General features: G+C 35.8%; 3 protein-coding genes and 1 pseudogene across 3 annotated transcripts; 1 reads left to right on the top strand and 3 right to left on the bottom strand.

Annotated features, from left to right (window-relative positions):
• Positions 1 to 792: 792 nt before the first annotated feature.
• Positions 793 to 3,194, bottom strand: LOC148550759 (uncharacterized). Its single transcript, XM_088494615.1, has 2 exons — positions 2,844 to 3,194; positions 793 to 1,296 (listed from the first exon to the last, which is right to left on the bottom strand). The coding sequence occupies exons 1-2, from the start codon at positions 3,192 to 3,194 to the stop codon at positions 793 to 795; spliced, it is 855 nt and encodes a 284-aa protein (XP_088350741.1).
• A 9,898-nt stretch (positions 3,195 to 13,092) lies between these two features.
• Positions 13,093 to 14,872, bottom strand: LOC148550758 (uncharacterized). Its single transcript, XM_088494614.1, has 3 exons — positions 13,983 to 14,872; positions 13,457 to 13,739; positions 13,093 to 13,143 (listed from the first exon to the last, which is right to left on the bottom strand). The coding sequence occupies exons 1-3, from the start codon at positions 14,870 to 14,872 to the stop codon at positions 13,093 to 13,095; spliced, it is 1,224 nt and encodes a 407-aa protein (XP_088350740.1).
• Positions 14,873 to 15,060: 188 nt separating this feature from the next.
• On the bottom strand, positions 15,061 to 16,610 carry LOC148550757 (uncharacterized; annotated as a pseudogene).
• A 10,064-nt stretch (positions 16,611 to 26,674) lies between these two features.
• On the top strand, positions 26,675 to 28,291 carry LOC107608471 (uncharacterized). The gene is made up of 2 exons (XM_021107574.2): positions 26,675 to 26,991; positions 27,456 to 28,291. Exons 1-2 carry the CDS (start codon positions 26,830 to 26,832, stop codon positions 28,080 to 28,082), a joined length of 789 nt encoding a protein of 262 aa, XP_020963233.2. The 5' UTR covers positions 26,675 to 26,829; the 3' UTR covers positions 28,083 to 28,291.
• The last annotated feature ends 31,159 nt before the right edge of the window (positions 28,292 to 59,450 follow it).

The raw sequence follows: 59,450 nt of genomic DNA, 5'->3' as shown, positions 1-59,450 counted from the left end.
GATCACTAGTATCTAAGTGTCTATGTCTTAAAGATATGAATGTCCTATGAATCCATCACCTTTCTTAAATGAAAATTGTTTTCTGAAAAAGAAAAAGAAGTACATGAATTTTGAATTTTAAAATAGTTTAATTATTTTGATGTGGTGGCAATATTTTTTGTTTTCTGAATGAATGCTTGAACAGTGCATATATCTTTTGAATTTGTTGTTTATGAATGTTAAAATTGTTGGCTCTTGAAAGAATGATGAAAAAGGAGAAATGTTATTTGATAATCTGAAAAATCATAAAAATGATTCTTGAAGCAAGAAAAAGCAGTGAAGAACAAAGCTTGCAGAAAAAAAATGCGAAAAAAAAGAGAGCAAGAAAAAGAAAAAGCAAGCAGAAAAAGCCAAAAGCTCTTTAAACCAAAAGGCAAGAGCAAAAAAAAAAAAAGCCAATAGCCCTTAAAACCAAAAGGCAAGGGTAATAAAAAGGATCCAAGGCTTTGAGCATCAGTGGATAGGAGGGCCTAAAGGAATAAAATCCTAGCCTAAGCGGCTAAACCAAGCTGTCCCTAACCATGTGCTTGTGGCGTGAAGGTGTTAAGTGAAAACTTGAGGCTGAGCGGTTAAAGTCGAGGTCCAAAGCAAAAACAGAGTGTGCTTAAGAACCCTGAACACCTCTAATTGGGGACTTTAGCAAAGCTGAGTCACAATCTGAAAAGGTTCATCCAATTATGTGTCTGTGGCATGTATGTATCCGGTGGTAATACTGGAAAATAGAGTGCTTAAGGTTCACCCAGGTTGTGGATTTCACCTTCTTGCTGATCTTGTCGGCTGCTGTAGCCTTGCCACTCCCTTTAGCAACCTGGGGTTTAGTCCAAGATTTGGGTTGCTGGACGGGCTTTTGCATGGCCTTGGTTTTGGGCTTTGGAGTGGGCTTAGGTGTGGGCGTACATGTGGGTTGGGGTTGGGCTGAGGAGTAGGCTTAGGTGTGGGCTTAGGAGTGGGCTGAGGTGCGGGCTGAGGTGTGGACTTAGAAGTGGGCTCAGGTGTGGCTTTAGGTGTGGGCTGATGTGTAGGCTGAGGAGTGGGATTGGGTGTGGGCTGAGGAGTAGCCTTAGGTGTGGGCTGAGGAGTAGGCTTAGGTGTAGGCTGAGGAGTGGCCTTAGGAGTGGGTTGAGTTTTGGCTCTTTTTGGCTTAGGTGATTTTTTTGTTGTCTTACAGTAATCTTGAGACATTGCATCATTATGGTCCTTGTTCAGTTTCTCTGTTTCTTCAGGGATGGTTGGCAAATAAAGTATTTCATCATCATCCTCGCTCATTGATGAGCGGATAATTTATACGCTTTTTGGCATTGTTTTTAGGTAGTTTTTAATATGTTTTAGTCACTTTTTATTATATTTTTATTAGTTTTTAAATAAAAATTATATTTCCGGACTTTACTATGAGTTTGTGTGTTTTTCTATGATTTCAGGTATTTTCTGGCTGAAATTGAGGGAGCTGAGCAAAAATTTGATTCAGGCTGAAAAAGGACTGCAGATGCTGTTGGATTCTGACCTCCCTGCACTCAAAATGGATTTTCTGGAGCTACAGAATTCCAATTGGCGCGCTTCCAATTACGTTGAAAAGTAGACATCTAGGGCTTTCCAGAAATATATAATAGTCCATACTTTGCTCAAGGATAGATGACATAAAATGGCGTTCAACGCTAGTTCCATGTTGCAGTATGGCGTTCAGCGCCAGAAATAGGTTACAAGTTGGAGTTCAACGCTAGAAACAGGTTACAACCTGGCGTTCAACTATAGAAACAGCCCAAGCACATGAGAAGCTTAAGTCTCAGCCCCAGCACACACCAAGTGGGCCCTAGAAGTGGATTTCTGCACTATCTATCATAGTTTACTCATTTTCTGTAAACCTAGTTTATTAGTTTAGTATTTAAATAACTTTTAGAGATTTATTTTGTAACTCATGATATTTTAGATCTGAACTTTGTATTCTTTGATGGCATGAGTCTCTGAACTCCATTTTTGGGGGTGAGGAGCTCTGCTGTGTTTCGATGAATTAATGCAACTATTTCTGTTTTCTATTCAAACACGCTTGTTTCTATCTAAGATGTTTATTCGCACTTCAATATGATGGATGTGATGATCCGTGACACTCATCATCATCCTCAACCTATGAACGCGTGCCTGACAACCACCTCTGTTCTACCTTCGATTGAATGAATATCTCTTGGATTCCTTAATCAGAATCTTCGTGGTATAAGCTAGAATCCATTGGCAGCATTCTTGAGAATCCGGAAAGTCTAAACCTTGTCTGTGGTATTCCGAGTAGGATTCAGGGATTGAATGACTGTGACGAGTTTCAAACTCACAAGGGCTGGGCGTAGTGACAGACGTAAAAGGATCAATGGATCCTATTCCAGCATGAGTGGGAACCGACAGATGATTAGCCGTGCGGTGACAGCGCACCTGGACCTTTTTCACTAAGAGGACGGATGGTAGCCATTGACAACGGTGATCCACCAACACACAGCTTGCCATAGGAGGAACCTTGCGTGCATGAAGAAGAAGACAGGGAGAAAGCAGAGATTCAGAGAAGACAAAGCATCTCCAAAACTCTAACATATTCTCCATTACTGCATAACAAGTATTTATTTCATGCTCTTTTATTCTTCGCAATTCAAATTGATAATTATAATTGATATCCTGACTAAGAGTTACAAGATAACCATAGATTGCTTCAAGCCAACAATCTCCGTGGGATTCGACCCTTACTCACGTAAGGTATTACTTGGACGACCCAGTGCACTTGCTGGTTAGTGGTACGAGTTGTGAAAAGTGTGATTTACAATTCGTGCACCACTCATGCAGTCAACCACGTGTGGCTTAGACACTACATGATCAAAATAGATGTTAATGAGGTGATGATTCCTCTTGCAATCCTTAACCAATTCCAACAGATCAGTGTCATTTTCTAGCTTCCTCAACCCATTATCCAGCAGCGTTCCAGGAACTTTCCACAAGCAATTGTTCATCTCAGCATATCCCAGCTCCTTGTAGTATCCCTTCACAATGAAAACGTCTAGAGTGTCTGAATCTACACCCATTAATACTTCAGTATTATCTGGTTCATAACACAGATAGCCTGATTCATCTGTTTGGAACTTCCCACCATGGTGAAATACAAAGGTCATTGGGGGACCTTCCATCTGAAACCAAAACAGCAACACACACAACTGCTGCAAATTTATTTCATGGAGAGGCAATGCATATTCAACATCAACTCCCAAAATGAATCTAACACACACACATGCAGCTACACAGAGCACAATCAACGTTCTCAAGAATCCAAAAATAGGTTCATATCATGGATAATCAACAAAGCCCTAAGCCTGAACACATTCTCCTAAACCCTAACATTGCAAACAGTAACAATAGATTTCCAACGATAATACAACCCCATTGATCAGGATATAAAACCACAACCACTCTCACAAAATAAGAAAAGAAAGCTAACCTACCTCTCACGCAAGGCGATGGAGTGCCCTTTTCGGTTGACCAACGTGGTCGCAAACCGGTCACCAACAACTCCAGCACACTGTCGTCGTCGGTCAAGCCTGGTCGTCACCGTTCAATGTTTCGTCTTCCTGGAGGAAACAACTAAGACGAAGGGATTACAGGGGTTCTTTCTTTTCAGAAGAAGGATGCAACTTGAGAGAGAATACGAAACAGGGATGAAAACCCAAACGTTGTAATGGGGAGCAAGGAAAACGACGCCGTTTCATCCTTTGCTGACGTGTCACACTAACGGCCAGGTCAGCATATGTTCACGCCGTTACTCAAACATTTGACGGAAGGACTAACGTTACCAATTTTAAATTTTTTGGGGACAAATTTTATTATCTTTTTTTTATGGGGACTCGTTTGAAGAATGGGCTATCTTTCGGGGACCAATTTGGCTATTTACTAAAAAATCATATCTTACATAAATAATGTTCTTTTAATTATTTTGAAAATACTGAATTCTTTTAATTATTAAAAAACCACATTGCCAAACTTTTATAAAAGAATAAAATTATTAGTCAATCTATTTAGTATTTACTATTTATAGACAAACTTTTAATACCAACTCACTTGATATCTGTTTTGTTTGAAGGAAATGGAAACCGGCATGTGCTAAATTTTTTCTTTTTCTTTATTTCTTTTGAATAAATTATTATATGTATTCATAAATATTCAAAATATTGATAAATTAAAAAAATATATGTATTCATAAAAATGAATTTCGATTGATAAAATTAAAATTTTTAAATTATCCTTCTAATCTTAATCCCAATTTCTAATCCTATTCCATTCCCAATTTCCAACTCATTACCACCACCACCTAACTCCACCCGATTTTACTTTACTTTGTTCCACATGGGTTGCGCTGCAAACACGATGTCATTGTCACAATCGAACCGGTTGTTCAACTCCAATGGATATGAATCAGATTTCATAGGAGTGAATTGAATTTGCAGTGTATTTGTTTTGGTTTAGGCTTGTCGAGAACTGGAATGATGCTCTCTATGAGCTGTATATATGCAAAATTGATTAGATGACCCCGATTTCACAATCAAATGAAACAGTTGAGGAGATGAGATTACAGTTATAGACCTGACTATACCTCTCCCTCTTGATTGGTGCTTGCAGCTAGAAATGAAATACTTGTGTCTGTATAAGTAAATGGTGGTTGTAGGTGGATTGGGATAGCGTTGGTGGACAGTTGAAAATTAGAGGTGTGGAAGTTCAGAATCGAGTTAGATTAGGTTCGGTTAAAAGGATAATTTAAAAATTTTAAATAGTCTGTTTTGTTTTTTGATGAAATTGTCAAATATTTTGAATATTTATAAAAGAATATAAATGATAACTTATTTATTTTTTGCCTATGAATAGAGATTTTTTAGGACAACGACAAGAAAAGATAAAATTTAAAAAGTAGGCAAAATATTTCATATTTTATTGAATGGAGGTGTCTAAAACATCTCTAAATTAGACTCATCTCATTAATCATTATATTATATATTTATATTCAATTCATGTCAAGAAAATTTCTAAATACCCCAAACACGTAGTATCAATTGCTTTCTTCTTATTCTCAATGCTACCTACATATCAGATTGAGGCAACTAACAGGAACAAAAACCGTTAAGATGAATTGATCCGAAGCGTAATTCATTGAAAGGGAGCAAAAATGTATGCACTCAATAAAATCATAATAAAAAACACAACAAATTATCAAACAGAAGATATGCATCATAATTCTTACTAGCAAGGGCACTTGGTAGGCCGAAGACATTATGGATCAGAGCTTTATTTAAGATATTTTTGCTAATCAATAGATTACTGCATGTATAAGAGAGTGTGAGGGAGAGAGAAAGAAAAGGAAAGCTAAGAAAAGGAAGGCTAAGAGTTATTGTGAGGGAGAGAGAAAGAAAAGGAAGGCTAAGAAAAGAAAGGCTAAGAAAAGGAAGGCTAAGAGTTATTATAGGAAGTTTTATTTCTATCCGTTGAAATTATAGCATATAACCACTATATAAACGTTTGTAGAATTTCAATTCAATAATCATCAATAATAACAACTACATTCACATATTCTTTTCATATTATTATTATTATTTTATTTTATTTCCTTTTCTCTTTAGTAATTATATAGCGAGTGCATTATTGTGAGTAGTGTTTAATTTCATATTACTTTGTAGCTATTAGAAGTCAAAATTCCGCTGCAGACTCAACAATTGGTATCAAGAGCCAACATTATATTATTCATTATTTGAGTGGTAAAATTCAATTTTGAATATAATGGCTTCTACTAGTAGTAATGTCAAAGTAGGCAAATATGAAATCGAGAAGTTCAATGAAAAAATGATTTTTCCTATTGGAGGATGCAGATGAAAAATCTGCTTATATCACAAAAGTTACACAAGGCACTAGCGGGAAAAGAGAAAAAGCCGGAAGGAATGGAAGATGAGGATTGGGAAGAATTAGATCTTGAGGCACGGGCTGCAATAATCTTATGCCTTGAGAGGGATGTTGCTTTCTTGGTGAACGAAGAAGCAACTGTAGCAGGCGTCTGGTTAAAGTTAGAGAGTAACTTCATGATAAAAACTCTAACTAACAGGATCTACTTAAAATCCAAATTGTATACATGCAAGATGGAGGAAGGCACCTCAATCCGAGAATATATCAATAAGTTTGAAAGGATCATATCAAACTTAAAGGATATAGATGTGAAGGTTGATGATGAAGACCAGGCACTCATATTGTTACTTTCATTACCGAAGTCCTATGAAAATCTGGTGCAGACATTGATGCTGGTGGGTGACACTCTAACCATGGATGAGACGAGGACATCACTTTTAGCAGATGATCTACGTAAGGTTGCTACAAGTGTAATGTCATCTTCAAATGGAAGAGAGTATAATGATCAAGCACAAGGATTGTTCACGGATAGAGGAAGGACTAATGAAAGAGGAAAAGGTAATAAGCGTGGAAAGTCTAGCCCAAAATCTAGACCTCACGCGGAGAGAACATGCTTTAAATGTGGTGAGAATGGACATTTCAAAGCAAATTATCCAAATAAGAAGATAACTTTCAAGAAACAGAACAACGACAACCCAAAAGAAAAGCAAGAAGCAAGCTACGTCTCAAATGATGAGGAGGATTGTTACTCTATAACAGAACAATCTTATGAAATCTCCGATAAGTGGATTCTTGATTCAGGAGCCTCTCACCATATGTGTCCAAATAGGAAGTGGTTTACTACCTATGAAAACATAAATGGTGGCACAGTTTTAATGGACAATGATCATGCTTGTAAAACTGTGGGGTTGGGTACTATAACAATCAAGATGCATGATGGAGGAGTAAGAACCTTAAAAGATGTGAGGCATATTCCAGACTTGCGTAAAAATCTTATCTCCATAGGTTTGTTGGAGAAAAATAGCTGCAAAATAGTTGCGGAAAATGGGGTACTAATCACGGTAATCTTTATTCTCTTTTGGGGACAACAGTCACAGGTGAATTAGCAGTTGAAATCGGTGGAAATAGAGATCAAACAAATTGCACAAGAATATGGCACATGCGGCTTGGACATATGTCAGAGAAAGGTCTATCATTACTTTGTGGACAAGGTTTGCTGAAAAATATGAAGAAACCACAAATGGAATTTTGTGAGCATTGTGTGTATGGAAAGGCACATAGGGTGAAGTTTTCTGCAAGCAAGCATAAAAGCAGAGGGTTGTTAGACTACGTGCATACTGATGTTTGGGGCCCGGCTAAAGTTACTTTCAAGGGTGGTTCCAGATATTTTGTTACTTTTGTTGATGATTATTCCAGGTATGTTTGGATTTACTTCCTCAAACATAAGAATGAGGTATTCGATACTTTTAAGCGGTGGAGAGCAATGGTTGAAAACCGAATAGGTAGGAAGCTGAAAACTCTACGATCTGATAATGGCACAGAGTACACGGATGGAGCTTTCAAGGAGTTCTGAGACCGAGAAGGCATTACAAGACACTGGACAGTTAGAGAAACACCACAACAGAATGGAGTCGCCAAACGATTGAATCGTACGCTACTTGAGAAGGCAAGGTGTATGCGCTCTAATTCTGGGTTAGGCAGAGAATGGTGGACAAAATCGGTTGCTACAGCTTACTACATAGTAAATCGATCCCCATATTCTTCTCTAGATGGAAACACACCTTATAAGGTGTGGTCAGGGGAACATGCAGATTATGAAAAACTCAGAGTCTTTGGATGCACAGCCTATTATCATGTCAAAGATAATAAGCTTGATGATAGAGCTAAGAAGGTAATCTTTTTGGGGTATCCAAGAGGGGTTCAAGGCTATCGCCTTTGGAGTGTAAATGATTCTAAGTTTGTAATTAGCAGGGATGTTGCCTTTGATGAACGATCTATGGTAGCTTTGTCTAAAGATATGGTGCCAGATGATGGTGATGTTGGGAAAACTTTAAATACTCAAGTGGTGGAGATAGAGTCTAAATACCAACAAATAGACTCTTGTAATGTTCAGGTGGAGCATCCTAATGCTACTCGAGATGACGCAGAGGATGAACTTGATCATGAGAAAATTCTGCGAGAAAATGCACATGCATTACAACAGCAGCAGCAGGATTCTTTGGCATCTACTAGGCCAAAGAGGAATTATAAATTTGTTCAAAAGTTCGGGTCAAACAAGCCTTTGAGACATTATGGGCAGGTAAACTTGGTAGATTATGCACTCTCAGTGGAGGATGATGAGCCGGTCACCTTCAAACATGCTATCAAAGACAAAGATAGAGAGAGTTGGTTTGTCGCTATGGAGGAAGAGATGCAATCTCTTCATAAGAACAAGACATGGGATGTGGTCCCATTGCCCGTGGGAAAGACTGCAATTGATTGTAAGTGGGTGTATAAAAGAAAAGAATATCCTACTAAGTCAGATGGTACAAGATTCAAAGCTAGGTTAGTAGCAAAGGGATTTGCACAGAAAGAAAGTGTTGATTACAAAGAGATATTTTCTCCTATGGTGAAACACACATCCATACGGGTGCTTTTAAGTCTTGTCGCTCATGGTAATCTTGAGTTGGAACAACTAGACGTGAAGACTGCATTCTTGCATGGTGACTTAGAGGAAGAAATCTACATGTATCAACCTGAGGGTTTCAAGGTTGAGGGTAAAGAAAGTCAGGTATGTCGCTTGAGGAAATCGCTATATGGATTAAAACAATCTCCTCGACAATGGTATAAGCGATTTGACTCCTCTATGTTAAAACAAGGTTTTTTCAGAAGTAATTATGATTGTTGTGTATACATTCGTAAGCTTCCTGGAGGTGATTATATCTATCTTCTATTGTATGTGGATGACATGCTTATTGCCTCTAAGAGCAAGGTAGAGATAGATATGTTAAAGGTTCAATTTAGTAAAGAATTTAAAACAAAAGACTTGGGTGCTGCACGAAAAATATTAGGCATGGAAATTAAAAGAGAGAGATCAAGCCAAAAATTGTTCTTGAGCCAAAGAGGATACATTGAGCGCGTCATTGAAAGGTTTGAAATGAAAAATGCTAAATCGGTGGTAACGCCATTGGCTCCACATTTTAGGCTCTCTGGTAAACAATCTCCCACAACAACAGAGGATAAGGCTTACATGGAAAATGTACCTTATGCTAGTGCAGTCGGTAGCCTAATGTATGCTATGGTATGTACACGCCCAGATATTTCACATGCAGTAAGTGTTGTTAGCAGGTTCATGGCAAACCCGGATAAGGCACACTGGGAAGCAGTCAAGTGGATATTAAGATACTTGAAGGGCACCATTGACACAGGTTTATGCTTTAGTGGAAAATCATGTCAAATTAGCGGCTTTGTTGATTCTGATTATGCTGGTGATCTAGATAGAAGACGTTCTACGACTGGTTATGTATATAAAATACATGGTGCTCTAGTTAGTTGGTGATCGATGTTACAAGTTATAGTGGCACTATCTACTACAGAGGCTGAGTACATGGCAGTAGCAGAAGGGGTGAAAGAAGCACTGTGGCTAAGGGGTCTTCTAGATGATTTAGGGCTGAAGCAAGATTGCGTGGATCTGAATTGTGATAGTCAAAGTGCAATTCATTTGGCTAAAAATAAGGTTCATCATGCTCGTACCAAGCATATTGATGTTAGATATCACTTCGTGCGTGATGTTATGGAGAAAGGTGACATTTCTCTTGTAAAAGTACACACAGATGAAAATCCCGCTGATATGTTGACTAAAGTGGTGTCAGGAAGCAAGTTCCAACACTGTTTGAAATTGTTCAATATTGTTCTATGTTAGGCAGTCATTGTCAAATGATGCAACCGAATATGAATACCATTCTTTGATTGTCCAAAATTTGCGTAGATTTCAAATTGTGAACGAGGTGGAGAATTATGAGGGAAAGAGAAAGAAAAGGAAAGCTAAGAGTTATTGTGAGGAAGAGAGAAAGAAAAGGAAGGCTAAGAGTTATTATAGGAAAGTTTTATTTCTATCCGTTGAAATTATAGCATATAACCGCTATATAAACGTTTGTAGAATTTCAATTCAATAATCATCAACAATAACAACTACATTCATATCTTCTTTTTATTATATTATTATTATTTTATTTTATTTTATTTCTTTTTCTCTTTAGTAATTATATAGCGAATGCATTATTGTGAGTAGTGTTCAATTTCATATTACTTTGTAGCTATTAGAAGTCAAAATTCCGCTACAGACTCATCAGAGAGGATTTGAATTTCTGACAATTATTTAAGTGGACTAAAAAACTAATAATTTGGACTAGAGATAGATGCAAAGGAAACGACTAGTAATTTTAAAAAACTATATCTATATATGAAATATGTGCTTACAAAAAAAATATTATTTTAATTAACCAATTTAATATCATACACTTAAATATTTGTACTTTTAAAATTAATTTTCATATACTCGTTTCTATATCAGTTTTTTAAAAATGTTTGTTTTTATTAAATAATATTAAAATATTAACATATGTGACATTATATTATTATATATAATATTAATAATAACTTACATCATTATATTTTAGTAATTACATTATATATTTTAATTTATTTTAAAAAAAATACATATTATATCTAAATTATTTTTATATAATAATAAATATAATAAAAAATAAAAAATTTCATCTGAAATTTAGTCCCTCCTTATTAAAATTTTTTGTTCTAACTTTAGAATAGACCAATCCAAATTGATTTATGAGGCACAATATATGAGACCAAGTGACCAACTCTACATCCAATAAAAGAACTTTCACTAACTCATATCCAAAAATGTTGATTTATTTTTTGAAAAATAAAAAAATAAATGAATTGTCTGTTGAGTCTGTTGAGTTTTTTTTTTTTTGGTGACTAAACAAGGAAAGAAACAAAGCAAAAACTATTCTAAATTCGAGCGGATGATTCGTTGGAGATCAACACCAGGTTCAGACCAAATAACATGATTAGAGTTACTCTTGGCACCATATTTAGCCATCCAATCCGCAGCTCTATTTGCTTCTCGGGACACCCATTCAACGTGAACAAGCCAAGGACGAGATAAAAGCTCCTGAATCTTGTGAACTAAATCTGTTACTTCAGATGGATACCCACTTGTAAGCTCATGCATGATGGGCAGAATGTCAAGGCAATCTGTTTCACATATAATATCCCTCAAACCGCAATCCCAAGCTAAAACCAGCCCCCTCCAAGCAGCAAATAATTCACATCTGATTATAGACCAAGGGGGAATGCTTCCAGAGCAGCCCGAGATCCAATCTCCCTTAGAATCTCTAATAATACACCCAAATCCCGCTAAATTTGAATCCATATACAAGCTTGCATCACAATTAACTTTAAAACTATTGCCTACCGGTGGTTCCCAACACAGGCAATTTCGGAGAGACCTAAAGGCATTGCTTCGACTCCTGTAAACCTGTAAGTCCTTGGCGGTAATTCTGGCCAAGGCAACAACCTTATGGTCTGTCTAAGGGTTGTCAGTGTTGAATATGTCATTGCACCTATGTCTCCATACCCACCAAAGCCCTGCACCAAAGGACGCCTCATTGTTAGCCAAGGCCTTCCGAAACCACTCTTCAAGAGCAGTACCAGCCGTCGAGTCCAGGATACTAGGATCCAACATATACCAGATTGCCTTTGATCGTTCACAGTCTCTAAGGCAATGCTCCATAGTCTCCTGCGCCTTGTTACATCTCTTACACATATCTGAAGAAGCTAAATGCCGCTTGAATCGAAAGGTCTCAGTTGGTAGAGCATCATGTAAGCTAAGCCACATAGTAAATTTGAACTTCTCTGGAATGTTTGTGTTCCACAACCAGTTCCAATTACTGTTGGCATTCCAATTTAATGTTTTCTTTAATAACCATCTGTAACCCTCCCTTGCACTATACTTTTTTGTTGCTGCAGGCCACCACTCCCACTGTGGCTCCGACTCAGTCAAACTAGGATATCTCAGACCACAAATAAACTGCTTAATCTCATGCGGAATAGGCGTGGTAAGACTATCAACCTCCCAAGACACCCCTTTCCACAAGTCCGCCACCATGAAATCTGATTCAGAAATATGTACATAAGGAACAAGGTTGCAAAGCTTACCAAAAGGAGTCCACTCATCATACCAAACTGATTTGTGGACATCTCCAATATTCCAATGAAGCCCTTCCTTGAGATGCTCATAGGCACTAACAATGTTCTTCCAGGTAGCCGATGAAGAATTTCTACTGTTTCCGTTCATACCAGATTGATTCCTGAGATATTTATGCTTCAGAACCTGCACCCATAACTTCTCACTATTATTTAGATAATCCCATACCAACTTTCCCAGAAGCGCCATGTTAGCACAGGAAGTATCCCTAATACCCAATCCTCCTGCCTTTTTAGGAGTTATGGCGACCTCCCACCTGACCAGAGGCAGCCCTTTTCCAGTCGCTTGGCCTTTCCACAAGAATTGTCTCATCAAGGAATCAATTTTATTACATGCATACTTCGGGAGAAGAGAAATTTGCATTTCATAAACTGGGATAGAGGCCATAACCGATTTAACAAGACAAAGCCTCCCTGCCTTATTCAGTAGGCGTCCTTTCCAACTGGAGAGCTTTCTCGAAATTTTTTCAATAATCTCCTGAGCCGTCTTCCTGGAAGCTCTGGCATGACCGATGTTAATTCCCAGGTATTTACCCAAATCATTGCAGAACCGGATGTTAGAGACCCCTGAGAGAACCTCTTTTCTCCTCTCCGACACCCTCTTGGAACACTGGGCCTTTGACTTATGAAGATTTACCTTTAAACCTGACGCTCTAGAAAACAAGTCCAAACAATGCATGACCTCTATTACTTGAGCTTTTGATGCCTTACAGAAAAGCAAAAGATCATCTGCAAACATCAAATGAGAGAGTCGTGGTCCATTCCTAGAAACCGCAACTGGGTTCCACAAACCTTGGGAAACTCTATGAGAGATAAAGCAGGCAAGCATTTCCATACAGAGTACAAATAGATAAGGAGACATAGGATCTCCTTGCCTCAACCCTCTCTTCGGATTGAAATTTTGGAGCCTGTTCCCATTCCACAAAACTGCCAACGAAGAAGAAGTCACACAATTCAATATAAGATTAATGGTAGCCTTTGGAAACCCAAACCGGACCAAAGTAGCTTCTAGAAAACGCCAGTCTACCCTGTCATAAGCTTTTTCCAAATCAATCTTGAATGCCATGGTCCCTTTTCGAGACTTGGTGTTCCTCATGAAGTGCATAATCTCTTGAGCAATGATAATATTCTCTGTGGTTCCTCTTCCTGGAATGAACCCTCCTTGCAAAGGACCAATGATCTCCGACAGGAAAGGTCTGAACCTGTTAACTAGAACCTTTGTGACAATTTTATAAATTACATTACATAAGCTAATAGGCCGAAACTCCCGTAAGGAAAAGGGAACTTCTACTTTAGGAATTAGAACAATGAGAGTATTGAAAATAGCTGCATTCAGTGGCTCACCCTCAAAGGCTCGCTTGACCAGTCTACACACATCGTTGCTAAGAGAGTCCCAGAACTCTTTGTAGAAAATTGCTTGAAATCCATCTGGCCCTGGGGCTTTAAATGAACTCATGGTCATCACAGCTCTTTCAACCTCTTCAGACGTCACCGGTTCCACTAACTTTTGACAAGCCTCAGTACTAAGAGACGGGCAAGGAAAAGGCCCCATGGCGTCCAGGTCAATATCCTCCCTTGTAGAAAAGAGCTTTTGAAAGAAAGAATTTGCCGCCATTTCTAGAGTCGTAGTCTCCGTGGCCCAAGACCCATCCTCCAAATATAACCCATGAATTTTGTTCCTCTTTCTCCTGATAACTGTCTGCAGATGAAAAAATTTTGTATTTCTGTCTCCACATCTCACCCATTGTTCTCTAGATTTTTGATACCACAACAACTCTTCTTGAAGAAGGACAGCATTCAGTTCCTGATGCAAAAATTGCTCTTTGACCCTAAGCTGTTGATCCTCCCGACTTTCCAGAGTAATCTGAACGTCATTCAAAAGCCTCTCCAACTCCCTTTTCTTAACAAAAATATTGCCAAAAACCTTTTTATTGAAGCTAGTTGCATCTTTTTGAACCTCCAACAAACATTTGACTACATCCGGAGCTCCTCTATTCCAAGCTGTATCAACAACATTCCTAAAAAGAGGATGAGTCATCCACGCAGCCTGGAATCTGAACGGACGATGGCCTTTGGTAGCCCTCTTTGCCATCTTGCACCTAGTGAATAATGGGCAATGATCAGAGTGAAGGCGCGCCAGCACCTCAGTATAAGCCTCCGGAAACATTAGTCGCCAGTCCTGGTTGATGACTGCTCTATCAAGCTTCATGGCCACCTGCACCCCACCTTTCACCTTCCTGTACCAAGTGAATCTTCTCCCAATAGCCCCCATATCAAACAGCCCACAATCCTCCAATGTTTCCGCAAATTGTTCTGCTCTGGCAAGTCTAAATTGCCCCCCTCTAACTTCACTCTGCAACAAAACATCATTAAAGTCCCCTAACACAATCCAAGGTCCGTGGATCATATTAGCAATCCTTGTCAAGTCACCCCACAGTTCTTTACGCCGATGTATATGCGGATTAGCATACACCGCACTGCAGTAACTAGATGTATTGCCCATAGTGATTTCAAAACTGATACATTGATCAACTACATCCAATACTCTCACAGAAATATTTGAATTAGAACATAGAACCCAGATACCCCCACTATGACCATTAGCCTCAACAATACCAACACCCTGGTAACCTAGATTATTCCAAAAAGATTTCATCCTCTCGAAAGCAATATGGGTTTCAAACAGAATGAAAAAAGTAGGATGAAATTTATTCGCTAACTCCTTACTATGAACCCGGGCCAATTTATTAGAGGCACCTCTAATATTCCAAAATAGAAAGCTTAAATCTAAATAATCCATAAAACAATTTGTATTGTAAAAAGGACCAACCTCAGCTGAAGTCCCTAACGAGATGATGAAGATCCGCCATCATATCCCCCTGAGCCTTGCTTGTCCTTGTCCGGTTGTTGCCCGGTTTGTCTGTGTCCCTCCACTGACAACCCTTCTAATTTGCCGATTTGCTGCTTGCTGGTGTCGCCAAGGCAGTCCGGAGTCGACGGCGAATTCTGCAAAGAAGAAGGGCGCAATCTCTTGTGTCCGTTTTTGATAATGGCAGTGAAAGTCGGCCCCGCAACGGAGACAGATTTGCCCTTCACCCCTTGCTGTTTGGAAGATGCCATGCGTGCTTTAGATTCGCTAACCGACCCGGTCTTCACCCCTGATTCGGCTCCTCTCATACGTAGCCCAAAGTCACGGTTCTGGTCCAATTTCTGATTTGAGCGCACCGGCATTTTATCTTTAGATGTTTGTTGGGCTTTGTTTGATTGACTCAATTTTTCTCTCCTTTTACCGCTAACTTTGGTCCAGCCAGCCTCATTTTCCAAATGTTGGGACCCCACTTCCTTCCCATGCAACTTATCATCTAATTCCTCTCCAATTTCTGCAACTATCACTGACTCTTTGGGATTGCATCCAAATTCAAAAATTTTCTCTTTTGAAGCTTCCTGTGGCTGCACCACCCGGGCCGCCGTCTCGGTCACTGATGTTTCCTTTTGATCCACCCTTTCTGAATCTATTGGGGTCATTCTGCAGTCAGTTGCTGGATGCCCGAAACAATTGCACTTGTCACAAATAAGGTGTAAGCATTCATACTCCACCTTATATTCAAACTCATCGACAATCACACTCCGGACCACCGGCAAACCAAGATTAATTTGCACGCAAGCCCGAGCAAATTTTCCCCTTTCCGCCAACTTAGTAGCCAGATCCACCTTGACTGGTCTTCCCACAGCAGAAGCGATTCTCATCATGGCTTTATCCTGATAGTACCATATGCTCAAACCAGAGATTCGAATCCAAACCATAGTCTCCCCGAAAGTGTCCTCACAAGGTTTAAAATCCGGTGTCCATGGCTTGACCGCAATATAGTGACCGAAGATCATCCATGGCCCCCCTAGTAAAACCTTCTCTCGATCGTCCATGCGATCAAATTTAACGAGGAAGTATCCAAAACCCACATCCAAGATTTCATATCCACCGGTGATCCTCCATACCCCTTTCAATTTGTGAAACATGGCCGTGTAACTAAGGTTTTTTCCAAGAACCTTAATCACAATTGCTTCCTTATATGGTTCAGAAAGGATGTTCCTAGCCTCTTCGGAGAAGCAAACTCTTGGAGGCATGGGATCTCCTTGTTTTCCAGTGACCACTGCCATGGAATCCTCATCTAGAGCTTCAGCCCGATTTATCCCTGTGGCTACCGTAGAACCAATAACCTTGTCACGGAACGAAATCTTGGAAGTCACCTGGAACTAAGGTTGCCCTTACTTGATCCCTCCTTCACACCTGATGCAAACCCTCCCACACTCTCCCCCTTATCTCTTTCGATGGCATGGCCATCTTCTTCACCGTGTTTCACCCTCAAACGCTCTCTCCCACTCTCTCCTTCTCTCATTCTCTCTGAGTACGGAGTACGTACTCTTTCTCTGAGTCTGTTGAGTTAGTTCGTTGGCAGTTGGCTGATTTGTTTAACCCGATATATATATTTTTTTGTTAATCGGGCTAAATCCATCTATTTAATATTTCGTTTTTACAGATTTAATTGTAGAGACAAAATTGTATCCGTTTAAGTTGAAAAAATGGGAATGCCCAATCGATTTAACCTATTTTGACCATCTCAAATTAAAGAGTGTAAAAACTGAAGTTGTGAACAAATGAGGGATTAACTATTGCATTTCTCAAAGATGCATGCTTAGACTTTGCTTTTGAGTGGTCTCATACTTGTATTTGCCTGCTTGCTGTCACACCTGGAAGATAAGAAAGCATTGAAGAAGCTGATGAACTTGGGCCATAAATGCGTATTAGATGTGGTGTTTTAATTTGGCTCCCATGCATCTATGTTTCGAAACCCAAGTTGTAAATGCCACAGCAGGGTGTTCTTAATTGCTTGTGCAAAATATCAAGACAAGGCATGTAAGAGTTTTCGAGCTTCTTTATTATTTTGAATCAATCATTGTATGCCAAAAATTGTCTAAAATCAACCATCAAAATCAACAATCAATATAAAATATATATTATAATATAAATATACATTAAAAATAAATTAAATTACATATGTATATATATAAATATATTGATAGCTGATTTTAGTAACTGATTTTAGTATATAAATAACAATTTTATTTTGAACCTAAGATACATTATAAGAATACTTATAAAAGAAATAATATATTAAAAGTTATTAAAAGCATAAATTTATGGATTTATGTATCTTGTACCATAAGGACGCATGTTAAATTTATAAATTAATAAAATTTTTATTGAAAATATAAAAAATTTAAATTTTTAATGTATTTGTTTTATATTCATTAAATAAAAATATTTAAAAATTTTCACTAATAGTACACTTATCATGTGTTCTTAGACTACATGTTAACTAAATTCTAAATTTATTTACATTTTTAATATATTAAATGCATCAAAACTTAAAAAATTTCTATTATTATTTTCTTAAAATATGTTTCTAAAACACAAAGTAGCTATTTTTATTTGGATTTAAAAAAAAAAAAACTATTTTTTTACTTTTACCTTCTTGTATTTATTATATTTTTTTTACAAAGTTTTAAAAATAGATAGATAATAACACCGAAAATAAAAATAAAAAATTAAAACAAAATATGCCCTTAATTTTTTGTGACTAGTTTTAATTCATACATAGTTTTGGAGAAATAAATGTATGACAGAAATTAGTTTGTGACAAGATTAAGGTTTTGGTGCACATTTGTTTCCTTCTTTCAAGAGTCAAACGTTTATTATAAACATTTAAGAATGAGCCATCATAGAGAGAAGAAGAAAAGAAAAGAATAAATAATTATTTTGACCTTCAAAAATGATAATTTTAACAAAATAAATATCAAAAGATGTAAATAATAAAATATCAAAAAAATATGTTCTGTTTGATAAATTAAACTAAATATTTTATTAATTTATTTATATATATTTAGTTTATTTTGTCAAATAAAAAAATCATTAAAGAGTCATTTTTTTACATCTTTCTAAATTTATTTTTGCCAAAAACCTAATCTCTCAAAGTACATAATAATTATTTACTCAAAAAAATTGTTGAAATTTCACTAAGTACAAAAATTAAAGTCATCAAGAAATACCGAAGAATAATCTAGTCACACCAAAACGTACTCCAAATTAAAACAATAAGAGTAAAGTATCGTTTTTGTCTCCAACGTTTGGGGTAAGTCAGTGATGGACCCAGAAAATTTATGTTGGGGGGCAAAAATAATATACACTACTATCAAAAGATATATTAATTTAAATTTAAAAATATAAAAATGCACATTAATTATTTAAATAAAAAATAAAAAATTACATTAGCCGCTAACTTTCTTCGCTTCAAATCTTGAAGATACTTCTCTTCTTGTTTTCATATTTTGAAAATGTTGAATAATTGTTTCATTATCAACTTGATTGAATGTCTCTCTTTCTATATATGTAACCAAACAATCATTTAACCACTCATCTCCCATTCGATTACGAAGTCGACTATTTATGATATTCATAGCAGAAAATGTTCTCTCAACTGATGCCGTTGCCACAGGTAGAATCAAAGCTAATTTCAATAGAAGAAACACTAATGGATAAACAACATGTTTTTTGAATAATATATATTCTAAATTAGTAAATTGATCAATTCACTTTAAAAATTTATATGCAATATAATTACATATAATAGAATAGAACGAAAGATAAATAAATAAATAATAAGAATCACTAAATTGAGAATAAAATAAAATATATAAATTCATGAAGAGAATAAAAAATAGATTAATACCTAAATTATAATTATTTGAATTAAAATTTACAATTGAAAATATCAAAAAGATAAACAATGAAATTGAAAGATACATAGAGTCATAGAGAGCTATATAAACAAAATAGAGAATTTAAAATTTACCTTTTGATGAAGCGAAGATGACCACTAGATAAAGAATAGAAAAAGAAGATTGAAAATATGAAACTAAGAAAAGGGTTTAAGAGAATAAATGAGTGACGGCTGGAATTTGAGAATAGAAGAAGACTAAATATAATTAGGTTAATTAATAGTAAAAATAATAGAAAGATAAAATGGGTTTGGGGCTTTTAATAATTGAGCTTAATTTATTTGTAGTGAGGTCATTTAAAATTTAAAATGGGAACATATTATATATATATATATTTTTTGTTTAAAATTATCAAATCAGAGTGGGGGCAAGTGCCCCCCACCATGATGCTTGGGTCTGTGCCTGGGGTAAGTCCTATTTGTGTCCCTAACGTTTAAATCGTCCTATTTGTATCTTTAACGTTTATAAAAGTGATTCAATGTTATCCTATTATCAATTATACTAACAAATCAGATTATATTTTTCAATTATTCTCACTTGGATGTATTCATTCTCAATTAGGTCTCACTTGGATGTGTTCGATTTTAATATTATACCCACTATTTGTGTTTAGATTCAATTATGTCCTTAGAAAAGTGAATTATGTAAATGTTGTAGGAATTAGTTTCAACATTTGATGAACTATTTTTCAGAATAGATCATCGATTTTATCCCATATATTTGTATTCTAACTTCAAGAAGAGATTTTTAAAACTCAAACTAAAGCACTCATGATGTGTAATTGACGGCAGGATAACATTGAATCACTTTTACAAACGTTAAGGATATAAATAGGACGATTTAAACGTTAGAGACACAAATAGGATTTATCTCAAACGTTGAGGAAAAAAACGATACTTTATTCAAACAATAAAAAAGCTATGTACACCTTAAAAATAAGGTACTAAATCAATCATTATATATTTGAGTATAAATATTTTTAATTTGTACCGTGAAAAAAAAAAATCAAAATCAATTTTGAATGCATGGTGATTAAACTGTGGTTACATGCATTAGTATAATGTTGAAGAAATATCATTGATCAAATGGTTAAAAAGTTTGAACATGTATGCATGGTGGCTTTAGATGTAAATGCAAGAAGTTAAAATTTTGTATTCACATATATGTATGTTTAATGACTTGACTTTGTGTATCCACATACATGTATATTTGGTAGCTTGCCTTATGTATTCACATATATGATTGGTGGCTTGGTTATATTCATGTTGGAGATTTGTATGAATACAATTTTTGTGTTTGTGTAGATTAACTTCTAAATCTATATAGTCTCAGTTGTTGCTTCTGCAAGGCAATGATATTACGCTTGTGTAGAGGACCTGCTTACAGTGTTTTGCTTTCTAATACTCCAAAAGGTTGCTGCCAAGGAAAATGCAAAAAACCACTTGTACACCTCCTATCTTCAACATTAGTAGCCTAGTCAGCATCTATGAAAGTAAGAAGGCGAAAATCAGTGCATTTAGGTTGTTAGAATATAGTAGGATCAATTAGCATTCATTAGAATTATTTAATATATCTAAATATTTATTATAGAATATTATGTCTTTATTATATTCATTCTCTTATCACCTATAAATATCATTTTATATTTTTATCATTTTAGATAACTTGAATGCACTCAATAATACACAAATCCTTTGTGCAATTTAGTTTCTTGTTTCTAACATAGGTAAATGTATTCCATGGTTAGCCTATCTAAAAGATATCTTAAGATTCTCTTGACTGCTCTCCAATAATCTTCTAAGGGAGCATGCATAAACGGGCTGACCTTATTGACAGTAAAGGCTATCTTAGGGTGAGTCAATGTAGCATACTACAATCCCCCCAACAATTGACCTATAGAGAGTTGGATCCTAAAATGGTTCTTAACTTGGAGACATTAGTTTGTGAGAAGCAACATGGGATTTTAAGGGAAGCATGGTAGCTCATTTGAACAAGTCAGAAATATACTTGCACTGAGAGATTGTAAGTCACCCATGTTAGTGGAATTAAATTCCAAACTAATAAAAAAATATAATTGGCCAAGATCTCTTAAAGATAAGCTTTTCAATTTCAGAATTGTGATTGCGAGTGATGACAATGTTATCAACATATGCCAAAAGATATATGGTGGATGTTGGAGTGAACTTAGTGAATAAAGAGGCATCTGCACGAGTATTAGTAAAACCAAGGTTAAAAAGAGTACTGCTAAGTTTGTGAAACCATATCTTAGATGGCTGCTTTAGACCATAAATAGCTTTGTCAAGTTTGCATATAAGATGAGGATTAGATGGTGAGATGCGTTGTGGAGGAGTCATGTAAACAGTTTTAGTAAGCTCTCCATTAAGGAAAGCATTATTGAAATCGAACTGTCTCAAGAACTAACCCTTAGAAATAGCAATAGAGAGGACTATCATGATGGTGATGGGTCTAATGACAGGGCTATAAATTTAAGAGTAGTCAAATTCCCACAATTTGATGACAACCTTTAGCAACAAGGTAAGCCTTGTACTTTTTAATAACACCATCAGCACCTCTTTTAATTGTAAATATCCATTTTGATCCAATAATAGTAGCATTGAAAGAAGGTTGAATAAGATGCCAGGTCTTGTTTTTCATCAATGCAGAATATTCTTCTTGCGTTGCTTGAAACCAAAGTGATGATTTTAAGGCTCGAGAAGCATTTTTAGGTATGTTATTGATCAAATCAAAAGTTGAAAATTCACTTATCAAGGTTGTGGGTCGACATAAACCAGATTTAGATCTGGTTATTATATGGTGCCTATTAGTAATAGTAGTGGTTTGATTTGTCATTTCAATGTCTCTAGGGGGTTGAATTTCAATCCCTAATATTGGGATTTTATTTGAAGATAGAGAGGAATTTTGAGAAGTAGAAGGAGAAGTGATAAGAATATGATTAGAATTGTTTTCAATATATTGAGGTTGATCAGAAACAAGTTCTTCAGAAGTACTAGCAGGATGATTATGAAGGATTGTGGACAATTGATCAGATTTAGTAAGAGGAGAGGGAATCTGAGACAAAAATTAAGCATGTTAGTGGCAGAAGTAGAAGAATTAGGATGAAATGCAGTAGAATTGGAAGAACGAACAGCAAATACAGATGAGTAAGGGAAATATTTCTCATCAAAAATTATATTTCTTGCAATTATGATTTTACCATTTCTACCAAGACATTTGAAATTTTTTGACTCTGGAGCATACCCAAAAAGTAACTTGTATTGTTGTTAAATTTGCAGAACTTGAGCTTTTGAATTAAGTATAAACAAGTGTATCTTGTGTAAACATGTACAATGCTCATATAGTAATTCTGATCTGGAAACAATTGGGACAGGACTCCATACATCAATGTAAATTAATTCAAGAGGAGCAGTAAAAACAATATTAGACAAAGAGAAAGGTAAGGTATGCATTTTGCCTTTTGCACAAGCTTCACACACAACAGAATCAAACTCAGTTTTATTTGAACATGGTATATTACAGTGTCTAAAAATAATCTCAAAAATAATAAGTGATGGATGTCCTAATCTTCTATGCCAAAGTTCTAAATTAGATTTACATATAGCAAGAAAAGATTGAAATACTTTGGAATCATTAATCTGTCTAGCTATATACATGTTCTCAAAAACATATAGTTCTTGTTTAAGTATTCCTTGAAGGAGCACCTCCTTGGACATCTGAGATTTGACATAACAATGAAAAGGATAAAATTCGAAAAACACATTGTTATCTAAACAAAATTTGAAAACACTGATTAAGTTCTTTAGTTTGCAAGAGTAGGAACATGCAATAAGTTTTTCAAAATAAAAATCTTGTTAGTAGTAGAATTTTGTAATAAAGAATGTCCAATTTTTGAAATATTGATACTTGCACCATTAGAAAAATACAACTGATCTGGACGAGTGTAGTTAGAATCAAGAACAAAGCTTGTTGCATCTGGCGTCAAGTGATGACTTGCACCAAAATCTGGGTACGTACCAAGAAGTGTCTAAAGATATTGAAGGAGTAGCAATAAAGGATTGAGGATTATGAAAGAATGCAGGAGGTGGTTATGCTATGTTGGATGATGAAGACTGGAATGTTGTAAATGAGATATACTTTGAAAAATGTGATTAAACTTGTAAAAGCACTGAAGAGCAGTGTGGCCAATTCTTCCACAAACTTGGCAGCTTTGATGATTATTCAATTGCCAAAAACTTCTACCTCTTTTAAAGAATCGTCCACCTCTGCCACCTCACCTTCTACCATAGGGTCAAAAAAACGATCTTGAATTGGATAAGGGAATTTGAGCAAGATTGACATGAGCCAGAGAAATAGAAAATTGTTTGAACTTTTCAATTGTTTCTTCGTGTGAAATCAACAGATTTTTTACTTCACCAATGGAAAATGATTCAGGTTTGGCCAGAACCAATTTAATACAGCTTGAAAATTCTTCTGATAAATCTTCACATATTGCTTCAATGTGATCTTCAGTTGTAATTGAATAACCTATAGCCATAAGAGAGTCCACAACTTCTTTGATTTGAGCCAAATATTCAGTGATCTTGAGATTCTTTTTTTTTTTAATAATCTTGAGCTGTTTGTAATTGTTTGATCTTTGTTTTGGTCGTTTCAGCAAAGTGAGTTTGAAGTTTCTGCCATATTTTAAGAGCTGAAGAGCAATGTGCAATGCGATTCTTGAAGGAAGAATCAACAGATGCAAGCAACCAAGATCTGAGATTCTAGTATCATTGAAGCCATTTAATGTGTTTTTTAGAGACTTTTCCAGCAATTTGAGCTTCAGCAGATTCAAATTCAGGTGGTAATTTTTCTTCTTGAAGATGATCTCCAAGATTTTGACCCATGATGGTAAAGAGTGCTTGTTGTTGTCATGTGAGAAAATTAGAGTCATTCAATCTGTTTTGAATAGGAGAAAGAAAACCTTTTTAATTAATGGGGAGAGCCATGAATCGACCTTCCTCTGAATACCATGTAAATATAATCCAAGAACTCAATCGGAAGAGATGAGAGAACTTAGAGAAAATAGAATTGCTTGGAATACAAGTTAATTACGTAAGAGTGAAAAAGAACTTGTTATTCTAAATCTGTTTCAATTGTGTGTTTACTAGGGACCTTAGCAACTTATATATACACCACAATAGTCCTAACTCCTAACTATGCTCACTAATATTACTATTCTCTACATATATCAAGTCAATTTGTTGGTCTCTCTTTTGGTTATTTAGAGAAGAGTTGTATTAGTCTTATGTGTCTTCTCTTTATACTTGGTGAGGAGTATTTGTTTCTTTGTTTATTTCTTTATAGTTGAGAGTATACACCATTTAATTTAGTATCGACGAGTATTTTAGGTGTATTTGGAATTTGGATATGTTTAAGTATTTGGTCATTTCTTTGTTATCTCACTAGAGATTTTGGTTTAAGTGTAGTTGTTACCTATTTGTATGTTTGTTCTATTTTGGAAAATGTTATGTGTCTTTTAAAATTGAGCCTTTAATAAGTTTTTTAATTTAAATAATATTATTTAATTAAATTTTAATTAAAATACATTCTTAATTTGTAGCTAAATATGTTAGTAATTAAAATAAATTTAAATTTTAAATACTAGAATTTTTCTCACTTTCTATCCACTTTATAAAGTAGTTACTTTAATATTTTTTTCATTCTCTCTGTACGTTTCTCTCTCGTACGTTATTTTTTTCTTCTGTCTCGTTCTTCACAAAAATTTTTATAGAAGAATGTTATTCCTCTACAGGTAAATTTACAGTTCATACTTATTATTATTATTATTATTATTATTATTATTAGATGAGTCGTGCCATTTTGTTCCTATTTGACTCGAGTGACTATGCATGCTAACTCAAAAGTCAAAACTCATTCATCATCATTGTCCAATGAAATTTTAATAAGATTATATCAACATTTGAATTAAATAATAAATGAATTATCCGTCTATGCATCAAAATTCTTTTCTTCTTCTTCCCTTTTCTTTGTCTTTCTTTCTTTTATTTTTTTAATCTTTATCTCTGAATGATTTGAGAAGACCACCAACATAAAATCATTAGACCGAATTAAAGATAAATAAAGGAGCAATTACACATCTAAAATTATTAAGTTACCCAAAAAATATTTTTAAAATACATCCAAAATTATAAATCTAAAATTTAAATTTAAACATTAAAAATAAAATTAATTTTTTATATCTTATTCGATTAAAGTTCACCTAATATTTCTTTTTTTTAATAGTTAAAATTTTTTGTTACTTCTTTGAATATTAATGCTTTAAAAATTATTAAAATGTACAAAAAAATTTGTTTTTGTTTTTAATTGTAACACATAAAATTATTAAGTGATACACAAAATATTTCTAAAACACATCCAATTAAAATCATAAATCATAAATTTAAATTTAAAATTTAAATTTAAACATTTAATATAAAATTAATTTTTTTATATCTTATGCGATAAAAGTTTATCTAATATTTCTTATTTTTTTTATGGTTACTTATTTGAACATTAATGCTTTTAAAATTATTAAAATGTATGTTTGTAAAAATTAGTTATTTTTTTTAATTATTACGCATCTAAAATTATTGACTTATCTACAAAATATATTTGAAACACATCCAAATCATAAATCTAAAATTTAAATTTAAACGTTAAAAATAAAATTAATTTTTTTATATTTTATTCGATAAAAACGTATCTAATATTTCTTATTTTTTTATTGTTTTTAAAATTATTAAAATGAATAATTAAGCTAAGTTTTTTAGATTTTATTCAATAAAAGTATATCTAACATATTAGTTCAAAATATGATCTCTTGTAGGGTTTTAGATGTGTGAGTTAATAATTAAAACCCTGAAAATTTACTTTTTGGATTTTAAAATTAAAATCTTTGATTTTATTGAATTTAATTTTTGGATGTGTATTTAAATGATAATCTTTTAATAATTAAAAATACTAAAACTGAAACAGAAATTTTAAATTTTAAATTTTAAATTTTAATTTTATTTAGTTTGTATTTTAAATGTATATTTAATTTTAAAAAGATACTAGATCTATTTAAATGTGTTTGTTTTATTTTTTTTTAAATTATTATAATAAAAAACTGAATAAAAAATCATATTTAAAGGATACCTAATCGTATTTGTTCTATTTTATAGTAAAATATTTGTTTGTCATCTTTAGACATAGGCTTTAAGCCGTCAATTTTGTGTGTGTTGATAAATTTTGCTTTCGCTAGTTAGCTCTTGTGCGCTACTCTAGTTATTGCCTAAATTCTTAACATATATTTTATATTTTGTTATATATTTTATACAAATAATTAATTTTAATAACTAATTTTACTGTATATATCTAGTATGATATTCAACTTATTCTGCTCCCAAAACACAGGCACAGTGAATATTAATGCAATAAAAAACATAGGATATAACGTAAAGTGTGCCCTTAATGAATTTGTTTTTTAAATGTGGAAAAACTGAAAGAAAAATGTTTGAAGGGACTAAATATCTAAATAATTAACATGCAATGCTTTTATAAGATTCATTTCACTCACGGATGCCAATAACGCAAAAAAGGAAAAAACAAATCCACACACACAAAGAGACATGCATATAAATCAATAAATCAACTTCTACTACTCTTTCAACAAACACATAATAGGCCATCTTTTTTTTCTCATTCAGAAACCAGATTGATCCCAGAATCCTTGTTTGGTTTTGAATGGAAAAGGGGGTTATTGATCTCATACTAGTCCCAAGTGGTCTTCTTGTAATGGCAATATACCATTTCTGGCTTCTTCGTAGAGTTCTGAAGCACCCCACCAAAACCACTATTGCTGTCAATGAAATCAGTAGACGTCTCTGGGTTGAAACTATGATGGAGGTAGGTACTTATTTATGTGGTTGTCTGAATAACATTTTTTTTTTTATACTTTAAAAGATTTAAGTACAGATCATTCTAACTACACAAAAATATAAGTTAAGTGCTGATAACTAATATATTATTAAATAAACAAAAATAACTAATTTTTAAATTTATTATAATACTTAAAAAGTCATCTAAATACAGGAATTTAATTTACACTATATATACAAGTACATCAAAATTAATTAAATTCTAAAATTAAACATACTTCAAGAAAATATGTTTTTTTTTTTCTAGTTGTTTAGTTTTGTTGAGATATTTTTTTTTTGTTGTTGTTGGGCTCTAATATAGTCTTACTGTAAGTTTTATTCAATTGCATGAGTACTTATTTTTGGAAAAAAATTCCAACAATTAATTAAATTTTTAAAAAATTTATTTATGTAATTAATATTGGTGTGAAGAGTAAACATTTAAATTAACAGGATATACCAAGGCATGGGGTTCTGGCAGTGCAATCCTTGAGGAACAACATAATGGCTTCAACCCTTTTGGCCACCGCCGCCATATCGCTTTCTTCCCTCATAGCCATATTAATGGTCGGCGGCGGCGGCGGCGGCAACTATGGTGGCTACTACCACAAAGGAGAAACCAAGAGCCTTGTCTCGGAGGCCTATGGTGATAGAATAAGTGATTACATTTTGTCCTTGAAGTTCTTCGCCATGTTGTTGTGCTTCTTGCTCTCATTCATGTTCAATGTTCAATCAATAAGGTACTATAACCAAGCAAGCATCCTCATTAACGTACCCTTCAAGAAAGTGCCGTCGTCGCCGACGCCGACACTGAGCCTCAGACTTGGGATGTTAAATGTCACCAAGATTTTCAACAAGGGGAGCTATTTTTGGTCTCTAGGATGGCGGGCCATCTACTTCTCTTTCCCTTTGTTTATGTGGCTTTTGGGACCAATTCCGATGTTTGTTTCATGCATTGTCCTAGTCTTCATTTTGTACTTCTTGGATTCTACCTTTGATTGTGGATGGCAAGGGGGTGACAATAACGAGGTGCATAAGAACTACAATGTTGACATGGAAGTTGGTATGGGGGCCAATTGATATATGGAACCTTATGATCCCTAATTGGCCAATGCCATATGAAAACTCTTGTGCATGCAATAGTTCTGCTTTTGGGTAATTTTTCCGGCCTTTTGCGTCAATAATTTCACTTCTTTAACAACATATAGGGCAAATTGCATGCACCAAAAGTACTGAAAATCCGATGAACCAGAAGTAAAACTAGTCCGCGTCATTGTTACACTCAAACAACGGGTTTTTAGGTGCATTGTCAGATTATCATTAATGTAACTCTCTCTCTCTCTCTCTCTCACAGACCTTATCTTTGCTAAAAAAATTACATATATAAAAATCAACGTAAAAAAAAGACGAAAAAACGTGCTAAGAGAGGAAAATAAAAGAGAAAAGAGAGGAAATTAAAAACAACAAAGAGAAAGGAAGAAAAAAAAAGGAAAACAAAACACATAAGAAGAAGAAAAACAACTCAACAAAAAAAGAAAAGGAGGAGGGAATGGAAAAGGTTTTTTCTCTATTTAAATAAAATATTATAATTTATTATTTATTGATTTAAATAAAGATACATGAATTTATTAATTTGTACATTTAATCTTATTTTCGTAGTCAAAAACTGCAAAATTGAGACTAAGTACATAAATTAAAAAAGTTTGAACACTTATTATTTCATTCCCATATTTCAAGTTTAAAATTTCGATTCAAAGTTGATTATTATTCTAACTTTGACACCATATTTGTCTGGAAATTAAAATCTTAGATCAATAATATTTGGCCTCAAATATGTGGGAATTACGAATTGTTTGGATGACATTTTTTTATTAATTGATTGTTTGAAATTGATTTGACTGAGAAAATTTTGAATTGCCTTAGAGTTATGTCAAACAATTGAAACGAGGTTGATATATACCGTAATAGAAATATCAAAAGATGAATACTCATGTGAAAATACCTCGATGTGAAACTAATCTAGCTAAGAACGGTTGCATAGTTTGATGTGTTTAATTAAACTAATTTTTTCTTGATAGTCACACTAATTAAATTGGTTTTTTATTGAATTAATTTTTTCCTGAAAACAAAAATGTGATTTAGTTGTTGGCCATGCATTATATCCTTATTATTATTTATATTAAATATAATAATTGAGAAGTAAGTAAAATGAATATGTAACAATCTGCCTTAGAAGGTGATATAGTAGGTTTTAATATTAGTGATTACTTTAGTACGATGATAAATTGATACAAACCGATTTGATAAAATCGAGAATAAATAAAAATATAATATGTGAATTATATTATCTATATTAATATTTAATTTTTCTTTTTTTTAAATATATATTGTATCATTATTTTTATTAAAATATTTTTATAATTTAATAAAAATAAAAAATATTTTGTTATTTAATTTTAAAAAAGATTTAAATAATTTTTTATGTTGAACTACTCTTTTGAATTAATCAAAATTTAAGATTCAACTAATTTTAACTATATTTTAAATTTAAATAATTAAAAAAACACATCTAAAAAACTAAAAAAATAAAAAATAAAAAGTTGTTCATTTTTTCTAAGGTTTCAGTGTTCTTCATCTCCTCTCTATTGATCTTGAATTAAAATTGGGAATGTGTATTTTAAAAATGTTAAAAAACGAAGAAAAAACGATTTTTGTACTAAAAGTTATGAATTTTTAAAATTCAGACCTCTGTTGAAAATTTTATAGAATTGTAGAATTTGCACTGTGTGCATGTGCACAGGGTTGTGCCCACGCACAAGACAGAGACAAATTTCAACTCTGTGTGTGACAGAGCTGTGCGTGTGCACACGTCCTGTTTTCTTTAAAATATTATTTTTTTTACTGTTTAGTCTTTCCGACAAGCTTGTAACCCTTTTTAACCTTCGTATGGAGTTGAATAACCAATCTTTAAGCTTTGAGTACACTGAAGAAGAACATAATGATTTAAACTGATTAATCTCGGATAAACCTTGATTAACTGGATGAAAATGTTGTGTAGATAGTGGTTCGTCTTACCTATGTTGAGGACGGTGACTTGGTCCTGCTCACGGAATGATAAGATTGATTAATTAATAAACAAATGGGGTGACTATATATTATAACTTATGAAATTGACTGAGTTGGCAATTATGACTAAATGTAATATGAAAAACTGTATTGGCAAGGACGTGGGTTTTGTCTCGCTTGCGTGGTTGACATCCCAAGAGAACGTGTACAAGGTACTCTCCCTGCGAGATGTGAACAGGGCACTCTCCCTACGAGTATTGATCGGCAAGGATGGAAGCTTTGTCCCGCTTGCATGATTATTATTGAGCACAATCTCGTGAGGGCGGTGATACATAATGCTCACTTGAGATATAGTATCTAAATTTCAGTGGGGATGATGATACGTAACGCTCACTTGAGACCGGAAGAATGATTTCTCATGAGGTTGGTGATACGTAATGCTCATGGAAGGGATGTTTTCTGAGATAAGGATGGCGATACGCAACGTCTATCTCAGGAATGTTGTTGGGTGCGGGCAACCAACCAACACGTGAGCTCATGGCCTGTTTAAGAATAGATATGTATCATGTGCATTTGTATGCTATTGTTTGAGTGAACATAATTATTTTGATTTACCTAACTGATTATTCTGCATAACTGTTAGCTGTACTACTTGTTCTAATTGTGCTAAATTGTGATTGCCTTGCATTTGCCTTGTGTTTGTGATTGATCCTGCTGAACTGAACATATGACGGAAGAGAGATGATGATTTATTGAAAATGATTGAGACTAGAGATAGCTATAGAGCTGAGAATTCAACAAATTTAACTCTGTGTGGATTAGTGAAAACCCTAGGCTTGAACTTCTATGATGTTGGAGATAGGATTGCCTAGAAAGTTCATATTTTTTTATATAGTCTTTATTTGGAATTATTATCCCACTGGAACCCTTGGGTTCTCACTCGTCGTGGATTTTCTATTTTTCAGATGCAGGACGTGATGAACCTTGCTGAAAGTGCAAGATTCTATTTGGTGAAGCAAAGAAGACATTTTGAAATTTATTTAATTTTAGAATTCTCTCTGCTTTTGATACTTTATTGTATATTTTGTATATTCCTCATAGAGATTTTTATTTGTAGAGACAAGATGTCTATTTTGTATACTTTTTGGTGTTGTAATATTCTAATCGGCCCTTTCTTCGCGAATCGAGACTAGTAACTACTATGTGTCCTATTTTTATATATATTTTGCTTCAGTATACGATGCTTCTTACGTTAACGTCTCGTGTGTGAATAACAGTTGTTGATTTTATTTATCTTTCCTTCACATGCTCCTAGTTATATTATTATTCTTCAAGTATTATATATGTATGTATCTTTCTTTCAGGTGTCATAATACCTCACCACCTTTGGTTTACGACTATAGCATATGGTTTTGTGTGGTAGGGGTGTTACACTCAGCAAATTTGCAAAGAATTATACCTTCTAACCTCCTAGGTATCCTTTCGTTGACGAAGTGAGATGAAAATCAACCAAGTGCAACCTTAGCCGAATTCCTTACATTTTCCATGGTACTTAAGATGATTTGACTCTAACACCCTATACTAAACTCCTTGACGGATGCTATAATCCTTCACATTCAATATAGCTTCCTCTTTATTTTGAAATGATTGCCCAATCTAAAATTCTATAGAAGCAATTCCATGATGCAATCCTTGACCCCAAAGGCATCATCTACATTCGGCTGTTGCCCTAGAGCTTCCAAGTTTAGTGTTGAAAAGTGCGGAGGATATTGTTATGTGCCAAAACTTGATGAGACCTGTTGTGTACGTGGATTGCTCCTCGTATCCTCATCACTGTTCCAACTATATCGACAGGCTCTTCATCCGAATTATCCTTTTTCATTGCATTTTCAACTCGATTAGGTTCATCGTCGCCTACACAATCAAGAATCATGATCAGAGAACTAGCCATCTCAACTTCCAGCTGCTGGAATAAACAATTCTCCAATACTACACAACTATCTTCATCTGCACGATTCAAATGAACCGCAAGGGATGGAGATGCAACGATCGGACAAGCCGATACAACCACAGGCATCAAACTGGAAACACCCCCAATGCAGTCGACTAAGGATTCGGAGCTGATGTCCCAGAACTGTCAACACATCCTCCAACCTCGCAACAACTCGTGTGTTCTGACCTCTATAAAACTTTTCGACAATGAAATAGAACCTGCAGATCTTCATCAGAACCTATCACAAAGTATCATACTTCATCAGAACCTTGCATAAAATAACTTCTTCACCCACTTGGTCCTAAACATCCCAAGTTTCTGCAATATGCTGATTTTTAGATATGACAAAGGTATTCGTTGAATGGATAAATACACTCAAGAGTTCCTTGTAGGTAAACTTCACACCTTCTCTTTTGCTTTTATAAATTTTTCCAGAGCAATGCACTAGCGCTAAGAAACTATCCTCCTCACTGGACATTGTGAAAATGACTCTCCTTGACAATTACCTTCCATTAGTATATATAGAGTATTACAGCCTTCATAAACTGTGGTAGGAGTCCTGCGATTTATGTACACTATTTGATATTTATAAAATGTGGCAAGGGTCTCACGGTTTATGCACAAATGATGCTCTTTATAAAGGGGTCTTGCGGTTTATGTACAAGTGCTAAACCATGGTTAGCAGCCATGGTTTATATAGAGTTCAAAGAAGACACGAATGTAATGAGTTTCAGATTGTTGTATTTGCGTAAATATGAATCCCAATTATTTTTTTTTTGGATAAATTACCCTTTTTTATGTTAGACAAAAACTATTTTTTTAAATTAATCAAATTTTAAAATTCAAATAACTCTAATTTTATATTTTATATTTTAAATTTTAAATAATTTAAAAATCAGAACAAAAATATATCGGAAAAAGAAAAAATAAAAAAAGTTTATCATCTTCTCTAAGATTCCAATGTTCTTCATTTTTTCTCTCATCTTTCTTCTCTCTGGTAAAGAAGAAGAACAAAATAGAACTCACTCACAATACATTCTTTACTTGAGATTACTCAGGTATCAATCTAAATGCCATGCCATTTACCTTAAGCTAAAAAATCTCTTAGAAATAGTAATTTTTGTTTTTAAATACCAAAGCGGATAAATTAAAATTGAAATTAAATGATAGAAACAAGAATATAATGAAGAAATTAGAGAACCTTGTTGAGTGCAACAGGGACAATTTTGGAGCCGTCATGCATGCAAGGGTCCACCATGGAAACCTGGTGGAGTAGAGCTTGGACGTCGTCTCCATTAAAGTAGAAGAGGCCAAAATTCTTGCCGATAGAGGCTTCGACAACTAGCAAGAACTCCTCTAATGCGTGGCGTACACGGGCACGCCCTTGATTTCCTCTTATCTTATATCAATTCAGAAAGTTTGACAGGGTGTCATGGAGAAATTGGAGGAAAGCGTTTTTTTTCTTCTTTACTAGATGTGGACAATAGAGCTCATTCACCAGCAATAGAAGAAATAGAGTGATGCACTACAGAGGCAGTTATGCTGCAACTGCTATTTAAGTACTGAATAACTTAACTAGAGTTAGATGTTAATCTGAGTTTGTTAGCTATAGTTAGAAGGCAGTTACATTTTTAGTTGTGTATATAAACACCATTGTACAAACTGAATTGGGTGTGATTCATCATTAATTCCATTTCTCTCATTTCTGATTTTGCATGTTCTAAGTTCTCTCTCCCAACTCTTCTCACTCACCTTCACAAACTCTGCACTCAGAGCATGAGTTTCCACATGATGCGGTGCGCGTGGAAGAGTGCAGAGATCGAGAATTTCAGAACTTCTCACCAGTGCAAGAATCGTGAGAGTTGGCTCTCTAGTGTGAAGGTTTATCAATGGCAACCATGGCACAGGGAGAAGCGATGGATCCAAGTTCGAACCAGAATTTTACAGCTAGCGATTTCCAGAATTTTGCTCAGATGATGAAACAATTTTCCGCGTTCCAAGCACAGATGAACAAATCGAACATGAATCTGATTCAAGATCCTTCAAGCCATTTCTTCTCAAATGCAAGCGAGAATCCAAGTATATCTCTGGCACCATCTCTTCTCACTACCTGTAATTACCATGCCTGGGCGCGATCTGTTTGGCTTTCACTCGAATTCAAGAATAAAATCAAATTTGTTGATGGAACCCTACCTAGACCTAATGAGACTGATCCAACCTTTGGTGCTTGGAAAAGAAACAACACGATTGTCCTGTCTTGGTTGCATACTTCAATTAGTCCTGAGATATTACAAAGTGTGTTGTGGTGCAACGATGCATGTGAATTGTGGAAAGACCTTAGGCATAGGTTCTACGAAGGGGATTTATTCAAAATTGGAGAATTGGAGGAAGAAATGTTTAAATTGCGGCAAGGGGAGCTTACAATTACAGCCTATTTCATCAAACTCAAAGTGATTTGGGAGGAATTAGATGAGTTTAGACCTATTCCAGTATGTTCTTGTGGAGAGACTTGTTCTTGTGGTCTTGCTGTGATGAGAAGGTACAGACTTGAATCATATGGTGTTAAGCTCCTCCGAGGACTCAATGATCAATATGCCACTGTGCGATCTCAAGTAATGCTGATGATGCCTCTCCCTGACATCAATACAATCTATTCCTTGCTTCTCCAGCAAGAGCGACAGATGCATCATGGTGACTACTCTGACCCGAGTATGCTGATCAATGCAGTGACAAATGACTACAAAGAAAGAGATGGCAGAACAAGCTCGAATTATCGAGGGAGAGGGTGCTCAGGCCGTGGCAGAGGCAGAGGAGCCTCAAAACTCTGCTCTTATTGTGGCAAGCACGGACACACGGTGGATACCTGCTATGCCAAACATGGATATCCCCCAAATATGCAACGCAAGATAGTCAATGCTGTCAGTGTGAACAGCTCAATTGCTGAAGGAAATGTAGAACTCAGCAACACTACCACTCCTAAGGGTGAGAATGGAATCAGCATTGATGGTTTATTTTCAGAAAAACAAAAGGAGGCCTTGATTGCTCTTTCTCAACAACATGACCAACGACCTGCTCATAGTGGAAACTTGGCATCACCTGTACTTGCTCCATCCGCAGGTATATTCCAAATACTCTAAACCACGAATTATAAATTGAAAAACCATGATTGGATCCTGGACTCAGGTGCTACTGCACCTGTGTCTTCTTCACTGACACTCTTTCAATCATATCATCACATTAATCCAGTAACAATTAAGATGCCAAATGGTTCAAAGACTGTTGCAACCATATGTGGAACAGTCTTCTTTTCAACTAATTTGTATTTGACAAATGTGCTTTATGTCCCTACCTTCTCTTTCAATCTGATTTCTGTTTCACATGCCACTAAATCCTTGCTTTGTGTTTTTTCATTTGATAAAAATGCATGTAAGATCCAGGAAATCCTTTCCTCGAGGATGATTGGAGTTGCTAAACAGTTAGGAGGTTTATACATCATGAATAAAGAGACTATTTTCACACATGTCATTAACCACAACATGCACACTACACATGACTCTTAGCACAAACAGCACAACACAAACAACATCACACATTCCATTGGAGACAGTAGCATTTGGCATCAAAGATTAGGACACTTAGCTTTAGATAGGCTTAGTTCTATGAAAAAGAAATATCCCTTTCTGATTTGTCCTGATGCTGGTATGCCTTGTGACTCTTGTCACTTTGCCAAACAAAAGAAAATTCCATTTGGCACTAGCATCACTCAATCAGAGAGAAAATTTTCCCTCATTCATGTAGACATCTGGGGTCCCATTAACATTCCTTCAATTGTTGGTCACAAGTATTTTTTGACTATAGTTGAGGACAAAACAAGATTTACTTGGTTGTACTTCATGCAAAATAAATCTGAGACATCCTCTTGTTTGAAACAATTTGTTCAATTCATAAAAGCGCAATTCAATTGCAGTATACAATGCATAAGATCAGACAATGGCAAAGAATTTATATTAGGTGATTTCTTTCAAAAAGAAGGCATTATTCACCATACCTCTTGTGTTGAGACACCTCAACAAAATGGTGTGGTGGAACATAAGCACCAAAAAATTTTAAATATGACAAGAGCATTGCTTTTTCACGTGAATTTACCTAAAAATTTTTGGCATTATGCAGCCGCATATGCTGTACACATTATGAACCGGGTACCAAGCTCCATTCTTAATGATTGCAGTTCATATGAAAAACTTTTCAATAAACTGCCTGACATCAGTCATTTTAAAATTCTTGGGTGCTTAGCGTATGCCTCCACTTTAGTTGCCCATCGAAAGAAACTAGATAAGCAAGCTCAAAAATGTGTTTTTCTGGGTTTTAAAATTGGTACCAAGGGCTATGTACTCATGGATGTTCAAACCAGAGAGGTTTTCATCTCAAGACATGTCCAATTCTATGAGCATTGCTTTCCCTTTCATAATCACAACACTGAACCTTCACCGTCATCCAATAGAAAGGTTGATTTTACTATAAACAACACTCCTTCTTCGTACTTCATAGATGATGTTGATGATTTCACTCACCTTCCCTCTGATGCCATAATGCCTACTTCCTCACATTCTCATACTCATTCGTGTTTGCCCTCTAATTCAACTCATGCATCCTTAGGCAGCACTAATACCACTGTCTCACCTGCATCTCATAATTCTAGTATTCCATGTACTTCTACTCCAGCACCGCATGCATTAAGAAGATCCACTAGAGATAAACACAAACCATCTTATCTCCACGACTATCATTGTTTTCAAACCTCTTCTAACACTACTCCTGCACCCTCATCTAAATACCCCATTTCCAATTATTGGGACTATGCATCTTTATCACTTGAGCACAAAGCATTTTCTATAGCACTTACTAACACCATAGAACCTACAAGCTATGAGCAAGCTGTTCTTGATGACTGTTGGAAACAAGCCATTAAAGCTGAACTTGATGCTTTAAATGAAAATAAGACATGGATTCTGACCAAACTACCCAAGGGAAAGAAGGCCATTGGGTGCAAATGGGTGTTCAAAGTGAAGCTCAAGCAAGATGGTTCCATCGAAAGGTATAAGGCTCATTTGGTGGCCAAGGGTTTCACCCAAACTCTCGGTTTTGATTATTTTGACACATTTAGCCCGGTGATAAAGATGACTACATTTCGTTTGTTACTTGCCATTGCTGCCTCCAAAGATTGGTATGTGCACCAATTGGATGTGAACACGGCATTTCTCCATGGCAATTTGCCAGAAGAAGTCTTCATGAAGCCTCCACCGGGCCTGGCTGCACCTCCGGGGATGGTGTGCAGACTCCAAAATCCCTCTATGGGTTGAAACAAGCAAGTCGTCAATGAAACACCAAACTGTGCTCTGTTCTGTCAGAATTAGGTTATTTGCAATCCAAGGCTGATCCGTGTTTGTTCACTAGGTTGTCCCCTCGAGGCTTCACTTGTATTCTTATCTATGTTGATGACTTGGTGGTAGCTGGAGACGGTTTGGCAGATATTCAACATATAAAGAAACTCCTTGATGACCGATTCAAAATTAAGGACTTGGGTAATCTCAAATTCTTCTTAGGTATGGAGATTGCTAGAAGCACTCAAGGTTTTGCTCTTTATCAACGCAAGTACACTTTGGAGCTCTTGATGGAGTTTCATCTCGAGGATGCCAAACCTGCATCAACTCCAATTGATTACACAGTGAAACTTTCAAGAACTACTAGTTCGAAGCTGGAGGACTTTACTGCCTATCGAAGAATAATTAGAAGACTCATTTATCTCACCAATACTAGGTCAGATATTATCTTTGCGGTAAGCAAACTCAGTCAATATCTTGACTGTGCTACTGATTCTCATTTCAAGGCAGTCTTGCATATTCTTCGTTATCTCAAGCAATCACCCGCCAATGCTATTCTCTTTCCTCCTTCTCCAGATCTTTCTCTCATAGCATTTACAGATTCCGATTGGGGCAGCTGTCCAGACTTAAGGCGCTCTGTTTCTGGTTTTTGTTTCTTCTTTGGAAAGTCTCTAATTTCTTGGAAGAGTAAAAAACAGACAAATGTGGCTAGATCCTCTGCTGAGGCTGAGTATCGCGCCCTGGCCTTGGCCACATGTGAAGGTCTTTGGCTCTCTTATGTGCTCGCTGACTTCAGACTTCCGTTGTCTAGGCCCATTCGCATGTTTTGTGACAATAAATCAGCTTTGCATATTGTTGCAAATCCCGTCTTCCATGAACGTACCAAACATATCGAAATTGACTGCCATGTTGTACATGACCAGGCTCAATGTGGGATGATCAAGCTTCTTCCCGTTACTTCAGCTAATCAATTAGCCGACGTCTTTACCAAAGCACTGGCTCCTGGACCCTTTAGCACCTTTCACTCTAAGCTAGGAATGTTGAATTTCTATGCTCCTAGCTTGCGGGGGGATGTGGACAATAGAGCTCATTCACCAGCAATAGAAGAAATAGAGTGATGCACTACAGAGGCAGTTATGCTGCAACTGCTATTTAAGTACTGAATAACTTAACTAGAGTTAGATGTTAATCTGAATTTGTTAGCTATAGTTAGAAGGTAGTTACATTTTTAGTTGTGTATATAAACACCATTGTACAAACTGAATTGGGTGTGATTCATCATTAATTCCATTCTCTCATTTCTGATTCTGCATGTTCTAAGTTCTCTCTCCCAACTCTTCTCACTCCCCTTCACAAACTCTGCACTCAGAGCATGAGTTTTCACACTAGATGCAACAAGTGCAAAACAAATAAACTACTTCTAAAATTAATGCTCTTTAAGGTCCAACAGTCACTCAACCCACTAAACCAAACATAAACACTTTCTCCTAAAAAAAAATTTAAACCAGTCATCATGTCATCGGTCCAACCAGACCGTAATGTACTGGTTTACAATTAAGATAAATATTGAGTCACATGTAATATTATGGACAATTTATATACATAATTAATCTGAGCTACACATTAAGAATATTTCTGTTTGGTCTTTAAAAGACCAGATTATTCTTTTCCCACCAAAGATATTTTCATATTATGTCTCTCTTAATATTATTCTTATACTTTAGAAAGATTCTTTTACAAGAGTTCTTTTGGAAGAAGAAAATAACCTCATTTTAAACTCTAGTTACTATTATAGATGGTACGTCAAACAACCATATGTTCATAATTGATCTGGAAATAGATACTATGTCTATACTTGTTTTCTTCTAGTATTAATATTTTATTAAATTTATTTATTTTTTTAATTATTATTTGCTTGTATGTACTTATTACTATTTATTCATACTATTTATTATTAAAAAATATGTCTTTTATATATTTTGAAATATCATACAAATGTTATTCGAAGTTAACATTTGCTTATTTGTTATTAGATTTGGCATTTTATAAATATAGAATAATGCTTTATATTTTGAATAATTTTAAAAGATTTTAATTAAAAAAAACCATATTCGAAGTTAACACTTACTTATTTGTTATCAGATTTGGCATTTTATAAATATAGAATAATGCTTTATATTTTGAATAATTTTGAAAGGTTTTAATTAAAAAAAAAAACGTAGTTAATGACAATGACGTTAGCGGTGGAAGTATTCTGCTGAAATCTCAGCTAGTAGGCGAGATATTAGCCTAACGTGTAGGTCACATGTTAAATTTGTTAATGCACTCTGACACACTAGAAAAACTGGCTATCGATGGAGGTGAAACCCCTAGTGTGTAATATTAAATTCTAAACTAAAGACTCCCTATTTTTATGGATATTGAACTCATGATTTATTTGGATATAATTTGTATTTTCTCATGTGGGTTATGGATATATTGTTTATTCGAATTTAATTTTAATACACTATCAGTGTAAAGTAGTCTTACATATACATCTAATTACGTAACATTAGAAAAAATAACTACCTTTCATATTGATCACGTGAATGATCATCCTAAAGAATGGATGTAATTGCACAACCGTGTAAAACCCTTTATACTACGAGTGCATCAAAATTAAACTCTTATTTATTCAACAAAACTCACTCTCTTATCTTTTTATATTTTTTAGATACAGATATAAATCACAATCCTAATCTTTCAGTCTCTCAGTAGAGATCAGCTTTTGGTGAGCCCTTATCTTCCAAGGACCATGTAATTTGTACTATATCTTAGAATTTCTTAGTTAATATTCCATATATCACATGCATCATCTTTTATATTTGATAGCATATTATATATTTGTATAAACTCATATTTGTGCTCTATATAATATATACAACTTTAACAGTATGTAATTTGAAAAAAAAAAGTATTTAAGAACTATACAATAAATAGGCTTGCTAGAAAACCTTTTCTTAACGTCAATTACTATCTAACTCGGACTGTGCCACACGTGATACACGCGCATGTTAGTTTTTTTATGAATTTGTATAATTTAATTGGACTTAATTTTTAAAAACATTTGTACGTGTAGTATCACTATTTTTTTTACACCAAGTAAGTTTACATGTAATTTATATACAAGTAATTATTCAATTTAATTCTTGAAATTTTAAAAAACAAACACTTTAGTTTTCATTTTCGAATGTTTATTTTTGTTAGTTAATAAAATCTTTGATCAATTTTTTTCGTTAGCCAATAATGTCAAATATTGAGCTAAAACATTATCTCTCACATATGGACGTTAAGAACTCAAATATAGTGAGTGACAAATGAATCCTTATAGCCAGTAGACAGATAAGATAGGGCCAGTAGACAGATAAGATAGGAGTTCTATTTATTAAAGAAAGCCTTAATAAAATTTATATGTTTTAAGGTGTTATAAATTATGAATGATAAATATTATTTTTATACTTATAAATGTTGTAAAAAAAAATAAATAAGGAAGATATACTAAATATAAAATAAAGATATGTAAATAAAAAACTCTAGTATTAATATTCACTAAATAATTGATTTAATATAATAGAGATGATTTATATACTTATTTAATATATGTAGTAACGTAGCGTAAAGAGAGGAAGAGGAATATTAATAGTATAGAAGGAAGTAGGATTATTGTTATTGCTGTGTGTTCTGCCTCAATTACGCTATCCTATTTATATACATACAAGCAGGGACGGATTTAGAAATATTATCATGGGGTGATAGTAAGAATTATGTCGGTTAGGAATTTTTTTTAATAGAAAAGGAAATTTCTTTGTTGTGAGTATAGTTCCAAACCAACAAATAACTCTCACATCAAATTTTAATATTGGTGGTCACAAGTACAAACCCAATGAAAATTAACCGAAGTATTTAAACCTCGAGTTATCTCACAAAGAATTGCAATGAAGTGATCAATTATTGGCTATGAAGGACAAGGTAGTTTTGATTTGTAATTGGCAAGAAAATATAAAAGCAAGTAAATGACAATAAACTAATAAAAGAAAGGAAAAGAACTCTTGGCTAGAGATAGGTAATTGAGATCACCATCCTAGTCTACAAACTATATATTGATAATCATGAGGGGCCAACCCATTAAGTCTACTTCTATGCTTGAAGTAAGTACAATATCTACCTCAAGCTTGAAGTACCTCAAATAGGCTTGATCAACATTGACCATAAGTCCCAACCTACCTATTAATTAGCTTAATAGTAGGTTAGTGTCAATGGACATCAAATTGACTACATAGGGTTCTCAAATCACGAATTCATTGAGACCCAATGACTCAAGGTCACCCAATTCTCTTAGCCTAGGCCAAGAGTAAAGAAAGCTACCCAAAAACTAGAGAAAATATTCTATCAAACACCTAGAGTGCAAGAAAAGTAAACATCACCAAATGCAAGAATTAATAAAAACTATAACTACCTAATGCAAGAAAGCAATCATAACAACTCAATTAAACAATAAGAACAAAAAAAAACATAAATTGTATTAATGGAAATTAAAACTAACAAGAGTGTATCAACATAAAAATAACATGAAAGAGAAATTAACAACAAGAACTAGAAGAGCAAAGATGTAATAACAAGAAATTAAAAGGGAAAACTAAATCAAAACAACAATTAAAGGTTGGATCAAAGGAAAATTAACCTAAACTACCCTAAATTCTAGAGAGAAGGGAGAGCTTCTCTCTCTAGAATTCTACCTACAACATGATGGAAACTACACTATGGTTCTCCCCCCTTTCCCTTGCCATCATTGGGTTCAAAAGCATCATAAATGAGTTGGATTTGGGCCTCCTTGAGTTTAGAAATCGCCCCCAGCGTTTTGCCCTTAAGAGAGTCACGTGACCAACATCACGCATGCGCGTGGATGACGCGTGCACGTCAATTGACAATTTCCTGGTTACGCGTACGCGCGAGGTGACGCGTGCACATCGCTTGCGAATTTCCATCTCACGCTTACGCGTGGGTGACGCGTGCACGTGGCCTTCAGTTCAGCAAATCCTCATTTCTTCATGAATTCTCTATTTTTGCATGCTTTTTCTTCATTCTTTCAACCCAATCTTTGCCTTCTAATCCTGAAATCACTTAACAAACATATCAAGGCATAGAATGGAATTAAAGTAAATTAAAATTAACAATTTAAGGGCCTAAAAAGCATGTTTTTACTCTTAAGCTCAAATTAGGAGAAATTCACAAAACCATGCTATTTCATTGAATAAATGTGAGAAAAGATGATAAAATCTTATCAGGGGGCCAATAACACATAATATTAAAAATTATGTAAAAAATTATATAATATAAGATGTATCATAAAAATATATCGATAGAGAATATATTTTAAAATACAAAAAATATGTGTCTATTTTTTACTAACGAAGTGGTCGATTCTTCGTATCATAAAATTCATCGATAATAGAATTTGTGTCGAAATTTTCAGCAATTTTCTTTTCAATATAATTTGACAATTAGCAAGAAATTCATCTTTCATTTTTGTTTCTGAGTTATTTTTCACAATATTCATAGTTGAAAAGATCTCTTAATTGTAGCAGTTAAAACAGAGAGGATTAATACCAAATGAATAAAAAAAGACGGTCACAAGAAGAAAAAGAATTCACTTTATAAGATTTGAAAATTTTAATTTAATTAAAAAATATTAGTAATAATATCTTTTTCAGATTTTTTTAATATTTTTACTTACTTTTTAGATATTAGAAATCATTAATAATTAAATTGGACTAAACTTTTATTTATATTAGACTAAATATTAAATAATTTTTTTAAATTAAATTATACATAATAACTTATTACTATTAATTTTTTTAAAAAAGGTTGGGGGCGCCGAGGCCTCCACTCGCCCCCCTCCTCCCCTTATGTCCGTCCCTGCATATAAGGAGTGGTGCACGAATTGTGAATCACACTTTTCACAACGCGTACCACTAATCAGCAAGTGCACTGGGTCGTCTAAGTAATACCTTACGTGAGTAAGGGTCGAATCCCACGGAGATTGTTGGTTTGAAGCAATCTATGGTTATCTTGTAAATCTTAGTCAGGAAATCAATTATGTTTATCAGTTGAATTGCGAATAACCAAGAGAGCATAAATTAAAGGTTACTTGTTATGCAGTAATGGAGAATATGTTGGAGTTTTGGAGATGCTTGGTCTTCTGAATCTCTGCTTTCCTCTGTCTTCTTGTTCACGCACGCACGTCCTCCTATGGCAAGCTATGTGTTGGTGGATCACCGTTGTCAATGGCTACCTTCCATCCTTCCAGTGAAAACTACGCTCACGCGCTCTGTCACAGCACGGCTAATCACCGGTTGGTTCTCGATCCGGTTGGAATAGGATTTACTATCCTTTTGCGTCTGTCACTAACGCCCAGCCTTCAGGAGTTTGAAGCTCGTCACAGTCATTCAATCCTTGAATCCTACTTGGAATACCACAGACAAGGTTTAGACTTTCCGGATTCTCATGAATGCCGCCATCAGTTCTAGCTTATACCACGGAGATTCTGATTAAGGAATCTAAGAGATACTCATTCAATCGGATATAGAACGGAGGTGGTTGTCAGGCACACGTTCGTAGGTTGAGGAAGGTAATGAATGTCACAGATCATCACCTTCATCACAGTTAAGCGCGAATGAACATCTTAGATAGGAACAAGCGTGTTTGAATGGAAAACAGAAATACTTGCATTAATTCATCGAGACACAGCAGAGCTCCTCACCCCCAACAATGGGGTTTAGAGACTCATGCCGTCAGAGAATACAAAGTTTTGATGTGAAATGTCATGAGATACAAAATAAGTCCCTAGGAGTTGTTTAAATACTAAACTAGTAGCCTAGGGTTACAAAATATGAGTAAACTATGATGGATGATGCAGAAATCCACTTCTGGGGCCCACTTGGTGTGTGCTGGGCTGAGACTTAAGCAATTCACGTGCAGAGGCCATTTGTGGAGTTGAACGCCAGTTTTTATGCCAGTTTGGGCGTTCAACTCCAGCTTTTGATCATTTTCTGGCGCTGGACGCCAGAATTGGGCAGAGAACTGGCGTTGAACGCCAGTTTACGTCGTCTATCCTTGTGCCAAGTATGGACTATTATATATTTCTGGAAAGCCCTGGATGTCTACTTTCCAACGCAATTAAAAGCATGCCATTTTGAGTTCTGTAGCTCCAGAAAATCCACTTTGAGTGCAGGGAGGTCAGAATCCAACAGCATCAGCAGTCCTTTTTCAGCCTGAATCAGATTTTTGCTCAGCTCCTTCAATTTCAGCCAGAAAAATACCTGAAATTACAGAAAAACACACAACTCATATTAAAGTCCAGAAATATGAATTTTTCCTAAAAACTAATAGAAATAAACTAAAAACTAACTAAAACATACTCAAAACTATATGAAATTAACCCCAAAAAGCGTATAAAATATCCGCTCATCACAACACCAAACTTAAACTGTTGCTTGTCCTCAAGCAACTTAGACAAATAAAACAGAAGACTAATAAGTTGAGAAGCAATAATATCTCAGAGTTTTTGAGTGAAGCTCAGATTCTAATTAGATGAGCGGGACTAGTAGCTTTTTGCTTCTGAACAGTTTTGACATCTCACTTTATCCATTGAAGCTCAGAGTGGTTGGCATCTATAGGAACTTAGAATTCAGATAGTGTTATTGAGTATCCTATTTCAGTATGATGATTCTTGAACACAGCTATTTTATGAGTCTTGGCCGTGGCCCTAAGCACTTTGTTTTCCAGTGTTACCACCGGATACATAAATGCCACAGACACATAATTGGGTGAACCTTTTAGATTGTGACTCAGCTTTGCTAAAGTCCACAATTAGAGGTGTCCAGAGTTCTTAAGCACACTCTTCTTTTTGCTTTGGACCTTGACTTTAACCGCTCAGTCTCAAGTTTTCACTTGACACCTTCACGCCACAAGCACATGGTTAGGGACAGCTTGGTTTAGCCGCTTAGACCAGGATTTTATTCCTTTAGGCCCTCCTATCCACTGATGCTCAAAGCCTCGGGATCCTTTTTATTTGCTCTTGCCTTTTGGTTTTAAGAGCTTTTGGCTTTTTCTGCTTGCTTTTTTTTTTTTTTGCAAGCTTTATTCTTTGCTGCTTTTTCTTGCTTCAAGAATCATTTTTATGATTTTTCAGATTATCAATAACATGTCTCATGTTCATCATTCTTTCAAGAGCCAACATATTTAACAGTCTTAAACAACAAATTCAAAAGACATATGCACTGTTCAAGCATTCATTCAGAAGATAGAAAGCATTGCCACCACATTTAACTAATTAGAATTTCTCTTATTAAAACTCGAAATTTTATTGCTTCTTATTCAAAAGATCTACTATTTTATTCATGTTTAATGATGATGAGAAAAATAAACTATAGCTTAATTGGAGATAAAATCAAATAGATACTAATTACTATTATATGACTTCTAAGGTAAACTTTTATAAGGACACTGTCACAGAGTTAAGGCAGAAATTGGAAATTAACAACCTTTATTCTGGGGGCACGGGGGTTCGTCTGATCCTTGGGGTGCTTGGTCCTACAAGAGAAGACTTTTGGCGCTTCAGTTCCCTTAAGTCACGCCCCTGCTCCTCTTGTTCTTTAAACATATAGGTCAGCATTTGACTGTGTTCCTTCTGTTCTTTTATTATTTGCTCCATAGCTTCCCGTATCTTGGTGACGGACGTCTCAAGATACTCCCAGTATTCAGCTTGAGGGATCTCTGGGAGGAATTCCTGTGCTCTCTTCTTGATGGGATCCTCCTGTGCTTGTTGTTTTTCCATTGATGCCTTGGTGATTGACTTTTCAATTAGGATATATTCAGTTATTCCCATCCTTACTCCAGCGTCCTTGCAGAGCAGAGAAATCACGCTTGGATAAGCCAACCTGGCCTCTTTTGAATTTTTGTTAGCAATCTTGTAGAGTTCAGTTGAAATCAGCTGATGAACCTCCACTTCCTTTCCTATCATGATGCAATGGATCATCACTGCTCTTTTGACTGTGACTTCAGAACGGTTGCTAGTAGGCAACAGAGAACGCCCAATGAAGTCTAGCCATCCTCTAGCGACTGGTTTGAGATCCTCCCTCTTGAGTTGATTTGGGACACCCTTTGTGTTGGTGGTCCACCTGGCTCCAGGGATACATATGTCCTCTAGAATCTTATCCAAGCCAATGTCTACTCTCATCATCCTCCTGTTGAAGGAGTCTGGATCATCCTTTAGCTGAGGTAGCTTTAAGATCTCCCTGATCTTGTCAGGGGTAGTATGAACAATCTTCCCTCTGACCATGGTCCGAAATTCATAGAAGGCAGTTCCAGATAGTTTTTGCTTGTCAGTCTGCCACATATTAGCATAGAACTCCTGGACCATGTTCCTTCCTACTTTCGTTTCAGGATTAGCTAGGACTTCCCAGTTCCTGATTCGAATTTGCTCCTGGATCTCCGGATATTCATCTTCTTTCAGATCGAATCTAACTTCCGGGATCACTGATCTCAGACCCATTACTTTAAGATAATGGTCTGAATGTTCTTTAGATAAGAACTTCCCTTGATTCCAAAGTGGTTTTGGAACGCTCTCTTTCTTGCCTCTTGGAGTGGGTTGTTTTCCTTTAGGAGCCATGATCTTAGTGATCTCGGATAAACACACCAAATTTAGAGGTTTGCTTGTCCTCAAGCAAAAGAAAAGAAAGGAGAGGGATAGAAGGAGATCGAGGTGCACTTGTTGATGGAGGAGGGGGGAGGCCGAACCCAATTTTAAAGGGGTGGGGGTGGGTTTTCGAAAAATTGGAAGAGATAAGATAAAAAGATTGAGTTGAAAAAGATAAGATAGAAGATATAGTTTAATTTTGAAAAGATAGGATAGATTTTTGAAAAAGATAAATCTGGATTTTGAAAAAGATAATATGAAAAAATATATTGAAAAGATTTTAGAGTGAAAAAGATAGATTTATTTTTGGAAAAGATTTGAAAAGAGTTGGATTGAATTTGCAAAGAGGGTGTGTGCTTATGAATTAAGATACATTTGATATTTTGAAAGTAGGATTTTTTTGAAATTAGGATTTTTAGAAATCAGGGTTCTTGACATGTTTATGTAAATAAAATCATGTATTGAATCATAAAATTTTAAATTAGAATGGAAAAACGTGTGGAAAAATGAATTTGGCTCCTCCCTGCCTTCCTGGCGTTTGAACGCCCAAACACTGCTTGTTTTGGGCGTTCAGCGCCCAAATGCTGATCTCCTGGGTGTTCAGCACCCAGTTGCTGCCATTCCTGGCGTTCAACGCCCAGTGGGTGGCCATTTCTGGCGTTGAACGCCCAGATTGCTACCATTACTGGCGTTCAGCGCCCAGTGGATGCCCATTTTGGGCGCTGAACGCCCAAAATGCCCCTTTACTGGCGTTTTCTTGCCATTGAGCTCTTTTTCTCTGTTTTGTGTGCCGAGGTCTTCTGTAAATGATTATTTACCTTGTTGTCAATAAACTCTATATAAACAAATAAAAATAAAAATAGAAATAGGGCAAAATGCTTAGAGGATTGTTGCCCCATGGCTGGGTTGCCTCCCAGCAAGCGCTTCTTTATTGTCTTTAGCTGGACCTTGCTGAGCTTTTAATCTAGCTTCAGCCTTGAGCATTCTTGCTCGATGTTGCCTTCAAGATAATGCTTGATTCTCTGTCCATTGACAATGAACTTCTTATCAGAATCAATATCTTGAAGCTCCACATAACCATATGGTGACACACTTGTAATCACGTATGGTCCCCTCCACCGGGATTTCAGTTTTCCGGGGAATAGCCTGAGTCTAGAGTTAAACAACAGGACCTTTTGTCCTGGTTCAAAGATTCTAGATGACAGCTTTCTGTCATGCCATTTTTTTTTATTTTTCTTTATAAAGCTTGGCATTTTCGAAAGCTGTGAATCTGAATTCCTCTAGCTCATTTAACTGGAGCAATCGTTTTTCTCCTGCTAATTTGGCATCGAAGTTTAGGAGTCTGGTTGCCCAGTAGGCCTTATGTTCCAGTTCCACGGGCAGGTGGCATGCCTTACCATACACGAGTTGGTATGGAGAGGTCCCTATAGGGGTCTTGAATGCTGTTCTGTAAGCCCACAGAGCATCATCCAAGCTTCGTGCCCAATCCTTTCTACGGGTATTTACTGTCCGTTCCAGGATTCTCTTTAATTCTCTGTTAGAGACTTCAGCTTGCCCATTGGTTTGTGGATGATATGGAGTGGCCACCTTGTGGCGAATTCCATACCGAACCATGGCAGAGTAAAGCTGTTTATTGCAGAAGTGAGTGCCCCCATCACTGATTAACACTCTAGGGACACCAAACCTACTAAAGATATGTTTCTGGAGGAACTTCAGCACTGTTTTAGTATCATTGGTGGGTGTGGCAATAGCCTCAACCCATTTTGATACATAGTCAACTGCCACCAGAATATAAGTGTTTGAATATGATGGTGGAAAAGGTCCCATGAAGTCAATTCCCCATACGTCAAACAACTCAATTTCCAAGATTCCTTGTTGAGGCATGGCGTAACCATGAGGCAGATTGCCAGCTCTTTGGCAACTGTCACAATTACGTACAAACTCTCGGGAATCTTTATAGAGTGTGGGCCAATAGAAGCCACATTGGAGGACCTTGGTGGCTGTTCGCTCACCTCCGAAATGGCCTCCATATTGAGATCCGTGGCAATGCCACAGGATCCTCTGTGCTTCTTCTCTAGGCACACACCTACGGATAATTCCGTCTGCACATCTCTTAAAGAGATAAGGTTCATCCCACAAGTAGTACTTTGCATCAGTAATTAATTTCTTCTTTTGTATCCTGTTGTACTCCTTGGGTATGAACCTTGCAGCTTTATAGTTTGCAATATCGGCAAATCATGGTGCTTCCTGAATGGCGAATAAATGCTCATCAGGAAACGTCTCAGAGATCTCAAGAGAAGGGAGGGGCGTCCCTTCTACTGGCTCTATCTGGGACAGATGATCAGCCACTTGGTTCTCTGTCCCTTTTCTGTCTTTTATTTCTATATCAAACTCTTGCAGAAGCAATACCCATCTGATGAGCCTGGGTTTTGAATCCTGCTTTGTGAGTAGATATTTAAGAGCAGCATGATCAGTATACACAATCACTTTAGATCCTACTAAGTATGATATGAACTTGTCAATGGCGTAAACCACTGCAAGTAATTCTTTTTCTGTGGTTGTGTAATTTTTCTGGGCATCATTTAGAACGCGACTGGCATAATAAATGACATGCAGAAGCTTGTCATGCCTCTGTCCCAATACTGCACCAATGGCATGATCACTGGCATCACACATTAACTCAAATGGTAATGTCCAGTCTGGTGCAGAAATGACTGGTGCTGTGACCAGCTTAGCCTTCAGCGTTTCAAACGCCTGCAGGCACTTTGTGTCAAACACAAATGGCGTGTCAGCAGCTAGCAGATTGCTTAGAGGTTTTGCGATTTTTGAAAAATCCTTTATAAACCTCCTATAGAATCCTGCATGCCCCAGAAAGCTTCTGATTGCCTTAACATTGGCAGGTGGTGGTAATTTCTCAATTACCTCTATCTTTGCTTGATCCACCTCTATTCCCTTGTTTGAGATTTTATGCCCAAGAACAATTCCTTCAGTCACCATGAAGTGACATTTTTCCCAGTTTAAAACTAGGTTGGTTTCTTGGCATATTTTCAGAACAAGTTTCAGGTGATCAAGACAGGAGCTGAATGAGTCTCCATATACTGAGAAGTCATCCATGAAGACTTCCAGAAATTTTTCCACCATGTCAGAGAAAATAGAGAGCATGCATCTCTGGAAGGTTGCAGGCGCATTACATAGCCCAAAGGGCATCCTTCTATAAGCAAATACTCCAGATGGACATGTGAATGCTGTTTTCTCTTGATCCTGGGGATCCACTGCAATCTGGTTGTAGCCTGAATAGCCATCCAAAAAGCAGTAATAATCATGACCTGCTAGTCTCTCTAGCATCTGGTCTATGAATGGTAAAGGAAAATGATCCTTTCTGGTGGCTGTATTGAGCCTTCTGTAGTCAATACACATGCGCCACCCTGTAACTGTTCTTGTAGGAACCAGTTCATTTTTTTCATTATGAATCACTATCATGCCTCCCTTTTTTGGGACGACTTGAACAGGGCTCACCCAGGGGCTATCAGAAATGGGATAAATAATCCCAGCCTCTAGTAATTTGGTGACCTCTTTCTGCACCACTTCCTTCATGGCTGGATTTAGCCGCCTCTGTGGTTGAACCACTGGTTTGGCATTATCCTCCAATAGGATTTTGTGCATACATCTAGCTGGGCTTATGCCCTTAAGGTCACCTATGGACCACCCAAGAGCTGTCTTGTGTGTTCTTAGCACTTGAATAAGTGCTTCCTCTTCCTGTGAACTTAAAGCAGAGCTTATGATCACTGGAAAAGTATCACCTTCTCCTAGAAATGCATATTTCAAGGATGGTGGTAGTGGCTTGAGCTCCGGTTTAGGAGGTTTTTCCTCTTTTAGAAGAAATTTCAGAGGCTCTTTCATGTCCTCTGAATCCTCCAAATCAGGCTGAACATCTTTAAAGATGTCTTCCAACTCTGATTCGAGACTCTCAGCCATGTTGATCTCTTCTACCAAAGAGTCAATAAGATCAACTTTCATGCAGTCTGTTGATGTGTCTGGATGCTGCATGGCTTTGACAGCGTTCAACTTAAACTCATCATCATTGACTCTCAGGGTTATTTCCCCCTGTTGGACATCAATGAGGGATCGTCCAGTTGCTAGGAAGGGTCTTCCTAGAATGAGAGTAGCACTCTTGTGCTCCTCCATTTCCAGCACAACAAAGTCAGTGGGAAAGGCGAATGGCCCAACTCTGACAATCATGTCTTCAATCACGCCTGATGGGTATTTAGTGGAACCATCAGCAAGTTGGAGACATATCCGGGTTGGTTTAACTTCTTCAGTTAAGCCAAGCTTCCTGATAGTGGATGCAGGTATCAGGTTGATGCTTGCCCCAAGATCGCATAAAGCTGTCTTGGTGCAATCACCTTCTAATATGCATGGTATCAGAAAACTCCCATGGTCTTTAAGCTTTTCAGGAAAGCTTTTCAGAATGACTGCACTGCATTCTTCAGTGAGGAGAACTCTTTCTGTTTCTCTCCACTCCTTTTTATGACTCAAGATCTCTTTCATGAACTTGGCATAAGAAGGTATTTGCTCAAGTGCCTCTGCAAATGGAATCTTTATTTCAAGAGTCCTTAGATAATCTGCAAAGCGAGCAAATTGCTTATCCTGCTCCTCTTTCCGGAGTTTTTGAGGATAAGGTATCTTGGCTTTATATTCCTCAACCTTAGTGGTTAAAGAAGCCTTTTTAGAGGGGTTGTTATCAGCACTTGTGTGTGTCTGATCCCTCACTGGCAATTGAGTGCCAGAGTCAGAAGCTGGAGTGAAACTGGATGCCAGCTCCTTGCCTGTTCCTGGCGCCTGAACGCCAGAAATATACCCATTTTGGGCGTTTAACACTGGAACTTGCCCCATTTGGGCGTTCAACGCCAGATTCTTGCCCATTTCTGGCGTTGAAAGCCAATTCTGCCTTGTTTCTGGCGTTGAACGCCAGTTTTGGGCATGGTCTGGGCGTTCAGCGCCAGCCTTCCACCCATTTTCTGGCGTTTTAGCGCCAGAATTATTTTTCCCTGGGCTCTTACTGTCCTCAGGTGAATCTTTGGTGGGTTGCTCATTTCTTGAATTTTTGATGCCTTGAGGTGGGGTATTTAGTGTTTTCCCACTTCTTAATTGAACTGCTTGGCATTCTTCTGCTATTTGCCTTGATAGCTGCTGCTTTGTTTGCTTAAACTGTTCGTCCATATGTATATTAGCTATCCTTGTCTCTTGTAGCCTGTGCTTGAATTCAGCTAGCTGCTTTGTTAGAAAATCCAATTGCTGATTGAATTCAGCAGCTTGTTTTACAGTACTGAATTCAGCAGTTACTGTTTTAACCTCTTCATTCATGGAAGGGTTGCTGCTTAGGTACAGATGCTGATTCCTGGCAATTGTATCAATGAGCTCTTGAGCCTCTTCAATTGTCTTTCTCATATGGATAGATCCACCAGCTGAGTAATCTAGAGACATTTGAGCTCCTTCTGCAAGCCCATAGTAGAAGATGTCTAACTGAACCCACTCTGAAAACATTTCAGAGGGGTATTTTCGTAGCATCTCTCTGTATCTCTCCCAGGCATCATAAAGAGATTCATTATCTCCTTGTTTAAAGCCTTGGATGTCCAACCTTAGCTGTGTCATCCTTTTTGGAGGAAAATACTGATTCAGGAATTTTTCTGTCAGCTGTTTCCATGTTCTTATGCTGGCCTTAGGTTGGTTATTTAACCACCTCTTAGCTTGATCTTTTACAGCAAATGGAAACAGTAATAGTCTGTAGACATCCTGATCTATTTCCTTATCATGCACTGTGTCAGCAATTTGTAAAAATTGTGCCAGAAACTCTGTAGGTTCTTCCTGTGGAAGACCGGAATACTGACAACTTTGCTGCACCATGATAATGAGCTGAGGATTCAACTCAAAGCTACTAACTCCAATGGAGGGTATGCAGATGCTACTCCCATATGAAGCAGTAGAGGGGTTAGAATATGACCCCAGAGTCCTCCTGGACTGTTCATTTCCACTTATGTCCATGATGGATAAAGGGATATAACTTGGATTGATTTACCTTTTTATTTATTTTATTTTATAGAAAGAGGACAACTTAACCAAAAATAAAAATAACAAAAATTATGATTTTCGAAAAAGATGAGGAGAGAGAAAAATGGTTAGGAAGTTTTGAAAAGGATATGATGATTTTTAAAAAAATTATTTTATTTTTTTTATTTTTTTTTTTGAAATAAAAATCTGAATTTTATAAATATATTTCGAAAATTTGTTTTTTTTTTAAATAGAGAGAAAAGATATTTTTGAATTTAAAGAGGAGAGAGAAAAACAATAAGATAGCACAAGATTTAAAATTTTTTAGATCTAATGCTCCCTATTTTCGAAAATTTTGGAGGGAAAACACCAAGGAACACCAAACTTAAAAATTTTAAGATCAAGTCACAAGGAAAACTCAAGAACACGAAGAAAGAACACCAAACTTAAAATTTTTAAAAAACCAAACCAAAATTTTCGAAAATTTTAAGGAAAATCAATCAAGAAAACACCAAACTTAAAGTTTGGCACAGGATCTAATAGAGAAATTATTTTTGAAAACTATTTTTAAAAAGAAAATAAGGATTCTAAAATTTTAACACGACAATAATAAGAGACTCTAAACAAAAAAAGAAATTTTTCCTAATCTAAGCAACAAAATAATCCGTCAGTTGTTCAAACACGAACAATCCCCGGCAACGGCGCCAAAAACTTGGTGCACGAATTGTGAATCACACTTTTCACAACGCGTACCACTAACCAGCAAGTGCACTGGGTCGTCCAAGTAATACCTTACGTGAGTAAGGGTCGAATCCCACGGAGATTGTTGGTTTGAAGCAATCTATGGTTATCTTGTAAATCTTAGTCAGGAAATCAATTATGTTTATCAGTTGAATTGCGAATAACCAAGAGAGCATAAATTAAAGGTTACTTGTTATGCAGTAATGGAGAATATGTTGGAGTTTTGGAGATGCTTGGTCTTCTGAATCTCTGCTTTCCTCTGTCTTCTTGTTCACGCACGCACGTCCTCCTATGGCAAGCTGTGTGTTGGTGGATCACCGTTGTCAATGGCTACCTTCCATCCTTCCAGTGAAAAATACGCTCACGCGCTCTGTCACAGCACGGCTAATCACCGGTTGGTTCTCAATCCGGTTGGAATAGGATTTACTATCCTTTTGCGTCTGTCACTAACGCCCAGCCTTCAGGAGTTTGAAGCTCGTCACAGTCATTCAATCCTTGAATCCTACTCGGAATACCACAGACAAGGTTTAGACTTTCCGGATTCTCATGAATGCCGCCATCAGTTCTAGCTTATACCACGGAGATTCTGATTAAGGAATCTAAGAGATACTCATTCAATCGGATATAGAACGGAGGTGGTTGTCAGGCACACGTTCGTGGGTTGAAGAAGGTAATGAATGTCACAGATCATCACCTTCATCACAGTTAAGCGCGAATGAACATCTTAGATAGGAACAAGTGTGTTTGAATGGAAAACAGAAATACTTGCATTAATTCATCGAGACACAGTAGAGCTCCTCACCCCCAACAATGGGGTTTAGAGACTCATGCCGTCAGAGAATACAAAGTTTTGATGTGAAATGTCATGAGATACAAAATAAGTCCCTAGGAGTTGTTTAAATACTAAACTAGTAGCCTAGGGTTACAAAATATGAGTAAACTATGATGGATGATGCAGAAATCCACTTCTGGGACCCACTTGGTGTGTGCTGGGCTGAGACTTAAGCAATTCACGTGCAGAGGCCATTTGTGGAGTTGAACGCCAGTTTTTATGCCAGTTTGGGCGTTCAACTCCAGCTTTTGATCCTTTTCTGGCGCTGGACGCCAGAATTGGGCAGAGAACTGGCGTTGAACGCCAGTTTATGTCGTCTATCCTTGTGCCAAGTATAAACTATTATATATTTCTGGAAAGCCCTGGATGTCTACTTTTCAACGCAATTGGAATCATGCCATTTCGAGTTCTGTAGCTCCAGAAAATCCACTTTGAGTGCAGGGAGGTCAGAATCCAACAGCATCAGCAGTCCTTTTTCAGCCTGAATCAGATTTTTGCTCAGCTCCTTCAATTTCAGCCAGAAAAATACCTGAAATTACAGAAAAACACACAACTCATAGTAAAGTCCAGAAATATGAATTTTTCCTAAAAACTAATGGAAATAAACTAAAAACTAACTAAAACATACTCAAAACTATATGAAATTAACCCCAAAAAGCGTATAAAATATCCGCTCATCAAGGGGTCACCATTTTCAAACCTAATTAATTGTAATCTCTCTGGATATCCTGAGCAACATTGAGAAATGGGTATCTACCTCATACTTATCACAACACTCCCCCTTAGATAACCATTTAGGATTATGCCTCGTTAAAACCTTACTAAAGAAAAACCTAATGGGAAAAACCTTTAGAGAAGGAAAAAGAGTACAATATCCTTTGTAATGATGATTGTCTCGTTAAAAATCTTGTCAAGAAAAATTTAATAGGGACAAAAACTTGATCAAGAAAAAAAGAGTACAATCTCTCCTTCTTGTCGACATTATTTAATATCTTGAAATCGACGCATCCCAATCTGATGTACCAATTTTTCAAAGGAGGATATTGAAAGTGACTTTGTAAATAAATCTGCCAGATTATCACTTGAGCGGATCTGTTGGACATCAATTGTTCCTTGATTTTGAAGATCATGAGTGAAAAAGAATTTGGAAGAAATATGCTTTGTTCTATCACTTTTGATGTATCCACCTTTAAGTTGAGCAATGCATGCTGTATTATTTTCAAACAAAATAGTTGGAGCTATCTTATGATCAATCAGTCCACATGATAACAGAATATATTGGATCAAACTCCTGAGCTAAAAACACTCGCGACTTGCTTTATGTATCGCTAGTATTTCAGCATGATTAGAGGATGTTGCTGCTATCGTCTGTTTTGTAGACCTCCATGATATAGCTGTATGCCTGTATCACCATATGTGAATAGGTATCCTATTTGAGATCTTCCTTTGTGTGGATCAAACAAGTATCCTGCATCTGCATAGCCAACTAATTGTAACTTGGATTCCTATCGATAAAATAGTCCCATATCAATCGTTCCTTGAAGATATCGAAAGATTTGTTTAATTCCATTTCAATGTCTTCTAATTGGAGAGGAACTATACCTTGCTAGTAAATTCACAGCAAATGATATGTAAAGTCGTGTATTATTAGCAAGATACATTAGTGCTCTAATGACACTAAGACATGGTACTGCAGGATCAATGATATCTTCATTTTCTTCTTTAGGACGGAATTGATCATTTTCCACATCCAAAGGCTTTACGATCATTGGGGTACTTAATGGATGTGACTTATCCATATAAAATCTCTTCAAGATCTTTTTTGTGTATGTTATTTGATGAATAAAGATCACATCTTTTGTATGCTCGATCTACAGGCCGAGACAAAATTTAGTCTTTCCAAGATCTTTCATCTCAAACTCTTCTTTTAGAGCTTTTATAATTGTTAGAATCTCTTTAGGGGTTACAGTGATATTTAAATCATCAACGTACATGCAATTATAATGAATCCAGATGCAGATTTTTTTATAAAAACACATAGACAGATATCATCATTCTTGAATCTGTTTTTGGCCAAATACTCAGTAAGACGATTACATCACATTCGTCCATATTACTTTAGACCATATAAAGATCTTTACAATTTAACTGAGTATAACCCCTGTGAATATTTATTGGATGATTTAGATATCTTTAATCCTTTAGGGACTTTTATATAGATATTACGATCTAATGATTCGTACAAGTAGGCTGTTACCACAACCATTAAATGCATATGTAGTTTATGGTATGCGGATAAACTGACCAAATAACACAGTGTTATTGCATCCACTACAGGGGAATATGTTTCTTCATAATCTATACTAGGCCTTTGTGAAAAATCTTGTGCCACAAGTCGAGCTTTATAGCATACACTTTTATTTTTCTCATTTCATTTTCTCACAAATACCCATATGTATCCAACAGGTTTTACATCTTCGGGTGTATGGACTACAGGTCCAAAGACTTCATGTTTTGCAAGTAAGTCTAACTCAATCTTCATAGTTTCTTCCCATTTTGGCCAATCATTCCTTTGTCGATATTCTTTGACTGTTCTTGGCTCAAGATCCTTACTTTCATGCATGATATTTAATGCCACATTATATGCAAAATATTTCATTGAAAATTGTCTTATTTTGATCCTATTTTTCTCTTGTAAAGACAAAATTTATCGAGATCTCTTTATTTTCACAATTTTCAGGTACCTGAACGTCTTCTGACATTAAAACTGTATCAGAATTTTGGACAACTGCAGGTGCCTTTACTATGTCTTTATCTTTTTCAACAGGAATAGTATTTACCTCTTTTCTTTTTCGAGGATTTTTGTTTTTGGAACCGACAGGCCTACCATGCTTCTGACGTGAATTTATTTCGGTAGCCATTTGTCTGACTGGGACATCAATTCGAATTGGAGCACTTTTAGCTAGTATATAGCACTTTCAGGCAATTCATTTGCTATTCTTTGCAAATGTATAATCTTTTGAACTTCTAGTTCACATTGCTCTGATTAAGAATCTAAATGCATCAAGGATGATGTATTCCAATTAAGTTCTACTTCAGGAAGCTTATTCTCTCTCCCCTAATGTTGAAAATTTTGATTCATCAAAATGACAATCTGCAACTCAGACTTTAAATACATCTCTAATTTGTCTCTCAAGATACTTCATTATAGATCAGAGGGAGAATCATATCCAACATATATTCCTAATTTTCTTTGAGGTCCCATTTTGGTCCGTGAAGGTGGTGCAATGGGAATATATATCGCAACCTGAATATTCTTAAATGGAAAATATTTGACTGCTGGCCAAAAGCTAATTGCATAGGAGAGAACTAATGGTAACTTGTTGGCCACAAACGAATAAATGTTGCGTCATGTAAAATAGCATGCCCCAAGCCAAGGTTGCGAGATTTGTTCTCATAAATAAAGGTCTATCAATTAATTGAAGGTGTTTAATAAGTGATTCTGCTAACCCATTTTGTGTGTGAACATGAGCTACTAGATGTTCAACGCTTATTCCATTAGCCATACAATAAGCATCAAAGACTTGAAAAGTGAATTCACCAACATTATCAAGACGAATTACTTTGATTGAATTTTCTGAAAATTGTGCTTTTAATCGAATAATTTGAGCAAGTAACACTACAAAAAAATTATCTAATTATCGATGCTAAAAATCGACGGTCAAATTTTCTGTCGATAATTTTCGACGGCTTGTTGTCGATAAAATGAAAAAAAAAACATATTAAAATCGACAGTCATGTCGTCTATTATTTTGGCAACCTTCTAACACCTTACTTTTGTTGTCATATTATCGACAAAATGGTGGGCGAAATGTTTTTCTTTAAAATCGACGGACAGGTTGTCTATTTTAATAATTATAATATCGACAGCTTTTACTGTCGATAAATTTAGACGATTGAGATTTTTTTCTAAAACTGAATGGACGGTGTAAATTTATTATATAAAATAAACGGCTGAAGTGTTGATCTTTTTTAATTAAAATCGACAAAACTACCGTCGATTTTTATCCAACAAAAAATCATACCCGCGTTTACTTCCCGTGTCTACCGTATCTCTCAATTTTCCCAAAATTAATCCCAAACTTTCATAGATTCAAAACATACAATAATTATCCCCAAAAATTAACCTCAAAATCTCAGTAAGGCTGCTTCTTCTTCTCTAACGCCTGAGAGTAGAGGCCAGAAATGGAGTCATGATCACGGAGAGAGGCAGAGAGCCGCCGAAGAGCAGAGCTTTTCCTCCTCCTCTTCTTCTTCTCCCCTGCCGAGCCTGCCGCCGCGCCAACCTCTTCATGTAAGTTCCTCTCTCTCTCGCACTCTCTCTCTCTATCACTATATCACATTGTGATTTGTGAATTTGCATGGAAGTTCTTCTTCTTCTTCCACAGATTTGTCGTTGCAACATCTTTTCCGGTCACCATCGCTATGAGCCCGTCGCCGCTTCTTGTAAGTTCCTCTCTGTCTCTCTCTAATTATTATATTTATTTTTTCAGTTTTTGTATCTACTATTTTCATCATGAAATTTTGAATTTGTATTTGTTAATAACAATCGCATCAATATTACTGAAACCTAGTTAGCATAATCAATTCT

This window comes from Arachis ipaensis, chromosome B7 (genome assembly GCF_059453495.1).
Source record: "Arachis ipaensis isolate K30076 ecotype BB chromosome B7, ASM5945349v1, whole genome shotgun sequence".
NCBI classification, from domain to species: Eukaryota; Viridiplantae; Streptophyta; class Magnoliopsida; order Fabales; family Fabaceae; genus Arachis; species Arachis ipaensis.
Note: the sequence above shows the minus strand (reverse complement) of the source record. Positions and strands in the feature narration are given on the sequence as shown.

Excerpts from the sequence above, each read along its gene's own strand:
- LOC148550759 (XM_088494615.1), bottom strand. The coding sequence starts at position 3,194 with ATGGAAGGTCCCCCAATGACCTTTGTATTTCACCATGGTGGGAAGTTC. Across the intron at positions 1,297-2,843 it reads TGGTTGACTGCATGAGTGGT|GATGATGATGAAATACTTTA; the intron begins GCACGAATTGTA and ends TCAATGAGCGAG.
- LOC148550758 (XM_088494614.1), bottom strand. The coding sequence starts at position 14,872 with ATGAAATCTTTTTGGAATAATCTAGGTTACCAGGGTGTTGGTATTGTT. Across the intron at positions 13,740-13,982 it reads CTTCAAGAAGAGTTGTTGTG|TACTGAGGCTTGTCAAAAGT; the intron begins GTATCAAAAATC and ends CCCGTCTCTTAG. Across the intron at positions 13,144-13,456 it reads GGCCTATTAGCTTATGTAAT|TTTTGTGGAATGGGAACAGG; the intron begins GTAATTTATAAA and ends CTTCGTTGGCAG.
- LOC107608471 (XM_021107574.2), top strand. The coding sequence starts at position 26,830 with ATGGAAAAGGGGGTTATTGATCTCATACTAGTCCCAAGTGGTCTTCTT. Across the intron at positions 26,992-27,455 it reads GGGTTGAAACTATGATGGAG|GATATACCAAGGCATGGGGT; the intron begins GTAGGTACTTAT and ends TTAAATTAACAG.